The following is a 72,089-nucleotide window of genomic DNA, read 5'->3' as shown; positions in this document are numbered from 1 at the left end:
AGGAGAGGAAGAAGAAGAAGAAGAAGAAGACACAACAGCATCGGATCTAAAATTGACAAATATCTGCAGTTCTAATTTGTTCTGTACATTTAATTTACCTCCATGAAAATGTCCTTGAGTTTGTAACTCAAATGTTCAGCGCCTGCAATTTCTTTGTCTTAAGTTGGTAAAATTTAGTATGTTTGCGAAAAAGACATGTTTGTTAATGCTAGGTCCTATACTGCTGTGTCGACAGTTTATGTCCATCAGGACTTCCGAAAAATAGTAGTTATAGTGCCACTGTGTTCAAGCTCCTCCCCTCCCCCCCCCGCCCCTCCTTCTCCCGGGTTGTTGTGAACTGTTCATTACATTCAGTTCGCTGACCTGTTTACTTTTATGTTTATTACCTTTTTAAACCTTTTTCGTTCCGTGCTGCTTTTTCTTTTGCATTTTGTTTCCCTCAGTGTTTGTTTGTTTGTTTGGGCGGGGATGTAGCTCAGTCAGTAGCGCGCTGGATTTGTATCCAGTTGGCCGCTGTCAGCGTGAGTTCGTCCCCACGTTCGGCGAGAGATTTATTTCTCAGAGTCAACTTTGTGTGCAGACTCTCCTCGGTGTCCGAACACCCCCGTGTGTACACGCAAGCACAAGACCAAGTGCGCAACGAAAAAGATCCTGTAATCCATGTCAGAGTTCGGTGGGTTATAGAAACACGAAAATACCCAGCATGCTTCCTCCGAAAACGGCGTATGGCTGCCTAAATGGCGGGGTAAAAAACGGTCATACACGTAAAATTCCACTCGTGCAAAAAACACGAGTGTACGTGGGAGTTTCAGCCCACGAACGCAGAAGAAGAAGAAAAAAAGTTTGTTTGTTTAGTCCTGAAGAGGCCTCCATAAGCGAACATTTGATTCAGTTTTGTATGTACTGTCCTTGTATTGGTGAGTCGAGATTTCTTTTGTTGTTCAACTTTGTTCATCTCACCCACAGTCGTCACTTTATTTAGTTTACATCTTTGACAAGCAAAGCGTGTGGTCAAAATATAGATGACTCACCTGCAGCTCCATGGTCTGTTCCTGGTAGGACTGTTGCTGTTGCTGCAGCTGTGCCTCCAGCTCGCGGTTTCTCTCCAGCAAGGCCTTGCCCAGCTCTGCCGCCAGCTGCAGGTCTGTGGATACAACGTCATCGCATTCGTCATCACCAGCGTCATCATCATCATCGTCACAAGTTCAGCAACTATCAGGGCGATTACTATCACATCTTTCTTTCTTTTGTGTTTAAACGTCGTTTTCAACCACGAAGGTTATATCGCGACGGGGAAAGGGGGGAGATGGGAAAGAGCCACTTGTCAATTGTTTCTTGTTCACAAAAGCACTAATAACAAAATTGCTCCAGGGGCTTGCAACGTAGTACAATATATTACCTTACTGGGAGAATGCAAGTTTCCAGTACAAAGGACTTAACATTTCTTACATACTGCTTGACTAAAATATTTACAAAAATTGACTATATTCTATACAAGAAACACTTAACAAGGGTAAAAGGAGAAACAGAATCCGTTAGTCGCCTCTTACGACATGCTGGGGAGCATCGGGTAAATTCTTCCCCCTAACCCGCAGGGGGTGATTACTATCACAATCATGATGACATTGATCGATTGGTTGATTGATGGATTAATGGATTGATGGATTGGTTGATTGCTGGATTGATGGATTGATGGATTGATTGATTGATTGAGCAAAAGCATGAAATGGCAAGCTTGTGTGGCAGGGAGACTACCGTCGCCCTTCACAGCAGACTCTGCAGAGTTGTTCGCCTTAGAAGTTGTGAGCTATTTATAGCTCGTAAGGCAACAACTGTGGATTGTAGAGTTCTGTTTGTGATGGGGTCTGGCGGCTTTTGTCTCTCTGTATGTTCATGTATTCCTATGCGAATGCATAACAGTTTTTAAAGGGCTTAGAAATAAGCTCTAATATTCTCAATCCTGTTTGATTGGACTTCGCCTCCAAAGGTGATTGTGGTATTTCGGCACTCGGTTGCACTTGGTACACAGTATTACCCTCCTTGCTTTCACATTAGACTTTGTATAATTATATTCTCACTTGTTTTCTATGCAAAAAAAATGCCACATTCACATCACAAATAGCACTCTAAGGGGCATACAAAAGAGCAAGAGGCCACCATTTTCTCCCCTAAGAGAAAACAACTACAACCCATGACTTTTTTCACATGTCATCAGCAGCAAGGAACGTGTCATCAAAGTATCATGTTCCTCAACCGTAATATGCTAGTCGCTACATGTGTGTGTGTGTGTGTGTGTGTGTGTGTGTGTGTGTGTGTGTGTGTGTGTTTGCATGTGTGTGTGTGTGTGTGTGCATGTGTGTGTGCAATTGTATGTGTGTGTGCATGTGCGTGTGTGTGTGCATGTGCGTGTGTGTGTGCATGTGTGTGTGTGTGTGTGTGTGTGTGTGTGTGTGTGTATGTGTGTGTGTATGTGTGCGTGTATGTGTGCGTGTGTCTGTCTGTCTGTCTGTCTGTACTGTGTCTGTGTGTGGGGGGCAGTTCCAATAAACTACCCGACAGAATTCACATGGAAGTTCGTCAAAATAATACCCCGACAATGTTTTTCGATAAATGTCTTTAATGACGTAAGATCCGGCTTTTTGCAAAAGTTGAGGCCATACTGTGGTGAACTTTTTTTAAGCAAGTTGATTAAAACTTTGGTCGAACATTCTTTGACTCAGTCCGGCTATAGAACTGCATGTCAGCTCGGAAGCTAAAAATTAATTTATTAGTTTGTTCATTAAAGTTGTTATTAAAATCGAATGTCAACAAACAGATGTAACATTGATTGCCTTGTATTCCTTATCAATTCCTAAATCCAAAAATATATAGATATGTCATGTTAACTCTGAAAAAATGTGCTCAGAATTAACCCAAATCGGCTCATGAAAATGAGTTTGCATGCTTTACCGAGACGAGCGCGACCTATGTCGCTGTCTTCGGTTTCGGCCAACAACGCTTTACCCCATTGTAGTCTTGGTGATGACTGGTTTCAAGTAGTGTTAATCTTTTCGTTTTAGATTGACTTCATGTTTTAATATCGCCTTACGCGACGTGGGTTTTGTCTTTCAGCGTAAATCCTGTTGCTCAACCTGGCACCGAGTCCCCTTTTCGTCCCGGCGTCGGGCCGATCTGGCTGGACAACATCATCTGTGATGGGACAGAGCTCAACCTGCTGGCCTGTCCCACCAACGGTGACGGAGTTGGGAGGACCAACTGTGACCACTCGCAAGACGTTGGACTCATCTGCCGGAACTGAGGTCATTTCGCCAATAAATAGAACAAACCCCCCTACCCCCCCCCCCCCCCCCCCCCCTAGTGAAATAAGACGTATCATAGAATATGTGACTCAGCACTTACAATGTGTTTTCGGGCAGGACAGCGTGGTCCTCTATCAAGCTAATTACGTCAAAAGCCGAGAATTATTTTTAATGTGGGTACTTTACGTCAAGACACTGTGTCTGGTTACGTACGAAATTTGTAAAACATGGTATGTAGGTCCATTGTGGCATACCAATTACCATACACAGCCTTTAACCCCAGAACGTGATCACGGGGCGAAAATGTCATTTCATTTTGGCGAGAGATGCGAACTGACAAACTGCATAAAGTTTCGTTCGGCTGGCAAACACTAAAGGTGTGTGAAGTCATCGTTAAGACAGTTGTGTAAAGCCTTTGACTGTTTATATCGTAATCTGCCACAAAAAGACAATTCCTTGCTTCAGCAATGCTGTGACCTGCACTGCATCTTTAAGTATCGCAAAGTTGTAAGCACATTCGAACAATTTCCTGGTTTGATTAGACACAGCTGCTATCGTGGTAGAATTTACCTTTTCATATCTTGTGCACTTTGGACGACCAGTACTACTCGTATCAATGTATATAAAAAAAAAATTAAAAACATTTTGACTCAACACATGGCACATCATTATTAAGCAGTAAGTGTACGTTATTGCACTTTCAATATGCTGATATCCGACAAACGACAAGATTATGGATTATGAATTTACAATATCGTCCGCTAGAGGACATTCATAAAGTTTATCTTGTTGTGCTCTTTTATTATATCCTACATTCCATGGCTTTGTAAACTTGTATCTGAATAAAATAGTTTTAACCAAACGACAAGACATGTTTACCTGCAGCTGTGACGCGAATACTTGAGCATCAATTGCGTTTAAGAGAAGAGAGAGAGAGATAGAAAGAGAGGGGGAGAGGGGAGAGAGAGGGGGGAGAAAGGGAGAAGGGGTGGGGGGAGCTAAGCACTGACAGTTTGATTCATTTCCGAAGGGCAGGGCGGACAGTATAGAGCAGCAATGATGATGAAAAATAACCGCGGGAAAGCGTTCATCAAACTGGCGGGAAAGAAATCTCTGCCACTATGCCTCGGGCTAACCCTTGAAATAACCCTACACACAGAGCTTTTCAGCTCAAACATGGTATCACAGATACAGTCCGCCAAGAGTTGTATCACTGTAATTGATCTAGAATAAATCGATAGGCTTATGTTTAAACTGAAAATTTCGAGCAATGTTTCGACGAAAGATTTCAACTTTTAACTTTATCACTTCATCCTTTCTTGTTGACTCTCTATGAGTCAGTCAATCAATCAGTCAGTCATTTTGTAATGTCGTAGCTCAATCAGTACACGTTGCTTCTTTTTTTCAAGAAATAGTTCCTTTTTGATTTATTTCTCACAAGTCAAACATACTTCAATTCTAACAGCTAGGAGCGACCTGCAAAGGGTGCCCACCAAATGAAATGGGTGCCCACCCACCCATATATCCATCCATCCGTCAATCCCTCCATCAGTCCAATGATCAAGTAATTCATCATTCAGAGAAAAAAGCCATTTTCAGCTGAAACCAAACGCCACACCTGTACGAGACAGCTGTTTCAGTGAATGTGACTGAAATACAAAACCACTTTGGGAATGACGAAAGCAGGGGAAAATTTACGTAAACTAGCGCACATCTGTGAACACCCAGCGGTATCATTCATTTACCTCTCCTGTGCGATATGCGCTCAATCAATAAGTCCCCATTTCTCTCTGCATTGTTATTGTCGCACCTTGCATCACATCTTGCTTGCACAGAAGAAGAAAAAAACTCGGCATACGAACACCGACAGATTTTTCTACTCATCGGTATGCCACTGTCAGATTTGACAGACTCTAGATTCGCCATTGATTACCATTATTACATAGATTTTTTTTCTTTCTCTATTCCAGTGTGCCCTCGCGTGTATCGAGTTACAGCAGACCTCCAGTTTATACAGGCTTATGTCACTCAACATGAACGTTTAAATTGACAAGTTTTTGTGTGTAGCCTTGAAATAAAAATGGTAAAGTTGAATTGTGTTACGTTGTCTTGTATTGTTTAAATTGTGTTGTGTTGTGTTGTGTTGTTTGTGTTGTGGTGTGGTGTGGTGTGGTGTGGTGGTGTGCTGTTGTGTTGTGTTGTGTTGTGTTGTGTTGTGGTGTGGTGTGGTGTTGTGTATAAAACTGTACTGCATTGCATTGAGTTGCAAATGCCGGACCAAAATGTATGTCATGTCATGTCACTCGACAACGGAAGCCGGATGCCAAGCCCAGCAGGAAAAGGACTGATGTGCAACCACGACGCTTGTCATTAACGTTGAGTTAGCAAGAAATAAAATAAAACAGTTCGTCGTCGTCAGTGGATTTCAAACTAAAACAAAACAATTAAATACACTTAAATAATAATATTATATTGTAAGTAAACAAAAAACCAAAGTGGTTAGGGGTGGGGGGGGGAGGGAGGGAGAGACAGATACTGAGACAGACAGAGACAGGAGAATAAGACGACGACGACGACGACAACGATGATGATGATGATGATGATGATGATGATGAAGACGACGACGTTGAGGATGACGACATTGAGGTTGACGATAACCACGAAGACGACGACGATGATGATTGTAATGAAACGTTCATTAATGACAAGTTTGTCGTAACACTGCGGATTATGGCTGCGAATTTATCGCAACTTCGTTTGAGATTTAAAACACACACACACACACACACACACACACACACACACACACAAAGGAGCTAGCGTATATCCTATAATCATTATGTCCACTTCAGTCATCTTGTTGCTTACCATCTCTGGAACGGAGGACGATGTCTGATAGGTCACAGTCTAGGTCACAGTCCCACATCGCCTTGGCGCTGGGAAATGCCATCATGCAGCTCTGTGGCCCGACACTTCTCAATAAAACGTACACCGCTTTGCACTGGCACGTACAGCGCGCATTTAATATTATAACAGTTCAAAACAGAAACGCCACAGAAACAGGGAGAAGGAGAGAGAGTGTCATTAAAGACACAGAACAAACACTTTGTTCTTCTTCCACTTCCGCTTATTCTCGTTCTTTTTCGTCTACTTCTACTTTTCCTACTTCTTCTTTTTCATCCACTTCTTCTTTTCCTGCTCCCTCTACTTATCCTTCTGCATCAGACTGGCGCAGTGACTGATTTCACTGTTTGTCAGTTTCAAGACGGCAAGAGGTGACGAACTGGCGACACACAACACACGCGGGCGGCAAAGTGTGCGTTGTTATTTCCTATCAACACTGTTTGCACTGACACCAGCGCAAAGCCACTTGCTGCTGTGTGTGTTGTTATTTGACATTCTCTCCCAGTTCGATCGCTTTTGGATCATAGCTCGAAAAAACACGGCGTCCTTGTGTTTTTCGATTGTTCTCTCTCTTTGCGTCAGTTTTCAGTACAGCATGTCTCAGAACAAACGCAGCGGTGTTGTTGTTTTTGTCCAGTCTACAACAAACTTCACTATTGTGGAAATAATCTCTAGGCTTTCACAATCAAACAATGTAGCAAAGACGATGCAAGTCAGAAGTCCTGTTAACAAGTCTGAAGCGATCATTCACAAACACATACACAAGCAAACAACAGTCTTCACTGAAAGTTATTCACGTGGCAAAGTTTTCCCCCAATACCATAATTTATATGGGAGCTAACACACCAACAATCCATCAATGACGATAGTTATCGCGCGTTACACTCAGACCTTCCTACTCGGTGCACTGCTTCCGCGCTATCATCGCTATATCGTGTGTCTTCGCTGCGTCGGCTGTCGTCATCACAGGCACACATAACAGGAAAAAACGGCATGTCTGTCACGCTTGTCACAGTCACAGGCGCTTGAGTCAGTTAAAGTGTTGTTAATTATTCGCCCAAATAACTTGTTTAGCTTTGTCGATTCTATGCATGAGATCATGAGAATGAGGAGAAAAAAAATCCTGAAGCATATCCCCCCCCCCCCCCTTCTTCTGGCATTTTTTGGGGAAATATGATGTTTCCATGTATGAGATCATGAAAATGTGTGTGTGTGTGTATGGTATGTGTGTGTGTGTGTGTGTGGGGGGGGGCTGAATGCGTTATCCTCCCAACCCTCCCCCGAAAATTGTGTGTTTCTTGTTTTTGTTTAAATACGACGATGCAAAATCGTGCAGTTCAGTTCACTCTGGGGATGTCAACACTTGAAACAATCTCTTGAGCTTTGAAAATGCCGAAAATACGCCAACTGCCGCAGCCGAGGATTTTAAGTGTGGGAGATCAAACTTGTGTAGTGCAACCTTTAAGAACAGGTCACGTGTATATACCTTTTGTACACAATACATGCTCGTGCAAGACCACAGCGGTCAATATTCACGTCGCTGAGAAGTCACTTGTGAAAATAGTTTCACTCATTAATCAGTTCTAATATATATGCTGAGCTAGGCTTTCATGCACAGCTCTCGGTAAATAATGATATACGCCTGTTGTGCCATACAACAGTAAACACAATAATTAACAGGCGACAACTGAGATTGTGGGAAGTCTTTTTTTTCACTACCAACTGACTGCAAAAATAGCAGAATGTTGGCTTACACGGTCTGAATCAACTCATATAAACTGAGCTGAGAGAAAACAGAACTTCAAAAGCGCGCTACAGTCTATGCACAAGATTTCGCTTAGCCCGCCTGCATAACTTGAATTTTCATATTTGAACAGTGAACGTTTTAACCCCCCGGGGATACATACTTGAACTCAAGTCCAGCCATTCCAAACCTCCTTGCCAATCAAATGACAAATCAGCCTATGCAGGAGTGTGTGTCAATCCGTCCCTTAGGCGATGTCACTTATTCACCAATTCAGCGATTAAGTTCACACAGTCTCAAAATATGCAAATAAGACCCATCAAGGCGAAACAAGATAAAACCTTGAAACCCCGATAAGAAAGGAGCTTAGAAGTTGTTATGTATCTTCTAAAACAGCCAGGGTACGAGCAATACCATTAGCCGGGCGCTGCTTTAAAGGCACAGTGCAGCTCACAGCCTTCGTTTTGCGTTTTTGTTGCAGCTGAGTGCATTTACAGTTCAAAAATCCTCCTATGGTAGTAAAACAAACCCAAAACTACCCAACGACGACATCTGTGAAGCTCGACAGTTTCTTGTTCACGCGAGTGCATAAATTAACCTAGTTATTACGTGGTGTTTGGTCGGAGTTCGATTCAACTGAATGATTCCGGCCTCCATTTTGTTTTACACAAACTCATGATGACGTCTGACATAGTTTGCTAGTGACGTGTCTTTTTGTGCATGATGTGGTGATCTACCTGATCTAAATTTAGATCCAAAAATAGGTCAAGACCAGCCGGGTCCGAGTACGAAATTAATTCGTAAAAAAATCGCAGTTCTTGACTCTTTGGGTGCAAGTCAATGAAACTTGGTAGTTCTTCTAACGGATAGCTGCCTGAGGTATGACTAAGAGGCCCTGGGGCTCCGCGCACCTGGATTTGACAAGTTCAGTACCTTTAACTATTCTAAGGTTCAGCTTTTGTCTTACAGACTCTATCAAAAAATACAAATCATCAAGGCCAAAGACACCGCTGAGAAATGTGTTTAAAAAAAGCACTTTCGTTTCATTTGACTTAACTTTACATTACTTTACTCTAGGTATGCTATGTCTATGTCTGTCTTTCTGTAGTCAGGGTGCACAACACTAGTGGTTTTCTACATAATTATAAATGCCACTACCCACTGCATGTAATAAGTCTAAAGTGACGGAACAGAAAAAAATGCCCAGTGGGCTAAACGATGTAATATAACTGTCACCCAATAGATCAATGTCCACCGACACCGGTCACTGTGATAACTTAATGGTGATTATGCAGGCTAGGAGCCTCACCATGCTAAAGGCTATCGACTGTAAAAATATACGATGACGGTAAATATGGTTTAAACACAGTCCACTAGTTCAGCGATATGAGAAGAGTGGGTAAGTTTTGTTCCTAATAGACTAACTTGTTCCTATCTGACATGCACTCGACCTGGCCTCACGAGTCCTGTACTAACCGAGACTTAGCATGATCAAAATGTCCAATTGCCCCATGTCTATCAATGTCAGTTTATCTACTAATTTGCTCTCTCTTTCTCTCTCCCCTCCCCCTCTCTATCTCTCTCCTTTCTCTCTCTCTCTCTCTCTCTCTCTCTCTCTCTCTCTCTCTCTCTCTCTCTCTCTCTCTCTCGCCCTCTCTCTCGCCCTCTCTATCTCTCTCTGTTACTCTCTTTTCTGTATCTGTTACTGTCTGTCTGTCTGTCTGTCTGTCTGTCTGCCTCTGTATGTATGTATGTCTATGTATGAATTAACGTCCTGCCATTTCGGTTGAAATGTATAAAGATATCGCCCTATCAATTATTATTCAAAAGCAATTCCTCGTACTGCCAGTTTGAATCTGATGGACACACCATACCATTCCTGGTCTAACACATAACAAAGCCCTACCATTCCTGGTCCAAACACATAGCTAAATCCTACCATTCCTGGTCTAAACACAAGACTAGACTGTCATTCCTTGTGACATATGACTATGCAACATGGCCACGTCCAGATATGCTGGCACAAACGAATCCGAACGTCTATCTGAAGTGCGACAACATGCAATTTCCTCCTGGAAATGCGCACACACACACAGCACCACTGATTACATCCCAACAGGGAGGGGAAAGAACTGACTGACAGAACTCGGTCGTTGTCGTGCCTCGGCTCAACCACTGGCGGCTTCAACTGCACTGGTCGATTGTTGGCAGAGCTCGAATGCAGGCCGTACATCACGTAGATGGAAATCGAATCCAAGCAGGAGCAGAAAAGGTTAACCCAAGGCTGCCCAATTAACACAAGGCTTTCCCTGTAACCCAAGGCTGCCCAATTAACACAAGGCTTTCCCTGTAACCCAAAGTTGTCCTGGTAGCCCATTGCTGTCCCTGTTACCTAATTATGTCCCTGTAATCCAATTATGTCCCAGTAACCCAATTATGTCCCTGTAACACAATTATGTCCCTGTAACACAATTATGCCCAGCAATGCCAAGGCTATCCCAGTAACTCAAATGCTGCCCTGGTAACCTTAGAATGACCAGCTGATTCCTCTTCCAGAAGTTCTGTTTCAAATTCGCTGTTTTTGCCTGCATCGAGCAGATACCGATTTACTGAATCATTACGTTCATGAAACAATTTTTGTGTGAACCACGACTATACGGTTGTATTGCATAAAATATATATATGCAATACAACCGTATAGTCGTGGTTATAATATATATGCAATACAACCGTATAGTCGTGGTTCACACAAAAATTGTCCATATCCAATACTCTTTCTCCGGTTGACAACGACGCGAACAGTTTTAAAAGGCACCCGTTGCTACAGAAGCTTCAAAGAATCTATTTTAAATAACAAAAGCACATCCCTTCTGTTGCTACCTGCTTTGTGCCGGTTTGTAGAATCTGTATACACTTTAAGTAGGCTGATATGCTGAAAACAACAGACAAAATATAAATCACTAAAGAAATACAAGAAAAAGAAGAAACAGAGGATAAGGAGGAAGAGGAAGAAACAGCTAAGTTGACATTTCCCTGTGTTTGTTGGCGTGTCACAGTCAAAAACCCACACAAATTCTCACAAAATCCTCCGCGCTCACGTTTGGCCAGTTACAAGCAAATTACTGCACACCTTTGGGCATTTAAAGCGCAAGAGACAAGTGAAGGTGTCTAATACCTTTGCCCTTTCTGTTCTTGTTTTTCTAACGGCACGCTTAGGTCATACTGGTCAGAGAAGTTGTCACTAACCATGCACTTAGAGTTTAGTACTTAAATTTACATCCCAACCATACAGCAATAAAATTCTGTCGACTTTCCGTAACTAACCACCACCAGCTGTTTTCTGATCTAGTGATTCCAATATTATAATCCCCTTTAAAACCTTGACTTGGAAAAGTAATCCTATATCTTTCTGTCCAAAAGGTGGGACGGGGGTCTGGAGTTGGGGGGGGGGGGGGGGGGGCATGGGTAGGATGGGATGAGAAGAATTATTTAGTAATGCCCCACACGGCAGCATTCATAATGTATAGTGTATTACAAAATAAGCCCAGTGGAAGGTGGGCGGGGGAGGGTGTGTAGATGGAGAAGTCGACATGGCAAGGAGATACTATTTGTTGGTTTCTTCGATGTGAAACACATTTGGTTTTCCGACAAACTATCCCTTCTCATACAATGTATGTGTATCATAACCCAGCCAACAAGACATTGCACCGAACAGAACTACTCTGCGGTGTGTGTGTGTGTGTGTGTGTGTGTGTAGGAGGGGGATGGATGTGTGTGGAGGTGTGTGCGGAGGCAGGATGGTCTGTCTGGTTGTCAAGTGTGTCTCTGTACATGTGTCTCTGTGTGTATTTGTTGTGTGCGAGCCAGTATACACGTGCGTGTGTGTGCCCGCCTAAACGCACGTTGGTTCGCAACCCCCCCCCCCCCCCCCCACCCAGGGCCGGACTAGGCGAAGAGGAGGGGGGGGTTGCCAGTGGTGGCCCAGGGGGATGTCCCCCCTGGCGGCAGGGGCGGATCAGTTCATTTTATGACTGGTTTTTTTCAAAAGTATATTGTGAAGATATGGGTGTGAAGGCGCGAAGCGCCGAGCCGACGGCGCAAAGCGCCTAGCTTGCTAGGGGGATCCGGGGGCATGCCCCCCCGAAAAATTTTGAAAAAAAGGATGCAAAATGGTGCAATCTGGTGCATTCTGAGGATGATCATTACCAGTTTCAGGCAGCAGATTTTGTCACTGATTAATACCCCAAAAATTGAAACTCAATGTAAAATAAAGAAATGCATACCTCATTCAATATTTTTATTTTTTGTCTGGGGGGGGGGGGGTCCGGAAACCCTAGAACCCACCCCCCCCCCCCCCTCGTTGTGGGGGTCAGGGGGCGAAGCCCCCTGAAGCTGACGGGTAGGTCATATTCTGAGATAGGAAAATGGTCGCTCCTTGCATGAAACGGCATAAAATAAGCAATAATAAAATAAAAATTAAATAAGTAAGGTACATGTTTAGGCTAGGGGGGGGGGGGGGGGGGGGGGGTTGCGCAACCCCCATAACCCCCCCGGTAGTCCGGCCCTGCCACCCCACCCCCTCCTGTGACGTTTTGCCTGTGCAGTAAACTTCAACAGTTATCGATTAAAGCCGGGCAAGGAAATTAAACTCACATGAAAACCTGTAAATGCACAGGATGACAGTTTCTATCAAAGGCCAGCACCACGCTCGGTTTGTGGCTGTAAGCCAAGCGTGGTTATCTCCCCTATATTTTCTCGGCGCCTGCAGCTCCGATATTTCTACCTCTCAAGAACAGACGATCATTACCTAAGTGAAGAAAACGTTTCTTTTCCTGCGTTTTGCTGTTCTGTTTATTGCGTTTTCTTTCTTCGGTGTGAAAATGTTTTCCAAGATTTCAACCATTTAATTCAACATTTCTGTGTTAAAGTCAGTTTGAGTTTTATATGTAAACTTCGCCTGCTGAATCGTATGCTCTTACGAATGATCTTACAGACATTTTTACAGACTATATTTTGTTCAAATTCAGTTGAACAGTTAACAAACAAACCACATATCGTTTTCGCTCTCTTGCCGAATGATTTTTGTTAAGACTGTTTGTTTATTTTACTTAATCCTCAGAAGAGTTTTGTGTTTGATGTAAGGACAGGTTGTAAGAGAAGACGCAGTTAAAAACAAAAGTTCCATCATCATCACCATCATCAGCAGCAGCAGCAGCAGCAGCAGCACCTCTATCTCTCTCTCTCTCGTTTTATTCATTTGCTTTACTTTTTCATATACTGAGTGGCTTCAATCTTCTCCAAGAACAATGACGAACCCACAGTTGGTCAGTAATGGTTTGAGTGTGTGTTGTCACTGATGCATGCATGGTGCTAGGGTTTATTTTCAAGGCCAAGTTCGCCGAAATGTCCACGAAAGAGTCCGCAATGTTAAAACGTTTCGGGCAGTCATATCATTGCGTCACCTTTCCCCAATCGCGAAAAAGTTCGGCTACTCTACCGAAATGACGGCATGTTTTCGGCGATTGGAAATACGTTTCGGCATTTCATCGAGTACCGACGTCAAACAACATTCCCGGGTGGGTTTTTTTTGGTTTTTTTTAAGACATCCCCGGTCATGTGAGAACATGCAATCATTATTAGCGGTCCAAGTTCACCTCCGGGAATTGTTCACAATGGTCTCTCAGGCTAGCAGGGTGTCTGAATCTTCCAGAACCCGTACAATGCCTATCTGATAACCAAAGGGAAGTAAGCGCTCTAAGTACATACGACATGTGTAATAGAGTAAGTGAGAGTTATTCAGAACCATTCTCCTGGCACCTGAGAGAATAACAAGCATTGAAATGAACAATTGACTTGTATCCTCACATTACATTGTCCGCTCAGTGTATCCGCCGCACCGCTGTCGGGGAGAAAACGACCACCCGGGCGCCATTGCGTTTTGCGAACAAATTAACGGCAGGTTATATCGATCTGAATATTGATTCTCTGTGGCAGAAACCGCAGCCTCCGGGGTATTTTTCTGCTCAGATTTCATGTCGTAGGCTGTGTGCTGCATTGATATGCAAGTAGTTCAAGAAATTCAAGAACGGCGTGATGAGAAATCTGGCAGTACCTAAAAATCTATATATGGACACAATTTAATCATAATTATTGCATATTGATTAGTGAGCCACTGCATTTTTCCAAGGGATTACATCTACAGTCGCTATTGGCAACGTTCCGCGCAAAGCCATTATAGTTTTAATGAACAATAATGTGTACATGTGTTTGTGTGCCGCGCGATCGCGCGTGCTTGCGTGCGCTCACACACACACACACACACAAACACACACACACACACACACACACACACACACACCACCACCACCACCGAGCCATGCAAATTGCGGCCTTTCGTCTACCTCTTCAAAGAGAGAGTGGCGATGTTTACACTGCACGTATAGTATCGACGCGAGAGTGCACCCACTGAGAAGACTGACATCTGGCTCAACGAGATTTTCCTGTTTGATCCCATACCTTCGCCAGGTGGGAGGGAAGTTAAACAAATCGACCATTTAACTATACCTGATGTCACTAGGATTGGGGGCTGGGGGCAGGCAGAGGAGAGAGAGAGTATTGGTCACGCTGACGTGGTGTGGTTATGAACAAACGATGATGACAAATTTCAACTGAGACATTGTGGAACAGTAGCTCCCTCTTTGTCTCTGTCTGTCTGTCAGTTTGTCTGTCTGCATGTCTACCTCTTTTTCTCTCTCTCTCTCCGATCTTGCGCGCATACACACTTAAACACACACACACACACACACACACACACACACACACACACACACACACAAACACTAGGAAGCCCATCATGAGCTCACGGGCGGGCAAAAAGAGTCCTTTAAATCCCATAACCTGTACACCGCTCTGTCAATGCATAGTATGTAACAAAGACAGACACGGACCCATGCACACACTCTCTCTCTCTCTCTCTCTCTCTCTCTCTCTCTCTCTCTCTCTCTCTTTATCTCTCTCTCTCTCTCTATCTCTCTCTCACACACACACACGCACGCACACACACACACACACACATACACACACACACACACACACACACACACACATACACACACCGCATTTCTGTCTGACCTTGGATATCCTGTCCTCTTTCACTATCCTCCAGACAGACACAGACACACATTTAAATCCACCCACACAGTGTCAATCTGTAAACACTTTCGATTTCCGAAGGGGAGACAGCTGAGTGGTTGTCAAAGTCTAGCCTTCCCCTGTGCAATGACGTGTTTTTCATGGCAGCCCATTTGGCATTTATTCTGATGTGTCCAACTGTAGGGATGCTCTTTTTCCATGTAAAAAACAAAACAAATCGTTTGTTTGTTTGTTTGTTTGCTTAACGCCCAGCCGACCACGAAGGGCCATATCAGTGCGGTGCTGCTTTGACATATAACGTTCTTTCTTTCTTTATTTGGTGTTTAACGTCGTTTTCAACCACGAAGGTTATATCGCGACGGAGAAAGGGGGGAGAGGGGATAGAGCCACTTGTCAATTGTTTCTTGTTCACAAAAGCACTAATCAAAAATGTGCTCCAGGGGCTTGCAACGTAGTACAATATATTACAAGTTTCAAGTTTATTAGTCCATAACCCATGGGGGGCATTTTGAACAATAAATACAATCAATACAATCATGATATATGCTAATATAGTAAAATAAAAAAAATAAAAAAATAAAAAAAATTAAAAGAAAATTATGAAAAACTGTTACAAATTCTATTAATAAAGTCCAAAATATTCTTTAGCAATTTCTTTTTCTTAGTAGCAAACAACTTTTTAAATTTAAGTACATTAGGTTTTTTCCAATAGCAAGGTGGTAACAACTCAGCTCTTTCTTCTTTGAAAAAATCACAGACAAATAAATAATGGAATTCATCACCTATGTCTTGTGACACACATTTGGTGCAAGTTCTTTCTGACCTCGGGATGTTAAGATATCGTTCTTTCTGTACAGGCAAATTGTTGTTTAATGTTCTAAACTTCATCATTGAAACACATTGCTGATATGGCAGGTGTGTGACATATTCTTCACATGCAAAAATATCTTTAAACATTCGATAATTCCAAAACATATTTTTTGTTCCAATTTCTGTAAACCATTTATGGATATACTGGTCATACAAGCTTCTTTTTACCTTCCTTTTAAACCATACGCTTGAGTATTGAACATTTTCTTGAAAAGTCCAAAGGCCAGAGAGACCAATTTCATTTAAGGTTTTTTCAATATAACATAAATAATTAGATTCAATCATCTTATTGATATACAATTTATAAGTAAAGCAATACACAATACTTGAAAATTTATTTTTATGAATAGGACTAATCAGTTTATACCAATAGCAAAGCATTCTACATTTCATGTTAACATCTAGTGGATATCTTCCAAGTTCACCAAATATCATAGCATTTAGAGTTGATTTTTTTAGTTTGAAAACAATTTTATAAAAACGCAATTGAAGTTTAGTAGCAAGTTCACAGGAACCAAAACCCCATACCTCACATCCGTATAGTAAAATTGGAGCAATCATTTTATCGAACAGGTCAACTTGTATGTCCACAGGCAGTGACAATTGTCTACAAGTACGCAAAGAGAATGGGAGAATGCAAGTTTCCAGTACAAAGGACTTAACATTTCTTACATACTGCTTGACTAAAATCTTTACAAAAATTGACTATATTCTATACAAGAAACACTAAACAAGGGTAAAAGGAGAAACAGAATCCGTTAGTCACCTCTTACGACATGCTGGGGAACATCGGGTAAATTCTTCCCCCTAACCCGCGGGGGGTGACATATAACGTGCGCCACACACAAGACAGAAGTCGCAGCACAGGCTTCATGTCTCACCCAGTCACATTATTCTGACACCGGATCAACCAGTCCTAGCACTAACCCCATAATGCCAGACGCCAGGCGGAGTAGCCACTAGAATGCCAATTTTAAAGTCTTAGGTATGACCCGGCCGGGGTTCGAACCCACGACCTCCCGATCATGGGGCGGACGCCTTACCACTAGGCCAACCGTGCCGGTTCACAACAAATCATGGTCTCTGACAAAATGGTATACACGGAAAGGACGATGTTTTCAAAATCCCACAAGTCAGTTCGGACGGACGTATCATCAGACGCGATTACATCTTGATTAGTTTCAAACCAATAAACACTCAGATATCGATGCAGTGCAGCTGTTTGTGGCTGTAAACGTCTATTTGTGCATGTTTAGAGCCAACCTCAGGTCAGAGGTTCTCTTGGCCTGCTGAAAAGTTTCCGTCCGAAACTGGTTAACAAATACTGTCCCCTCTTCGCAGCTGCATTCCCGTTGGACATTAGACTGCTGCACAGACATGGCATGACAAGAAAGCAGTGATCTCCACCCAACCGACAAACTCTTGAGGACATCGTAATTTATATAATGACCGTCTCCTTCTTTCCTTGAAGGAACAGTTTTAATGAACATAACTAGCCCTACATTTAGATCAGTTCGGTGTGTGTGTTTGTCTGTCTGTCTCTGGGGAGCAGAGGTCGAAAAGAACAGAATAGCACAAGACCAGGGAAAAAGTAGAGAGGGGTTATGGGACACACCAGACGCTTCTGATATGATCTGCTATCTCAAAGACAAGAGGGGTGTGGGGTGGGGGGGTTACTATGCACCAGGAACTTGGCACGGAGCACATTGTGTCTTAATTAAGGCGCTTGAGTAGTCTGGATATTGGCCATTGCATATTACGTGCGTGCGTGTGTGTGTGTGTGTGTGTGTTTGTGTATGCGTGTGTGGGTGTGCGTTCGTGCGTGTGTGTGTGTGTATACGTGTGTGTGTACGTGTGTGTGTGTGTGTACGTGTGTGTGGCTGGGCAGTAATGAAAACCGGACACGATATTCGGCAGTCCACACAGCAGACAGCAACAATCTGCAGAAATCTGTGGCACAGATCCACCATGTCTCATTGCAAGAAGACTGGACCTGTGAAAGATGTAGGGGGTGGAGAATTAGCCGGAAATGGCGGCGACTTAAAAGACAAAACCGCAGGGCACGACCAAAAAAACTCCCTCTTAAGATTCCTTGCAATGCAGCTCGACCTCAAAACAGGGACGTGGGAGAGAGGCGAGAGGTTTATATAACAAGGGACAAAGGATGCTGACATGTGCCACTCACAACTAAACAGCAAATCGCGGCATAACTCTGCAGTTACCACAGAATTATTCCACGACGTCATGATTGTTGCAATGCAACCGGGCATGGAAAAAGAGAGAGAGGGAAGAGAACGAGAGACAGAAGCCGACAACAGTGAAGACAATACTTATGCTACATACTGAGAATGTTTCTACCATGTCGCCTTGCGTTGCAACTGGACATGTGAAAATTGAGGAGATGGAGGAGGAGAAGGAGGAGGAGAAGGAGAAGGACTTGAGGAGGAGAAGAAGGAGGAGGAGAAGGAGGAGGAGGAGAAGGAGGAGGAGATGGAGGAGGAGAACGGAGGAGACTCAACAAGAGACAAGAAAGGCTCGATATGAGAAGGAGAGAAGAAGATACGTGGGCTGACATGACAATGCCACAGGACACGATCTTTGACCCACCACACGAAAGACAAACAGTGACCACCGTGCATTTATCATCTGTTTGCACAGTCACAAAGTTATCCCACGATGTTATCTTCCGGCAATGTAACTGCACGTGGAGAAAAAAAAGAAAGAGGAGAGAGAGGTAGGGTGACAAAACGATGCTACCGGACACTGGGAGGTTGTCCACACGGCAGACAAACAGTAGACACCGCGTGGCAATCACCTGGTGGCACAGGGACAGAACCCCCCCCCCCCACCAAAAAAAAAAAAAAAAAAAAAAAAAAAACCACTTGGTCGGACACTCGATCGGAGGTCAGAAAACTGGGAAGCTGAAGAAACGACTGGGGATGAAGAGACTAACTCGGTCAAGAGGCAAGAACATGTTGCGTGCCTGCCTCTCTGCGTGCTCTGTGTATACTTTTTCTCGTCTTGTCTTTTTCTGAATATGTTACTCGGTCTGCTTCCCCTGCATACATGTGTATAGCTTGTCTTGCCTCGTCTCTCTCTCTCTAATTAGTGTCTGTCTCCTCTGAGTATATCTTGTCCTCTCTCTCTCTCTCTCTCTCTCTCTCTCTCTCTCTTGTATTTATTCGCTCTGCCTTCTCTGTCTATACTGCCGTGTATCTCTCTGTTTATAAACTCTGCCTCCCTTGTATACTCTCTCTCTCTCTCTCTCTGAATATCTATATAATTATTCTGTCTGTCTCCCTTGTGTATATTATATCTTGTCTTGTCTTTCTGGATATTTTATTCGGTCTGCCTCCCAAGTGTGCATCTTGTCTCGTCTCTCTCTGAACATCCCCTTATTCCTGTCTGCCCCTTCTGTATCATTTCTCATCCCTATCTCTGTCTCTGTGATCATTATTTTATTCTGTCTGCCTCCTCTTGGGTTGTGCATCTTGTCAGTCTTGCCTTTCTTTGAAAAATGCACTTATTCTGTCTGCCCCCTTTCTGTATATATATATCTGTTTTTTCTCTCTCTCCGAATATTTATTTCGCAATCATGAGTCACATACGGTGCAATCGGCTGTTCCATCTTTTGCTTTTGTGATTCGCGGCTCCTTGGCAGCACATGTATTTTCGCTATTGTCTGCCCTTCCTTTCTTTTTCCTCCATTTTCTTCTCTTTTCCTTGCTCTCCTTCACCGCTGTGCCGAGTGCACTGAATTTGTGTCTCGTTTTCTGCATCAAAGTACGACCCAAACAAATCTCACTCTTTCCTTTTTCGGGAAACTGAAAATACCGGTTGCTAGGATACTGCCATGAGCAAGCATATGAGATGGTCGTCCCATTATCACATTTCGCTGATAGTGAACGAAAAGGTCACTAGAACTTGAAATGCTTGACCATAGGCCACTGCAGTTTATCTCTCTAACTGAATTCGCTGCTACAGACTATCGAGTCTCACGCTCAGCTGTCCCCCAGAGAAATGAAACTTCAAATATCATCGGCTGTGTATATATCAGACTGATCAGTGTGCCATTAGTGTACATGGAGATGTGTGTGCACCCGTGATGCTTTGGGCTTTTATCGGGCATCATGATTTGTGAACTCTGGTATTTTTGACATCGAAGAGAAGCTCCCCGAAGGTAAGAAAGTACAGCAGAAGAAAAGCGCTATGTCAGTGTTCCTATCGCCTCTCCATACATAGCCATTAAGTAAGAGAGGCAGTCGGCAAAACGCAGAAACTCCTTTCAACTCGCCGAAAACTTCGCCGTCATTTTGGCAGAGCTGCCTATAACTTTTTTTCAAAAGGGGAAGAAGTAGCCTATAGACGCCACTGCAAGGACTGTCTTAAACAAACAAATTGTAGAATTTGAAATTGCCATTTCGGCAAATTTCCCAAAAGAAAATAAATCCTTGCAACATCCATGCATAGCTGCAAAGCATTCGGAACTCGGACTTACGGAATTCACGGTCAAACGCAGCACCAAGTGCCTGTGAACAAGCTCAGCCGTGCAAGGCAAGAAAATCACTCAACTTCAGGAACTAATACTGTCACGTGAAAATTAGACAAGGCCAATGGCATATGCATAGTGTCTGTTGTTTACTATTTATCCAAAATCTATTCGAGGTGCCAGCGTCTGTGACACTTTCACTCTCAGCCAGCGACCGCCCCCCCCCCCCCCCAAAAAAAAAAAAAATGAACCGACTTGATTGAAGCACTGGCCGCAACAGTTTTGATATCAGACGAACTCGGACCGTACTGGGGCCCCAAAGTATAGGGCCGATACGTTCTCGATCTCTGGACAGAAATGGGCCCTTATGAATGTTTGAGATTGCGGCCAAGACGTCAGCCGGAATGGTGCATGCTGCACACTGATGATGATGATGATGATGATGATGACAGCGATGGTTTATGATATAATCACGATCGAGGCAGCAGTGCTGCTGGAATCAATAATCGAGTAAATGCCACGCCCCCCCCCCCCCCCCTCTCCTAATGTCCGTTATTTGAAACACTGACTGGGTGAAAAATGGGACTCGTAACTCCCCTGAGTCAGAGCAGAACCGTTCTGCCAATGTGGATGTGACTAATGTATCACTGTCGTTACACAGTCATACATGTGCTGATCGGTTCCAGAAAGACAGAAAAAAACAGGAAAAGTAGGCATTCTACAGTTGATGTCCATGTAATTCAGCGTAATAAGCAGGCACACGTAGGCCTAGCATGATTCATCGTACAGACGCACAATCGATCGTTTGACCGTTTTTCCCCTAGTTCCCCCTTTTCTGGAATGATTGCTGGAACCCGACAGCCTGCAGAGCTTTGCCTCTCTCCACACGTGCAAGGAATCAATAACATGATCATACATTTTGCAAATCCAAATGCCGTCTGCTTCTGTTCTGCTGTGTTTTAATGAGAAATCGTCTGTTTGGGAATGCTGACCGGTCTGCAGATTTTGATACGGAATTCTCGTCTACGAGTGGGGTACACACACAGCATTGGAAGGACTGGAAAGAGTATAGTTGTTTACGGCTGCTGAGGCTGCGGCAGAGTCTGACTATGCAAGAGCGAAAAAGAAAGCATCGAATGCAAACACTCACCATTTTCGTAATAATCCTTATCCACCTCGTCTTCTGGTGTCTCGTATGTTTCACACATGGTGTCCATCATGCCTGCGTCGGTCTCGTTTGCTACAATTCACACAGAAATCCCCTCGCCATTTCGTATGTACACAGGCCACCGAATGCACGATACTTGGCTGGGAAGCGTGTTAGCGCGTTCAGTGGTGCGACCGCGAGTCTTTCCCACGTGTTTTAGTTGCGTTCATAACAGCGGGCGATCCACACGGGCGTGTGCCCTACTGAATGCCATGTGAATGCGACCAACGTGGCAAGCTGTTTCGCATAGTTTACATTGGGCTGTCCACGTGACTGTCATGTGACTGCCTAGTTTTGTCGTCTGCAACAACAACGACTGTTTTTTCCTCTCCATTTTCTAACCGCGTTTAGAATAGTTTTTGCTCTCTCTCTTTCTCTCTACAGCTCTAGAGCTCCCAGTATTTCTCATCTGTAGATGCAAGTTTTGCAATGAAAGTAGAGAGTATATGTTGCATCTGGAATTTTGCAACCAACATGAAAAGAAGTGTAGTACAGACATTTTATTTCAAATCTCAAGAAAACATCAACATTGAACAACTGATACAACACAGTAAAAAACTGAGTCATCTTATGGAATGTATCAAGTGAAATGCATACCATCAGTAGAGACAGGTCAAGTCAAGCCAAGGGGCCTGCAGCAGAGGATGTTTTTATTTATTTTAAAAAAATGGAAGCAACTTTTATGTAGTGTGTGTTGAAGAAGAAAAGTTGTTCAAGATGATTATTACATGTACTATCTTGTGTTAAAAGGGTTAAGTGCTATTCCTAATCGTTTTTGCTCTACCCTCGTACATTTCTGAGTGATACATGTACAACCATAAATAGGTCAATTTCAACCTCAGTAACTCACCACACTGACCTCTCTAACCAGGTGCAGGGTTTTTTTCACACCTGTCAAGTTCAGTTTCACTGCATTCCTCGGTCAGGTTCTGTCCTATGAGCGTGACAGTTTTAAGGAGAAAGAGAGTTCAAACGAATATATTAAAGGCACAGTCAGCCTCCCGTAAACAATCACAGACACTGTCAGGCTTTTACACACAGTACAAACACCCTTTTATTTAAACACTCACCGCTTTAGAACATCCTAGGTGTCCTCCATAAAGAGCGAGCAGTTTTCAAAGAATTTATTTTTGCGCGGGGCTCTTTTCGGGTATAAATGTGAGGGGTATTCCTCTTGATTTGTGATAATCTATGTGTACAGGGCTTAAAACGTGAAAGCTTGAAACAAGTCTTTTCCGCAACAGAAGATAGTACTAACCGTCTTAAACAACTTTTCTTCTTGAGCACTATATATATACAAGTTGCCTGAGTTCTTTTTAAATAATGAAAACCGTCTTCCACCTACCCCTCGGCCAGACTAAATATGTACACGAGTTACACCTACAGTCAGCTGTAACTGAATTTTTAAAAAAAATAGAAACAATGAATTATACATCAGACATACACAAGAACACAAAAATTGTGACGAGGGAGAGTGCCATTCACATGCATTTACTCGCCAGAAGAGTGGAATCCATCCACCCCTTCATTTTCAGATGATACCCTGTTGTAAGACAACAACCACCCCCACCCCCCACCCCCCACCTCTCTTTCAAGAACCCTAGTTTTAGAAATGTTCTGAGAATAACATCTGTAAAATTACCTTCATTTTAATAAGCCTTCTTTCCCTTTAAGACCCAAAGTTAAAAAAACAAAGGATTACTGTACTCTTTAAGACCCAATTTTCAAAGATTTTTGAGGTCTTAAAAGTGTGTGTGTTGGGGGGGGGGGTTCGGGGGGGGGGGGGGGGGGGTCTACTTCCACCCTTTGTGCATTAAGCAACATCAAAATATTAATTTATATACAAAAAGGTGAATGTGAAATGTACAGTACAGTACAAATGCACCTGAAACAGAAAAAATACAATGTACATGCATATACCTAAAATATTTTTTTGAAAATACTTATAGACATTAAGCTCAAACACATTGAAAGCACTCGGTAAGATGTACAGACAAATGTTATTCACATACATTTATATTATATACATCCCTCTTGCTTAAAAAGGACAACCCAGTCTAAGCAGGGAAAATACACAAAATCGATAGTGAATGAAGAAAGGGTGAGCAAGGAAAAAAAGAGGAGCAAGAAAGGAAAATATGAAATAATGATGTATGCACCATTTTCCTGTCTCAAAATGAGCACTTAAGTATGAAAACTGAACTGCAGATTGAAACAGACAAACCTTGGTGTTAAGTATACAGATCTGAATGACTGTATAAGTAGTAATTCTTGACAAAAACTGTAGTTATTCTTAAATGACAGATCTAGCTTTAATATCACTTTGCTATGACTAGCAGGAAATGTGTTGAACAGCACCAACATTTGTTCCACAAATTACAATAAGTAATGTCTGCGCACACACACACAAACTCCTTAAAAGTGTTCACAACACCTCTCTCTCTCTCTCTCTCTCTGTATTATAGTATTATACAGCAGTAGGGACTAGCTGTAAGAAAGGACCATATGGACCTAATGCTATCATCCCTTGCTTGGTAATAAAGTTTTCAAGCTCTCTCTCTCTGTATTATAGTATTATAGTAGGGACTAGCTGTAAGAAAGGACCATATGGACCTAATGCTATCATCCCTCGGTAATAAAGTTTTCAAGTTCAAGTTCAAGTTCTCTCTCTCTCTCTCTCTCTCTCTCTCTCTCTCTCTCTCTCTCTCTCTCTCTCTTCTCTCTCTCTCTCTCTCTCTCTCTCTCTCTCTCTCTCTCTCTCTCTCTCTCTCTCTCTCTCTCTCTCTCTCTCTCTCTCTCTCTCTCTCTCTCTCTCTCTCTCTCTCTCTCTCTCTCTCTCTCTCTCTCTCAAGATAAAATGGACACCAAAAACTGAATTTGTTTAGAGGAACATTGGCAGAGGTAACTGACTCATACATAAGGCTAAAAACCAATATTTACAAGAACAGAAAAAAAGCATAAATTGTTTCAAAAGGCACTGTGTATTGACAATAATAAATATAATGGAACGGATTACAAGGACAATTCTGTGAATTGTTCTTTTCAGCCATTTTAAATGTATTGCTGTTGTATTTCTTCACTTGACAAGGAAATACTGACACTGAAATAGGGTTGTTTGATTTAAACACAAAACATGAATCTGTCAGATTCAACACTTGAAGAAAGGAAAAGAGTAATTGTGCTATATAACCAGTGGATATGAAGAAATTTTTAAGCCTCTGTTATTCCACATCTCACTGATATGAATTTCAATTTGTACAATGCGCTCATCTGCTTGTTCTGATTCACTTCTAAATGTCAGTCTTGTTGAAAATGTGGCTTTGGATTGGGATAGAGCCACTTGTCAATTGGTTCTTGTTCACAAAAGCACTAATCAAAAATTTGCTCCAGGGGCTTGCAACGTAGTACAATGTATTACCTTACTGGGAGAATGCAAGTTTCCAGTACAAAGGACTTAACATTTCTTACATACTGCTTGACTAAAATCTTTACAAAAATTGACTATATTCTAGACAAGAAACACTTAACAAGGGTAAAAAGAGAAACAGAATCCGTTAGTCGCCTCTTACGACATGCTGGGGAGCATCGGGTAAATTCTTCCCCCTAACCCGCGGGGGGTGGCTTTGGAGTGAAGCTGTTGCCATTCAACAAAACGGAATCTGAACACATGCATATATCTTATACATGTATCATAGTCAATTTTTCACTGAATGCATCATTTATATACGTACATGGATGTAAGAATGAATGAACAGAAAAGAGGTCAAAACAGTTTTGGCAATATGGCAATGTATAACACCTGGGTGTTCAGACTCTCTATAGATATGTTTGACCCAGGTGTTTGCAGACTGCCTGTAAGCATCCATCTCATGTAAGCGATTATTTGCACCATCACAGTCCTGTTTAGGCTTTTACATGTGATAAGAACATTCTTTCGCAAAGACACATACCAAAATTCTACCTACACCCTGGCTGGTTTTCATGCAGAGTTGGAATATTCTTATGAAAACTTATCTTCATAGAACTGTGGTCACTTCATAATTGATCAAAAAAGGAGACAGAATGGAACATACCTAATCTCCTTGAAGGAGCGTATTTATCAGAGAAAGAGAGAGCGGGCATTTGCAGTTGTTTTGTTCCTCGTTTAAGGAACTGAGCTTATTTTACATATTCAATTGGTTGGTTAGACCACAGTCTATGAGCAAATGAACTAAAACAAATAAATAACACTTCCTCGTTGAGTAAAAATCTATTTAACAACTGCACCTACCAAGAAAAAATTCATAATTAGCCTTACATTTTACAACACACCAGATCAGATTCATGAAATACATTTGTTCCATCCATGCAACACTGAACAATGTTTTATTTTGATCGCTTATTTGGGGCGGGGATGTAGCTCAGTCGGTAGCGCGCTGGATTTGTATCCAGTTGGCCGCTGTCAGCGTGAGTTCGTCCCCACATTCGGCGAGAGATTTATTTCTCAGAGTCAACTTTGTGTGCAGACTCTCCTCGGTGTCCAAACACCCCCGTGTGTACACGCAAGCACAAGACCAAGTGCGCACGAAAAAGATCCTGTAATCCATGTCAGAGTTCGGTGGGTTATAGAAACACGAAAATACCCAGCATGCTTCCTCCGAAAGCGGCGTATGGCTGCCAAAATGGTGGGGTAAAAACGGTCATACACGTAAAATTCCACTCGTGCAAACCATGAGTGCACGTGGGAGTTTCAGCCCACGAACGCAGAAGAAGAAGAAGAAGAAGATTGCTTATTTCATCAAAATTATGAAATCCTGACAACTCCACATAGTATTATTCAAATATCAGCTCAGGACATTTTTGCACAGAGGAAACCCGTACCTTTTCTAAAGCATGCCCAAAAAGCATGCAAACTGTGAGATGAAAAACAGTAGCACTGTTTAATATCAACATGTACCTACTCTTTCTGATGTACTTACATTTCTTCTTTTGTGTATGCGAACACATGTGTTTGATTTGTGTTTCAATTCTCCCTCTTTGTTGGCTAATGAAAAGAATGGCCTCACTGTTTCAACATTTTCTGCAATGTCCTGAATTTCAGGTCTTTTATTCTGAATCATCTACACATCAGCTTCAAGGTCATCAGCAGCTTGTCATGTCAACTACTGACTGTGATCTTTCAGTCTTGAGAAAATATATCAAAGAAAAAAATGCCATGGCCAAGTATGACATGGTCCCATTGATGAAAATAAATGTCAAAATCATTTCTTTATTTTAAATTTAAACAGTGCCCACCAAATGCTGAACGTAGCAAAAACGTCATCAAAAACATTGTAGTTTGGAACATACAAACACCTATCACAACAGTTTGTGAGGTAGCACTTTAATCTTGATCACAGTAACAAAATCTCCCTGGAACAAGATCTGTCAAAACCTGAACTGAATCAAGATACAGTCGAACTCGCTTAAGACGAATCACTGGGGATCGGAAAAAAAGTTCGTCTTAACCAAAATTCGTATTAAGAAAATTGATCGATTTTTTTATTTTTTTATTTTTTTTTTTTAAGTCTTGTACATTTTATGGTGTTTCAATTTGTTTCTTTCGCAACTTTCATGCTGCTTCACGTTTAGACAATAAAGTGACATATTCAGGTACATGTTCATGTGTGTCTCATGTTGAGTGATGATTGTTGAGTTTGAGTGAGAGTGAGCACACAGATGTTTCATCCAGTTGTTACGTTTTTGGTCACACACACGCGCACACACTGACACTGTCCACATTCGCGGTGTTCCTATCATTTGTCCGGAATCACTTACCTTGGCGACGGGTAGCAAACCTTGGCCAATTTATTTTTTTGTTTTTTTGTTGCAACATGATGTTCAAATCCAAATCGAAAGCACTGACTGACTGATAAACTATCGCGAACCGGCGAACGCAAACGTTGAGAGTGTGGTTTCCCTTGTCCAAGGGAAACCACTCTGGCATCTATATTTTTGGCAATGGCTTCCGTTCGATGTTTCGTTTTTGGTATTCGCGAAGGAAATAAACGTCAGTCAGTCATTCATGTTCAGTGTCTGAGCTATCAATCACTTTGATTCTAAATTTGAAATTGTTTTGTGAGTACAGTGTAATCAGTTTAACTTTATTCAGTGATCGGTTGAGCAATGGTTCAAGCAGTCGACGCAAGGGAAGACTTTGACACACGTGTATTCAAACTTCTCAAATTCCCATGATATGTCGATCTCGGGACGAGTTTAAAGATTTCGTCATAAGCGTGAGTAAATTACAGACATTATGCATGCTTGGGAATCCAAAAAGTGCTCGTTATAAGCGTAAATTCGTTATAAAGAATTCGTTTTAAGCATTTTTTTTTAGCATGAAGAAAGAGGTATTCAGTTGGGAACTTAAAACTAATTCGTTAAAAGTCAAAATTCGTAACTAGCGTGTTCGTTTTAAGTGGGTTCGACTGTAATAAGAATCTTATTCTTCCAAATTTTGAGTGGGCAAAATTGAACACATCGTGGTAGACGTCAGAGATTATCTGCAAACAGACGTGATTAGCTTTTGACCATGCCGTGAGACATCAGGAGCTCCTTCATTTTCAGCTTTCCGTCCTTGGATTTCACTCGGTAGCGAGCCAAGTCTTTCCTGGTCACCATTCCAAGCACCTTCAGGGATGAAAGAGACAATTTGTTATTAAGATTTCAGGTTTTTTCTCCAAAGTAATTTACCAATTTTCTCAAGGCAGATGTTGTGAACAATGTTTTTTTGTTTGTTTTCACAGTTTTACTCTGCTACTGGCTAGGAATCATGCTTTAAACCAGTGAGCAAGAAGTTTTCACCATTTGATATTTGTTTCTTAAGAAGGTTATCATGAATTACAACACCTGCGAAGGCTTCCTTTTGAATATGACAGTAGATGAGCAAATTTCATAAGTCAAAGAGTTTGCAATCTCTGAGAGCACACACACAACAACCCCCCCCCCCCCCCCCCCCTTCTTGTTTGCTCTTATTTGATTGGAAAAAGGTGTCCCTTTTGACTAAAGCAAGGAATGAGTGTAATATTTTCCTGTAACTGTTTCTCACCTCCGAGTCACCATTGATGACAACCAGGTGCCGCAGTCCCAGTCCTCGGAACAATCTGAATATCCTTGGAAATGATGCTGACTGCAACACAAAAACACATAGTACATAAGGATTGCTGAAGACAAAAATCAAAATTAAGAAGTGAATCGTTTGTAAAAAGAAGCTTTGACGGGGCATGACACATGAAAACATTGTGAATTCTGGTGCAATTTTTGTTTGAAAGTGGGTGTGGGTCTTACCTTTCGTTAGTTTCTCTGCCTGTCTGTCTGTTAGCTTGTTTGTTTGTTTTTACCATTTTATTTACTAATGTATACATGCACCAATGCTTGCATGAGTACACACTTGAATGACAACATCCAGCTGTGAGGTACGTATTTTGCTAACATCAATTCTCTCACAAAGCAAACAACCATTGCATATTGCCCTTTTTGAATTTCTGCAAGATAATTGACTTCCCTGAGGACCATTGTCTCAGTTTTTGTCAAATAGTTATACCTTCTATGTTATGCTCTTTCATTGATTTTTTTAAACATAATTCTTTCAGCAGTCATGGGGTTAAAAGAAATTGTCATCATTTTTCATGAGTTTTCATTCATACCCAGCCGGGAAATAAATCTCATGTTCCCCATGCAATAAATCGAGGTGGTGAATGGGTTTGAGTTTTCAGGTGAAACATGGATTGTCAAAGTAAAAGCCAATCAGGCTGATTGTTTGATGTGTGGAACCATCGCAGCTTTGGATTTGTGTTTCCGAGGACGACGATTGTAAGCATTCACTCTCAAAGACCCAATCAATGTTGATAATTACCGCGGCGATTACCAGTGGTCAATTTGCAACTTATCTCTGTAATCGCAAAATCCATAACAAAAGGTCATAAAACACTTAAAAGAAAAGAAATATGCTCAACACTTACTGAACTCACACATATGATCGCAGCTCTGTACATTTTCAGACTGGAAGAAAAGCGTCAACAAGCTACGTTTGACGTCACAGACAAGTTTGACGTGTTATCTCGAACTACTGTGACGCTGCTTTGCGGCCCGGAATTGGATTCTAAAAATTCGTCTCCCTGTGGGTTATTGTGCATTTTGTTGCACTACCAAAATGATGACAAAAACGATGTTTGGTGGCTTGTTGTCAGACCAGCATTTTTTTAATGTTGGTCCTCGGGGAGCATATCGCTTTTTGTCACATATTTATCAACCGCGGCCTTCGTCGATACATATTAAACAAAAGACGTTATGGTCCACTCGGACCAACAAAAAAGCTGGTCTGTCAACAAGCCACCAAACATCTTATAATATCCCCCATACGTAACTGAGTTCAACAAAGCCGATGTGACTTTTCATTAGTCTGCACTTGGGTACAGATGCCTGTATCCAGTATAGCTACTGATATACAAGTCAATCATAAAAAGGCTGTCTGGAAAAGGTGCTAGAGCCAACAAAACACCTGAACAAAATCACACATACCTCAGACACTGTGTAGGGAGCTTTGTTCATGAATGGTTCTAAGTTGACCGTGTATTCTCCTTCTATCGGAGAAATGGCTATATGCTGAAAAGGAAAATTGTTCACAACATTTAAACAGGAAAGAAATTTAAATTTACTCTGTCCACACAAAAAAGCAAAGACGTCTGCTGCAAGCTTAGTTTTCCAGAAATGTCTTGATAATAGTTGATATTAGTTTCTCATAAGAAAGGCTGTTTGTTAAATTCAGAATACAGGCCCGACAGGCATGCAACATATATAAGCACAAAACACTGAAAATTAGGATAGTACATAATACTGATAACTAATGCTACGAATTAAACATTTTCATCGTCACAGTAGCACACACATCTGCTCTATAAGTATTCAAGTTTTAAGTATTGATGAAGAGGCAGAATACTGTCCGTTAGCCTCTCTGTGGACAATCAATCAAATGTAACTGGAAGAGGCACTTGCAATGTTACTTCACATCAGAATTTTTTTTAAATCAAAAATAATCATAAATCAATGTAATTTAAACAGAAAAGAAAAACAATATTAAAAATGTGCTGTACATGAATGGGAGGGTAACGAGGGTAGTTGTCACGGAAATCAGCCAATGTTAGCGTCTGCTCCAGCCGTTCATAGTCTGGGTTTTGCAACCACACCTGAAAAATATCAGATAAAATCTACATTTGGTTCTGCTAGGGCAATGGATAACTTGAATATGAAATCTCTACAACAGACCAAAACCCAAATGGCACTTTCTCCATAGGTTTATACATGTATCTGCAAAAATAAATTCAAATATATCTTTAGAAAATATTACAAGTGGCACAACATGATAAAAAGCCCTGCAACATTTTTGATATTAATAAAATATTTGATAAAAAAAAGGTTACATTACTTCCTATGCACTAACACTCATCATCTAGCTTTCTTTTGTTTCAAGGTTACAGAATGGATCAGGAAATTGAAAATTGTAACTTCTTGCGGCAGAAACACACACACACACTGACACAGACACAACACACATATAGTTACACACTGTGAAGGAAATCAAACGGCTAACAACTGAGTCAGGCCGAGTTAGCATTTGTATCCTCCACGATTCACGAACGCCAACAAGATACACGTGGAAAAGTGGAAATGTGTGTTGCACGGAGTGAACAGAGCTCATAAACCAGCGAACAGTTAACTTCGTGAATCGTAGCTAGCTAGTTTAGTAGCACACTTGACGACTGTCTATCAAGGAGAAAGGTCTCGATGTTAATCGCGCGGGAGGAGAAAATGCCCGGAGAATGCAGGAAAAGGTTCCAGCCCTTACTTGTGTTTTCTGAGACGCGATCGTCAAAGCACTTTAACAGGTAACTTTAATAGGCATTCGAATATCGATATTTAATTAAGATATAATTAGTATTTAGCAACTAGATCAGATGGTTGCCGCAGTCTGGTCAGAATCCTAACTGTGAACTGTGACTGTATTTTTTACGCTTACACACTCGCCGTGTGTCGGTATTTGTACTGTGGATATCGTGTGCCAGTGATTCTCACGGACTGTGTGTGTGTTTTTTCTGTCTACCTCACGGGTCTACAACCTGGGGTCCAGAGTCCCGTTGGGGGGTCTGGGGGGCAAAGCCCCCCTGAAGCTGAAGAATTTTAGCTATTTTATAAACAATTTGTGGCTTATCCTTGATTCTAAACATGATCAACTGGTGTCAGCAGCCACTCATTATTTCTTTTAACGTTAGTATTAAATAATGGCAATTTATCTTCACTGATATCTGCTCCCAACGTCATATAGTATGGTTAGAAGGAAGACATGTCTCATACTGTGACAGTTAAACAATTAACTCTTCCCCCGGCTTTACAGTGTAATTTACAGATAGAAAAAAAAAAAATTTCAGACAGATTTTTTTTTTGGGGGGGGGGGGGGGGGAGGGATCAGAAACCCCTGTAACACCCCCCCCCCCCCCCCCGCCCCCTAATCCACCCCTGGATTATATGTTGCATACTGCATCTGAAACAATCAGCTTTGCTGATTTAACTAAAACAGACACCAGTTCTCTGAAACTTTTTCAAACCTTCAACTTTAAGTTCTTGAAAGTAAAACTCTTTGAATCTTGTGCAAATCTTGACAAGCCTTGGGAAACATGACTGGTAAAACACTAATAAAAGACTGTGTAGGGTGAGCCATTATGCTTGAAAACCACGATTTGGAGGACGCTTTTCATTATCTGGCTCAGCAGCGCGGTGACTATCGTCTGCTATGTCGTCTGCTTCGATCGACTCAACAACACTAAGCTTACTACCAGTCACACTGACACTGTCCACATTCGCGGTGTTGCTGTCATTTTGTCCGGAATCACTTACCTTGGCGAAGGGTAGCAAACCTTGGCCAATTTAGGTTTTTTTCTTTTTTGGTTGCGACATGATGTTCAAATCCAAATCGAAAGCACTGACTGACTGATAAACTATCGCGAACTGGCGGACGCAAACGCTAAGAGTGTGGTTTCCCTTGTCCAAGGGAAACCACTCTGGCATCTATATTTTCGTCAATGGCTTCCGTTCAAAACATTGATGTTTCGTTTTTGGTATTCGCAAAGAAAATAAACGTCAGTCAGTTGACTTAGTACATCGGCAGCAGTTTTAGCAATCAAATCCCGACCAATAAAAACAACTGGACAAACGTTGGCCGATTCAGGCGAATACTCTTCGGACATTTGGCCGATAGGGACATGAAAGTTTCGGCCAAAGTAAAAAAAATCGGCGATTGGCCGAAGGGCCGACCCAAACGACACCCCTGAACAGACAGGCTCACACGTGCAAATTAAATTCACACACACACACACACACACACACACAGAAATCAACAACATACCTTTCGCTTCAACAATACTATAAGCTGGTGTCGCAGAATCAAGCCCCTGAACTTTCCAAATGTTTCATGGTCAGGGCCAGTGGGCTGTAACAGAACATTACTAAACACTCATGTTACTGTCAACTTGGAAGTGACAAAGCAATATATCAGTGATAACGGACTAATACCTATGCATGTGGGGCGGGGATATAGCTCAGTTGGTAGCGCGCTGGATTTGTATTCAGTTGGCCGCTGTCAGCGTGAGTTCGATCCCAGGTTCGGCGGAAATTTATTTCAGAGTCAAATTTGTGTGCAGACTCTCTTCGGTGTCCGAACTCCCCCCCGTGTACACTACATTGGGTGTGCATGTTAAAGATCCCACGATTGACAAAAGGGTCTTTCCTGGCAAAAATTGCTTAGGCACAGTTAATAATTGTCTACCTTTTCCCGTGTGACTTGGAATAATAGGCCGTGAAAGGTAAATATGCGCCGAAATGGCTGCAATTACTGGCCGTATAAAATTTCATCTCACACGGCATCACTGCAGAGCGCCTAGAACTGTACCCACGGAATATGCGCGATATAAGCCTCATTGATTGATTGATTGATTGATGTGTCAATCACATGGACACAGACAGATGGACAGAGCAAAAGACAGACGAATGAAGTGATAAATAGACACACACACATACACATACATGCACTCTTTTAACCTGACAATACTAAAGGAACGTCACTGCAAAAGATAACCAGTAAAGATCGTCAGAAAATAGACAGAAGAGAGAGAGTGAAAGAGGTCAGAGACGAGACAGAGAGTAGAAAAACATGACAGATCTGACAGAGAGGAAAGAGATCTGTGAAAATGGATTAAAGGGGCGAGAGAGAGAGAGAGAGAGAGAGAGAGAGAGAGAGAGAGAGAGAGAGAGAGAGAGAGAGACAGAGAGAGAGAGTGAGTGAGTGAGTGAGTGAGTGAGTGAGAGAGAGAGAGAGAGGACAGAAAAGTAATGCTACACCAGGGTAAAGGGAGGAGTGATATATTATATATATATGAATCACACCACACACCTGTGGATTGTCAGGATCATAGTCATCGACCACAGGGAAGCCATTATGGATTTCTTTCTTCAGTTTGTCCACAATGCGCCACACCACCTCCTTGGTCCTGAACACTGTCACTGGGTGACTCATCACTTTCCTGAAGACCAAGAAAAGAAAATCCAAATAACCATGCATTTGTACTAAAAAACAAACAAACAAAAAACCCAGCTGTAACAGCTGAATGCTGGAATCAGATAAGAGGTGCTGAGTGTAGCATTCTCCAAAGTTAAACTCTTCAAAAGGATAAAAACAAGAAATGAGAAGCTTATCCAAAACCTGTTCTACACAGACCAGTCATGGTGCTCCCACTGCAGGTTAAAAATAACATTTACTCCCAACCTGCTGCTGCTATTCCACTGAAAACCATTTAAAACGTTACTTATCTTAGCGAACGAAAGAACTAAAACGTGAACAAGATAATGTATCTGTTTTAAATACTCAGGCTGAACCTTTAACATAAGCAGCTCTTTCAAAAGCATAATTTGAAATAAATAATCAGCTAAAAAAATAAAAAAAATCTGTTTACACTGCAAAAAAGTAGTAATTGGTTGCATTAGCCTGAAATACAGTTACGGCACAAACCTGGCTGGAAGAGTGGCGGTAAGTACATGTGGTTCCCAGTCCACTAGCGGCACACTCGCCAAGTGGATGTGCATGTCGTAAATACCGTGCTGTTTACACCCAACACACAAGATAGTGATCATTAGCAATGCTGACACAGAAGGTTTTTAGTACTCGTAGAATTACATAGAGCTGTAGCATTAAACTTATCAGACAATCCACACTTCAGAAATCAGAAAACACTTAAAGATTACTTTAAGATTGTTAAATCACTCATAGCTTTGAAAACATCAAATGTAAACGACAATTTCAGCAAAGCTACAAATGAATCATTTAACATTTAGAAGTATCAACCCAGTTACTGTAAGGTTGTTGAAACACACACACACAAACACACACACACACGTGCATTGGCATATATATAATGACACACAGCCTTCAAACACTGATCTTTCATTCTAAGCCAAACAAAACACCACACATCACACAAAATGTTAGCACACACCAATACACTGACAATTATGAAACCATGCACGGATGGCCAAATCGTCCGCCCGATCGCCAGGGGCGAGTAAAAAATCTGCCGGACTAGTAAAAATTGCTTGGCAACTCACCTGGTTGGCCAGTAAAAATTCTGGTCAAATGCAACACTTCTGGTTGTATAATCTACAGCAGACTTCCACTAACTCGCGGTCCACTAAATCGCGAATTTGGCTATATTGCGGAGACCTCTTGGACCCCGAAAAAAACAGGACCGACCTTTTAAAAAAAAAAAAAAAATTAGTCACGTAAAGGCCAAAAAATAGTACAGATCATGAAAAAATTTTCTATCATAACCACGCTATCTCTCTCTGGGTCTGATGGCCTTTCATCATGCAGTAAATTGTCATTTCATCTTATCAGTTTCTCTCTCTTTCTCTCCCTCAGTTTCTCCAAATAGTGTTCTACGTGTGTGTGTGTTTTCAGGTTGTGTACATTACGTGTTGATCGAGACCTGCGAACAAAAGAAAAACAAACCTTTCACGTGCACGTGCCCCACTCAGTCAAGAACTTTCATGCCACGATCGGTATCGTCAAATTGGCCACGTGCCTATAGAGGTTAAGTGTCTGACCAGTCAGTATGGCCAGTCAGGCGTGCAGTTGAACACTCGAGTCCAGCTAATTGCGATCTCTGCTAGACGGTCCGGGTGGCCACAGGCGCCAATCAAGTGCTTAAACTGCGCTTCAGTCTTCTGCAATCTAGTCAGGCATGCAATTTAACACTCGAGTCCCGCTAATCGCGATCTCAGCAAGACGCCCCGGATTTTCTACAGGCGCCATGAAGTGCTTCAGCTTCTTGCGTTATACAACGGGCACGTAAGCGCAGAAAAGACTGTGTGTGATAAAGTGTCTGTGTGTCAGAGACAGTGTGTGTGTGATTGTGTGCGTGCGTGCGTGTTGATAAAGTAACAAGTGCGCGTTTCCAAACGAAATAAAATAATGTGGTAATTCACCATGGCTTGCGTTCTGTTCATTGCCGGTCAGTTAGTGTGTGTGTGTGCAGCAGTGAGTCGCTATACGCGTACAGTGTACGTCTGTGTCTGTCTGTGTCTGATTAACTAGTAAGTTTGTGACGACGTATGAGTCGGAGAAAAAAGAAAAGAAATCGTCATCTGCTGATAAAAGAAAACGTGTCATCGCAGTTAATCTTTTGAGAACTTAGTTGCCAACAGAAGCGTCACACTTGCGAGAAACGCATTAACACATACACATGAACATTGTAGCACAACCACATGCCAGGCATGCGTGCGCACGCGCACACACGCACGCACAAACACATGCACGCACACACACACATGCACACACGCCAACGTGACGCTCACAGGCTGTTTGTGAACAACAAGGGAAATAACCGCGTTTTTCTCTGATTCAGAACAGAACGCGGTTTCTTCCCTTTAATTGGACCCCAAACTGCATCACGAATCGAATATATCGCGATCAAAAATCTTTGGACCCCAAAGACCGCGAGTTAGTGGAAGTCTGCTGTAGTTTCAAAGCGTTATAAACACTGCAGATACAGCAACTGTGGTATGGCCCGGGCTAGCGAAATTTCTGGCCGGCTAGAGACTTTCTTGAAGTTACTCGCCCGACTGGTGAGTTTAGATTTTGAGATTTGGCCATTCCTGCCGTGATAGAATGTAATTGCATGGTTAACTTTGCTGACCTCACATCCCAGCCTGCTGCCCACAAAATCCCCCATCCACTTGGCGCAGATGAGTGTGATCATGATGCAGAAACCCAAGGATATGTTGCCTGTAGCTTCCATGATGATGACTGTCAGGCTGACCGTCATACGCACAATACCACCTATGTACACAAAGAGAATCAATCGAGTGAGAGAAACACACTAATAGTCAGGTCGTCATTTCCCGATTTTGACCTTAACCCCTCAAAAAATACCTCGGAGAATGTTTTGACTGTTTTGAACTCTGTGATGTCTGTAGATTACAGATCCGACGGATGACACTCTGTCATCCTTGGGCATTTTGATGTATTCAAGATGGCGGACAAGATGGATTCCAGACTGCAAAATAGTCGAAACTGCATGCTATAAACTAGCAGAACTGTATTTATTTATGTTTTCCGGGAGATAAAACGGGAGTTAATATGCATAACAACAGTTACATGATTAGCAGACACTATAACCCGAATGGCTGGTCTGTTGAGGGACCGTTAAAACTGGTTAACGGAGCAGGATGATATAGTTAGTTTTAGCAATATATTTTTTCAGTTACAGCTAATGGTTTAAGCTTATTAATGTTGTGGGCTTTGATTACTGTTGCACTTTGCTTGACCTTCATCGCATTTCAAGGTCATATGAATGTCAAATGTTCATTCAAATGATAAAGGATTATACTATTTTTGAAGATAAAATGACGAAATGTCTTCTTAAAACTTGCCATGAATAAAAACGTTCACCAACACTGAAGGTCACACGTTTTCAAGGTCAAACAATTTCAAGGTCATATATTTTAATGTCTGCAAAACCATCACTTAGCACGTGCATCACTACAAAGATCACTGTCAAGAAGACGAAGCTGAGATTGTATGGCAATGTAACAAGAACAGGCGGGCTCTCCAAGACCATCTTTCAGGGTATGGTGCGCGGAAAGAGAAGATAGAGAAGACAAATGAACAGAGGGACAGATATCATTACAGAGTGGATTGGGAAATGTTTTGCAACTTCCCAAAAATTGCTCACAGCCGCCAGAGGTGGAGACAGCTTATAAAGCGCTCGTCGTTGAAGTGACCTTACCATCCTGGTGGTTCCAGAATCAATGAGTGACTTGGTCGGTGAGCAAGCAGATAACAACTTAATCCTGGAAAAGTGGATGTAATACCCAGAATAACTTAAAGTTATCTTGTGCTCTTTTAAAAAAAAAGATCTAGTCAGGTGAGGAATGTATACATCAGACGAAAGGCCTTGTAAGGTGTCACAGCGCCAAGCGATTGACACCATATACACAGTGTTGTGTCAGTTAGTGACGCCCCGAGGAGGTGTATTAGGCGTCATGTCAAGAGGCTAAACCTGATGTACCATGTCTCATATACAAAAGACCTCTATCTCATAACGTAAAGGTCATGGCGACGAACCAGGGATACTGGTTAGTATGCACTTTACCTCGCAGATGACCACACAGGATGATGTGTAGTTTACCACTCCAGATGACCAGGCGGGATGACCACGCTGGTTTACCACACAAGATGACATGGTCATGCAGTGAGTTTCCAGTTTGAGGGCAGCCACCATCGATCCTTTTTTCAATTGCCGAAATGGTAGCGGATGACTATGCCTGATGACCAATAAATGACCACGCCCGATGATTACGCAGGATGTCATGTGGATTACCAGTACGGGTGACCGGTGAGAATTGCCAGTGCGGATGACCAGTGTGGATGACCTGTGCAGATGACCATGAAGGATGACCAGTGCAGATGACCAGTGCGGATTACCGGTGCGGATGTACAGTGCAGATGATCATGAAACATGACCAGTGCGGATGATTAGTGCGGATGACCAGTGCAGATTATCATGGACGATGACTAGTGCAGATGACCAGTACAGATGATCATGAAGGATGACCTGTGCGGATGACCAGTGCAGATGATCATGAAGGATGAATAGTGCGGATGACCAATGCGGATGATCACAAAAGGATGACCAGTGCGGATGACCGCAAATGATGACCAGTGTGGATGACCGATCCAGATGACCAGTGCTGGTGACCGGTGAAGGTGACTGTTGCACATACCCAGTGCGGATGACTACGATGGATGACCAGTGCGGATTTGTGCAATTTCCAAGGAGTAGACATCGACATAAGATGGCACACGCACATTGACCGACTGCGCAACCACAGCATGCTGTTGCACATTGTAAATTTCTCCACAGCCACACTTCAAAATTAGCATGACTTCAGTTGGTGTAGGTTCTACTCCAGGCGGTTTTCTGCCCATCCTACAACCACCCAGAGTCAACCGGATCAAGATTTGGAAGATCCCCGTAGAATTGCAATACAGCCCTTTTCAGATGGACGTTCAGCAATGGGCTGATGTGGGCGGTAGTTTTTGATTTATGTGGACTGGTGCTTGGAGGTTCTAGCTAGCCAGGTTTCATATCTCTCACGTGATATGTTGTTTGGATCTTCTGCAGAGAAATTAAGCACTCCTACGAACACACTGGTTAATGAACAGCTGTCACCAGATGGCATACGCTTCCATCTAAAATAGCTCTATCGTCTGGTAAACAATCAAATCGGAGAAAACTAGTCTCTCACGATGTTCTTTGATCATCGCCCGCCATTTTGTAAGATCAATTTACAAGTTTTATCTTCGACAGTGAAACCTGTGCTTTGGAACACCATACGCACTAATCACAAGTCCACGAATAACACAGGTTTCACATCTTCTTAGCCTGGATGTAATTCCATACACACTCATGTGCAAATTGTTTTCATTTAGCAGAATGAAACACGTCAAATGCCTTTGTTTTTTGTCTTGGAAGAGGAGCTCAAGTACGGACACGGACAACACTACAGGCCATACTGTACGTGTCGTCATATTACTCATTACGTTTTCCCGACGTCATGAAGTTATGACGCCATTCTAGCCCTTTTTTCTATGGAATGCCTTTTGTGTCTAAACAAAAAAATCAACATTTGCTAATTTTCCTATAATTAATTTTGTCTCAATTTGCCCAAGGATTTAAAGATGTCATCCTGCGGATTTGTAAACTTCAGGAGTTAAACTACCCAAAACCATTAAAACATTTTCCGAGGTATTTTTCAAGGGGTTATTGCCCTGCCGTAAGGACTATAACAGATTATATCGAGGGAGAAGCCCGTAAGAACAAAATGCAAGTAATCTTTTATAGATAAAGCAAGTAAAACTTCCTCTCCATCACCCCACAGTTATTATTCCCGTTTGATTTATTTCTGGTTATTAATTAGGAAGTGTTGTGTCCCATTATTGCATTTTTGTGTGCTGTTTTAATTGTGATTTTGTTTTTCAAATTCATGTAACTCTATATATTTTTTTTAAATAAACGTTGCCTTGCCTTGCCTTGCCTTTAATTAGTACTTTTCATACATTTACTCTCATCCACATGTCAAATCAGTGATTTGTTATCAAGAGTAAAACTTTTGTTATGCTATTTTCGATCGTATCTTGTTTTTGCCACGTTGTTGGGAAATAAGGCATTTACCTAACTGTGCTGCAGCTCCAATCAGGGCATACTTTCCTGGATCAGCCTGCATCTGAAGAGTATACAAAGGTTTGTGTAATATGAAATCGCACGTTATGTTATACATACACCGCCCTGATATGGCCCTTCGTGGTCGGCTGGGCGTTAAGCAAACAAACAAATGTTATACATAATGCATATGGATTGGATTGGATTGGATAAGATTTACAGTCCAGTGAGGTTACCCTCATGGAAATTCGGGCTGCTTTCTCCCCGGGGAAAGCGAGCTGCCATACATACGGCGCTACCCATATTTTTTTTCCTGCATGCGTGTATTCATGTTTCCTGAGACTTAATGCCGTGTGAGATGGAATTTTTTTAACTTTATTCCAAGTCCCACGGGTATTTGATGGACATTTTTTATCTATGCCTACACAATTTTGCCAGGAAAGACCCTTTTGTCAATCGTGGGATCTTTAACGTGCACACCCCAATGTAGTGTACACGAAGGGACCTCGGTTTTTCGTCTCATCCGAAAGACTAGCACTTGAACCCACCACCTAGGTTAGGAAAGGGGGGAGAAAATTGCGGCCTGACCCAGGCCTGAACACGCAACCTCTCGCTTCCGAGCGCAAGTGCGTTACCACTCGGCCACCCAGTCCCTCAGTCCCTCAGTATGGTGCATCATTACTAAAAAAGCATACACATTTTCACTCTTTCGTTTTACACACACACACACACACACATGTGTGCACGCACGCACACATGCACACACACCTCTACGCACATATTCTATTTCTCCCACTCTCTATACACACACACATTCTCTCTCTCCCACTCTCTATACACACACACATTCTCTCTCTCCCACTCTCCATACACACACACATTCTCTCTCTCCCACTCTCTATACACACACACATTCTCTCTCTCTCCCAATTTCTATCTCTCTCTCAACCCTCTTTGTTACTTACTGAAGGAAAAGCCTGAAAGCCGATACCAATGAGACGCCCCCAGCCAGCACCAATAAGGAGACTGGGAATAAAGAGACCGCTGGGCACGCTCAGACCGTAGGTCCACAGGGCCAGGAAGAAGTACAGAATGGTGTAGCAAGCCAGAGTCACTGCCTCAAAAGATCCTGAAATGTGTAACTCTACAATTGAGGATGAGATGGGGAAAATGATTATTGACGCAAAAGAAGCATAAGAGAGAAAACAAGAAAGGGGAACTTCAAAGCTGTATAGGGATTTACCACTCCGACAATCACAGGTGCCAGACACACAGACAGTAGCTTCCTGTTTAAATTTACCGTACTTTCCGGGTCATAAGGCGCGACTTTTTTCCTCGAGTTCGACCCCTGCCTCCTGTATAACGAAGCATCTAATCCGTGTATGAAATACGAAAAAAATCAAAGAGACCGCCTGAGTACCAGTCAAACAACTTGTGATAATGCATGTTTCAGCTACTAGGTACTGCCCTGGCCAAGTTTCCTCAGCTCTCAAGCCACCCAGCTATCACAATGCCTGCCTTTGATCTGGCCGCACACACAGAGCACACATAATTATTTCCACTCTGTTAAACTCGGTCACTGACCGGTCACTGACCCGGTGCAGGAAGTATTTCCTCTCTCAGATATGACAGGGGAACCACCTCTCATGGCAAAAACTGGGCCATTGACCCCTGGGAAGAAGGTCGTGTCTATAAACAAGGCCACCCAGCTATCACAATGTCTTTGATCTCGCCGCACACACAGAGTTCGACTCTGTTAAACTCGGTCACTGACCCCGAAGCAGGAAGTGTTTCCTCTCTCAGATATGACAGGAACCACCTCTCATGGCAAAAACTGGGTCATTGATCCCTGGGAAGAAGGTCGTGTCTATAAACAATGGACCTGGCTTTGATCTCGCCGGCTTATTTTCATTACGGTATACTTTTTCAATTTTGGTGCGCCCTATCGGCCCCCTGCGTCCAATGGGTGACTGGATTACAATTTTTTTTAAAAAGAAGGGGGTGCGTCTTAGATAACGAAGCGCCTTGTCACCCGGAAAGTACGGTATGTTCAGACTGTGCAGTGGTGTGTAGAAAGTATATGACAAACAATTGTTGGGCACCCTTTGTGCGCTTCGAAAGGGTGTGCTTCGACCATCATCTCAGGGCTCAATTTACCAAGGGGCCATGCACCACTGGCGCATAAAATCTTAAAAAGGACTCCGTGTTAAAGGGAGCATCAGGATTACCTATCACTGCGCCACACTATGTACAGTGATATGTTTTGTATTTCTTACTCCTGGCATCAGTATGCACACACACACACACACATTAGAAACATGATACAGTGGCACATCTTGAGCTCAGATAGCACCAGATTGTACAATTTAGCTTCTTTAAAATAAAAACATGTCCGGGGGGGAGGGGGGGCGTGAGAGGGAGTTGGGAGGGGGGGGGGAGATGGGGGAAGCATGAGGGGATATGCCCCTGGACCCCATCTACCCTACTTGGGGCTTTGCGCCTTCCACTATCTTCAATCAGAATTTGGCGTTGGGGTCAAATGTCAGTCAAAATGACCAGAGATCAGTCCCAAAACATTTTCAGATACGTTTCTCTCAATTTTGTGTTTCTTTTCACTAAAAAGACCATTCGGTCGATTTAATTGTGAATTTTTTATGTTTTCAAAAATTAAACCTTCCATTAACTTCCTTTTTTTGTTTTTTGATTCTGGATTTTGAAACATTGGCAGTCTATCTGCAGTTTTTTATTTGTAAGATAGTAGTTTCCACTAACAACATGAAGTTACTGACTTCTGTGCACACATTAAACAAAATTGATAATGATATGCTTTGTTCTTGAGCATGTTTATCCCAAAACAAACCAATGACTTGTGTACCTGGTTGTTCGTGGAAGAGACGTCTCACACTTGATTCTGGGGTATCAAAGAATAAGTTTGTGGTGGCACTGTCATGTCCATCTTTGCAGAAAAACTGTAAACAGAAAAACTTTGTGAACTATATTTTGTTAATCAAGGTTACAAATTACCTGTGGAGTTGAATTCTAAATCCATATTTGAAAACAAGAGACACACACACACACACACACACACACACACACACACACACACACACACACACACACACACACACGAACTGGGGACAATGATCATCTTTGTCATCACAAACACAGTTATGCCCCTTCAATCTTTGCACTGCCAAGTCACAGACAACCTAACCCCCACACACAAATAACATAACAAGCACCACAACCTCAAGAGGGAACAAAGTAATTCAATTTCAGGTCTGTGTGATAAGTTTTAAGAAAAAAAACACCTGCGTACCTGAACTTGCAGCTCATCTAAGTTTTCTGTCACAGGTTTGCAGTCGTTATTGACATATATGGAGATGTAGCCAGCGACAGCTGTGATGATGGCAACTCCTACGACTTCACATACTTGTACAACTCGTCCGTACATGTACCTGAAACCAATTACGGAACTCTCAAGAACTATTGACCTTGAAGTGGTCAATTATAAAAAAAATTCTGGCTAAAAAAATACCTCAGTGACCTGGTCCCAACAAACAGTTAAAACTTTACTGCTGACCTAAAAAATTTAGATTTTTTTTTTAAATAGTCTCCACAAATCAAAGCCTACATGTAAAACATCAGGACAAGTGCAGGTCAGTGAACTTGCAACTAACTATGATACCTAGTCATCTGAGACTGTAGACATCTGCTGAGTTTTGAGTTCAGTTTCATCTGCATGCATAAAGTTTCATTTAAAGTGTCTGAATCTCAGCTCTCAGAATTTCTTTGTTTGAAAAGTCTCGGTCAATGAGCTTAAACACTTAATCTAATCTGGGAACATGAACGACTCACACGCATGCACACATAAAACCAGTGTTATGAACAAGCTGATTACCTGCCGCGGTACAGAGTCAGTTTTTGGTTAATGACAATGAACAGTGCTCCGAACAACCCTCCTGGAACAAAAACAAACCACCCACACATCTAGAAATGACAGAATGCCAAACCCTAAAACTTAAATAACAGAATCGTGTCACGAAATAATTTAGACTAGTGACAGATTTATCACCACATGTGAACCACATAACCAACAAAGTGGTTGTGAACAGAAGCTCTGGTGAGCACATTTCAAAAGCTGAACTCAGAAGAAGCAGAAGGGGAAGCAGACAAGAAATCAGTAAACTAACTCACAAGATAAGAAATATAAAAACACCATGAAAAAAAAAAAAGATTCACCAGTCAACCGTGGAACAATTCTAACTCTCCATATGTCAGGCTTTCATTCTTCACTTTCCCACACACATCACACACACAAACGCGTGCATGTCCACATGCACTCACGCATGCACACACACACTTTCTCCCTCTCTCCAGCTTGAAACATTTACAAAAACAGAAGTCTCATTTTTCTGACAAACACAAGGGCAGGGATACGAAGACTTCTGCATAAAACTTAATGGAAGCAGTTACCATCACGCAATAACTTACCGATGCATCCCATGAGGGCAAAGATACCAATTTCCCATATCTGATAAGACATTTCCTGCACACACACAAAAACAGTATCAAACTAAAGTCACTGATTCAAACACATGTTCATTCTTGTCTTTCCTTGTTTTACAATTGCAAGTATTTCAGTAAACAAAATGTCACTCAAATCACTTCAGGATTCAAGGTAAAGGCCTCATCTGACTTTCACAAAAATAACTTAAACAAGGCATCTCCGAATTTTGACAACAAGGACTTAAACTTCAAACTAGATACAGTTGAATAATATGCAATCTGGACATGACATTGACAGCGACAGCAACTGACATCGGATTTTCAAAATTTGAACTGTCAGTAGTACTGAATTTTTAATCAATAGACAATATCTGTAAACAAAGTAACCACTGAAACAAGATTGCGAATGTTGCATTGGAAAATATTGCACAATATTTACCCCACAAATATTTTATTGTATAAAATAGGCATTTCCGGGAGTAATTGCTGTACTTACTGTGAGAACGAAATTGATTATATTGAACATTTTTTTACTTTTGCCCGAAAATTATGTCCATTTGGAAATGCGTTGAGGATAAAGTGAATTGTAAATATAATATGATTATTAAAATTACCGTAAAGGAAGTTATTTTGGGCGTATTTGAAAATTCACAAAGTTCCAAGGCACTAATAAGTTATGTGAATTATTTGATTGTGATAGCCAAAATGTGTGTTGGTATTTATAGATATGGCTCCCCTCTGGATATTGTATGCATTTTTGAGAGGGAATTGTTATATAGAAAAGTTGTTTAAAATACATTTAGATATAGTAATGTTAATGTTATACAGTAGTACCTGCCATATCCGGTCACCCATTAGTCATTGCAAAGGTGACCGCAAATATCAGGTGGCCGTTCATTACAGGCCCCCTCCTCCTCCAAAAAAACCCAAAAAACACGATCAAGTTTTCATGAAGAAAAGAAAGCGATCATCCACGAGCCGCCGATTCATTGTCTCTGTTAGTTTTGCTTTTGTTTATACATCTTAATTATTTGCGTGTTTAACTCGATCGTCCTGGCTAAGCTATTGTTTCGTATGTTTCTATGTGTGTTGTTTGGATTATTATATATGTATTTGAGTGTCAGATAAACAAGTGTTTCAAACTCACATCAGCTGTGATCGATCCGGAAGTGACTGCCGTAAATGTACATGCATGCGCATGTCTGTATTTACAGTTTGCGCATGCGTAAGTATTCTCTGCTGCCTTAATAACCTTCACTCTTTGCTCTAAAGTCAGCACCAGTCTTTTTTCTTTGTTGGAGTTTGTGTTGCCATTCTGAAAGACTGACTGACTGACTGAACAAATTCTTGACGGGCTTGCAAAGGCTTCAAATAATCACTCAACAATCACTCACGTCTTCATTCACGAAACAAACAAACACAAACACGCAGCGATCGCTCACACTCCAATGTAAACAAAAACAATCTTGAGTTTGACTCGTCAGCTTTATTAACAGGCGATACATGTGTTAACAGTTATAGAAAGTGGACAGGTGCTGATTTCTAACGGCCAGATAGCAGGTGGGAGGTGGGTGGGCGGGGAGAGCCACAGGCGCTCGCCCGCGAAAGTGACAAGTGGCCGTTAAGTGGCCGCTCCTGTCGAGTAAGAGGGGCACCTTAGGGCAAAAACCAGTGACCGTTGACCGCGTCAGACAGGTTAACGGCCATTAAGAGTCAATTATAGAAGGAAAACTCATTAGTCATGGGAAAGCTGGCCGCTCCAGGCAGGTTCACGCCCACGAAAGGGCCGGAAATGGAAGGGACTACTGTAGTAAAAACATTACTTTAAAAAAAAAAAAAAAAAAAAGATCAATGAAGAAGGATGCTCCCCGCCAACAACAACAAAAAACAAAACAAAAAAAAGGCAAAAAAGAAAGGGTTGAAGCAGCCTGCATGCAACTGAGATGTAAAAAAAAAAAAAAAAAAAAAAAAAAAAAATAGACAATATCTGAAAAAAACAACTCTGTATGGTTTTTATGGGTTGTAAAAGAGTGAATACCCTTGCTTTTTACTCAGACAAACAGTTGAGGGGCCAATCACCAGAAAGGGTTGGATACACATGGACAGGAGCACGTGTGAAGTTATTTGTCAGAGAAAAAGCAAGGGTATTCACTCTTTCACAACACATACAAACCCGACAAAGTTATTTCCAAAAATCGTCTATTAACATTAATGACTCAGCACTGATACAGTGGTACCTGCGATGAAAGGACACCCTTGGGACCAGCCAAAAGTGTCCCTACATTGCAGGTGGCCTTTCATGACAGGTATACTTTGGTAGAGATAATATAAACAAGTCGCGTAAGGCGAAAATACAACATTTAGTCAAGCTGTCGAACTCACAGAATGAAACTGAACGCACTGCAATTTTTCAGCAAGACCGTATACTCGTAGCATCGTCAGTCCACCGCTTGTGGCAAAGGCAGTGAAATTGACAAGAAGAGCGGGGTAGTAGTTGCGCTGAGAAGGATAGCACGCTTTTCTGTACCTCTCTTCGTTTTAACTTTCTGAGCGTGTTTTTAATCCAAACATATCATATCTATATGTTTTTGGAATCAGGAACCGACAAGGAATAAGATGAAAGTGTTTTTAAATTGATTTCGAAAATTTAATTTTGATCATAATTTTTATATTCTTAATGTTCAGAGCTTGTTTTTAATCCAAATATAACATATTTATATGTTTTTGGAATCAGGAAATGATGAAGAATAAGATGAACATAAATTTGGATCGTTTTATAAAAAAGTTTTGTTTTTTTACAATTTTCAGATTTTTAATGACCAAAGTCATTAATTAATTTTTAAGCCACCAAGCTGAAATGCAATACCGAAGTCCGGCCTTCGTCGAAGATTGCTTGGCCAAAATTTCAATCAATTTGATTGAAAAATGAGGGTGTGACAGTGCCGCCTCAACTTTTACAAAAAGCCGGATATGACGTCATCAAAGACATTTATCGAAAAAAAGAAACAAGAAGGGCAAAGCCCATACGACTCACATGCTTGACCTAATAACTAAACCTAGCAATGACATCATACACTAAGAACTGCTTTACACATTTTTCCTACCAAAATACATGTGACCTTGACCCAAGGTCAAGGTCATGCAACACAAAGCTGTTAATTCAAGACATAGGAAGTACAATGGTGCTTATTGGCTCTTTCTACCATGAGATATGGTCACTTTTAGTGGTTCACTACCTTATTTTGGTCACATTTCATAAGGGTCAAAGTGACCTTGACCTTGATCATATGTGACCAAATGTGTCTCATGATGAAAGCATAACATGTGCCCCACATAATTTTTAAGTTTGAAACAGTTATCTTCCATAGTTCAGGGTCAAGGTCACTTCAAAATATGTATACAATCCAACTTTGAAGAGCTCCTGTGACCTTGACCTTGAAGCAAGGTAAACCAAACTGGTATCAAAAGATGGGGCTTACTTTGCCCTATATATCATATATAGGTGAGGTATTCAATCTCAAAAACTTAGAGAAAATGGGAAAAATGTGAAAAATAGCTGTTTTTTAGACAACATTTATGGCCCCTGCGACCTTGACCTTGAAGCAAGGTCAAGATGCTATGTATGTTTTTTGGGGCCTTGTCATCATACACCATCTTGCCAAATTTGGTACTGATAGACTGAATAGTGTCCAAGAAATATCCAACGTTAAAGTTTTCCGGACGGACGTCCGGACGTCCGGACGGACGGACGGACGGACGACTCGGGTGAGTACATAGACTCACTTTTGCTTCGCATGTGAGTCAAAAAACGTCTGGGGATATCATACCCAGGAACTCTCATGTCAAATTTCATAAAGATCGGTCCAGTAGTTTAGTCTGAATCGCTCTACACACACACACGCACAGACAGACAGACACACACACACACACCACGACCCTCGTCTCGATTCCCCCTCTATGTTAAAACATTTAGTCAAAACTTGACTAAATGTAAAAAAGGACAAGAGGTGTCCTTTTAAGGGAGGTGTCCTCTCATGGGAGGGTCCACACATCGCAGGTACTGCTGTACCACCTTTAGAAGAAAACTTACATCAAATCTGCCAAAGTTGATTAAACCTGGGCTGGACAGTTGCCATGGAGTGCCTTTGATGTAACTCCTCCATACATTCAAGGTGAAGGTAGAAATGATGGCTGAGAAAAACTGTACACAGAAGAAAACATTTTGCTTAACTCATTGTCTCCCAGGTACGGATATATCCGTACCCACTCATATGGCTCTATCTGACCAGCTACAGATATATCCGCTCAGACTGTTAGCTTCAGTCGCTTCCTGTAACGTCCATCTAACGGGCTGTATTCCAGCGTGATGATACACAGTTACTACACAGTTACTTCAATTCTGAGTGACCTGCTGCATTACAGCTGGTCTCGGCTATAAAAAAAACTTGGTCAACATAGGTGTGGTAGAAAGTGTTAAATAAAACCAAAAAGGAGTATTCAATATTTTTCAAACATGAAAATAACACTCTTCTCTACAAATACTAACACAGAGAAGACAAACACCCAGAAAAAAGAAAGGAGGATAAACAATTTGTTTAAAAGTATAAGAGTACTGTTGTAAACTTGGAAATGTATGATCTTGGAAATGTTTGATCTTGTTGTTAACCTGTCAACCTGTCAAATGTAATATCAATATGAATAGGTCTAACTTACCGCCAGAACTTTACAGCCAAATGTAAACATTATTTTGTCACTTGACAAACAGTATTGATTCAGTAATATTTGTCTGGTAGAAAAGGCAATATGTAAATTAAAAAATATATTATGGTTCTCTTTACAACGGTCTGCTGACAATGATGCCAAAAGCACAGGAACATCTACAGCAAAACAAAATAAAAACTTCTTACCAAACCAAACACAAACACACTTACAATCCTCCATGTGAGGCCCTGGTTCCAGAAAGACGCCCCCTCCTCCAGACTGAAGAGCATGCCTCCCACAGGAGCACCGAACGCAGCAGCCACACCAGCCGCTGCTCCCCCAGACACAAAATCACGCTTCTCTTGGTCTGTCCGGAAGTAGTCAAAAATCTGCAATTTTCCAGCAGACAAAAATGTGTTACCGTTGAGGCATTACTGTGAAAAATAAAACACACACTAAAAATGTAATCAAAGCAACATGCAACAATTCTTTCCGACTGTGTAGTATTGTCATCAACTACTACATGTACTTACAATTAAAAAATACTCTTGTGTAGGTCTTAACAGTAAAAAATACTAATCTAAACAAGAGGCGAAGCCTTCAAGGCTCACGTAAGAAATCGACAAACAGTAGCACAAACTCAATCACTCTGTCACACATACACACACACACACACAGTAAGCATAGGTGAAACTGTGCAAGAAAGGGAGACCCTGGATCTGCCAATTAGTCTCGGCCCGCTCACAATAACAATGACCGAGACTTTCAGTAATTCCTTTGCGTGACGTCTAACCCTCTTACGTCATAATGTGACGTCTTCAAATAGTTTCTATCACACACGTCAAACACTGTCTTTTGACCGAGACGTAATCTTCTTATGCGAGCTTTATCCATAGACTCGGAAATGTTAAAGTTTCTATCACACACACACGCACGCACGCACGCACGCACGCACAGACAGACAAAGTTTATCATCGCATAGGCTACACTTACGTGAGCCAATAACAATGACAGACTGGGGGAAATAAAGAAGAGCAAAAATAAGAACAAGAAAAAAAAAAACTTGACTAAATGTAAAAAGTAGCCAGAAAACACTTGAGAGATAATACTTTCTGAGCTTACTTTAAAATCAATTCCTATGCTTGTAGAACGACCCTGAGAAACGCCCGCTGCCACAACTGCCCCTGAATGAATCATGGGACCTTCCTGTAAAACAACCAAGCATCACATAAAGTCATATATAAAAATCAAAACAAGAGGCGAAGCCTTCAAGGCTCCCGTAAGAAATCGACAAACAGTAACACAAACTCATTCACTCCGTCACACATACACACACACAGTAAGCATAGGTGACACGGTGCAAGAGTGGGAGACACTAGATCTAGATCTGTCTGTCTGTAGCCTACTTACGGGGACACGACTGCCAGATCGACACTGCGCTTTCGACAGAGCTTCCTCGCGCACACACTGGAAACACGCTGTGCAGATCAACCTGTAGGAAATCTCCTTTGGTATCTTCTTTATCTATTTTTCTGGGGCTACGAAACCGAACAATGTGAAATCGTCTTCCCCGAATCGGCGAACTGCAGCTGGGTGAGAACTGTATCTATACCACAATCCTTCACGCGATCTGACTTAACCTTGACCCCTGACCTGGTCTACATATCACACACGACACAAACCAGTCACCTGTTTTTACCCCCCAAAACCCCCCACCACCCGTTTTCTTTGGATACACACTTTAACTACATACGTGCTGACGAAATGTTGATCATTGCTTCAATACTTTTAAGTTGTTGCTTGGACAATAACAAGGTAAAATTAGTATTTCGGTGTTCAGTCAAATGTTAAAGTTCCCATCACACACATACACACGCACAGACAGACAAAAGTTAGCATTGCATAGGCTACACTTACGTGAGCCAACAAAGTGACCACAAAAAACACACATAAAAAACAAAGAAATGCTCAGCCAACAGAATAATTATAACCTCCTAGAAAAACATCTACCACTATTGTTGTGCATATTTTAGAGAGAGAGAGAGAGAGAGAGAGAGAGAGAGAGAGAGAGAGAGAGAGAGAGAGAGAGAGAGAGAGAGACACACACACACAGACAGACAGACAAACAGACACAGAGAGACAGACAGACAGAGAGAGATAGACAGACAGAGATAAAGAGACAGAGAGAAAGAGACAGAGAGAAAGAGACAGAGACAAAGAAAAATCATGTGTTATGCATACTTTGGGGTAGGTCTGTTTTCATGTCTGATTTGAGTGGATATGTGTGTGCATGTATCCATGCATACTGTGCCAAAGTACGTCTGAATGTACTTGAAGTTGCATTCAGATACATGCACACAAAAGATGCAGACAATTTCCAGTAAGCATAATATATAACAATATCATCATGGAATTTTGGCGTAAGTCTATTGTTGGCGATTTTGATGTTTTTGATCTTCAGACAAAGTTAATCATTCCCCATGAACAATATTTTCTCAAATACAAATTGCCTGTATAAGCAGGCTACTTTGCATACTTGAAATTGAATCAAGCAGAGATTACAACAAAAATTAAAAAAAGTTGCAACACCATCACGCACCTTTCCAACAGCCAGGCCACCAACCACAGCTCCGATGACGCCAACGACTTTGGCCACAAGCGTCTTGATACGCACCACCCTGGGTACCTTGACTCCATTCAGGTAACACTTGATCTGGGGTATACCACTGCCTGCTGCACAGGGCTGCCAGCAAAGTTAACAGGATCATTATTCAGCGCAACTGATTGCAGAGTGTTGGGTCTACAGTAAAACCTGAGTCTAGTGGACCCTTGTTGTAACGGCCACCTGCTACATACGGACAGTTTAGGCCACAAAAAAAATAGGTCTGTTTACGGTAACATAGGCCCAAAAAATAGGGTCGGTAGGTCGGGATTTCTTTTCTTTTTTTTTCAAAAAACCATATTTTTACGTTATTTTGCAAAAAAACCCAAAAGATTTTTTTCCCCCCCCAAATGCCAAAAAAAAGTCTAGGGTCGCGCGAAAAAAATAGGGTCGGTCGGGTTACCGTAAACAGACCTATTTTTTTTTTTTGCCTTATCATGGAACGAACACGATTTCAACAATAACTAACCTTTAACGGACGGACACCTGCCACTTACGGACGCGGACACGATTTTTCAGACCGTAGGAAGTGTAAACACTGTCACAAACGGACACTACGTACATGAAAATTTAAGTTTATTTCATTTAAGTAATTTTATTTAAGTTTTTACCTTGTGTTTTGTGTTGAAAAATAAATACATACTCCAGGATTGACAAAAAGTGTCTTGTACATTTTACGTGCTCTTTGTAAAACATTGTCCCGGCCCCTCCACCTGTGAAGAAAGGACACCTGTCTAATAGGGACACCATTACCATACCCCAAGGGTGTCCTTTAGAGACAGGTTTTACTGTAGTACAGTGGAACCCCCATTTAAAGACCTTCACTAATCTGAGAAAATGAGGTCTTGAAAAGGGGGAGTCTTAAAATGGAGGTCAATTTACAGAGCTTATGAAGAGAAAATCAGGTCTTGAAAAGGGGGAGTCTTCTTCTTCTTCTTCTTCTGCGTTCGTTGGCTGAAACTCCCACGTACACTCGTGTTTTTTGCACAAGTGGAATTTGACGTGTATGACCGTTTTTTACCCCGCCATTTAGGCAGCCATACGCCGTTTTCGGAGGAAGCATGCTGGGTATTTTCGTGTTTCTATAACCCACCGAACTCTGACATGGATTACAGGATCTTTTTCGTGCGCACTTGGTCTTGTGCTTGCGTGTACACACGGGGGTGTTCGGACACCGAGGAGAGTCTGCACACAAAGTTGACTCTGAGAAATAAATCTCTCGCCGAACGTGGGGACGAGCTCACGCTGACAGCGGCCAACTGGATACAAATCCAGCGCGCTACCGACTGAGCTACATCCCCGCCCGGGGAGTCTTAAAATGGAGGTCAATTTACAGAGCTTATGAAGAGAAAATCTAAAAAAAAGCAAGGTTTGAAAAAGGAGGGGGGTCTTAAAATGAGGCATCGAGGCACAAAACTACTCAACGAAACAGATGATGAAATAAATAGACTGAGCACATAAACATTATTATAACGCACGCACACACACACACATGAAACTAACCTCAACGAAAGCCACCAATACTGCAGCAATCAGTACACAAACAGTGTTGTATCCAATCCAGATCAATATGGGGTAGTACATGCAGTCATCATTGACACAGTCTTCAACAGCTTGAATTGAGTTAAAGATCTTTGCTTCTTCTGTTGTCTACCACTCCAATCCCGATACATGTATGGTATTAATATTATATTGAAAATATACTTAGTGTTATCTTCAAATTCGTCTGCAGCGCATTTCAAACATTAAAAAGTAAAAAGCAAATCTAGAGGAAGTAGTCAGTCGCCACTTAGTATGCCTTGCAAATCCACATCTTGCAGATTTTGTATGCATCACTTTCTTGCAGACAATGTTCAGTTTTGAGGAGCAAAGGACACACAACTAAAAAGTTTCGAGAGCCTGAGGCAAGGAAAATATTTTGCATTGATTTTTCTTTTGCGCGATCCAAATGTACAACTCTAAATTTACGTCTTCTCATATGCAATACTTATGGCACCACCCTGTACCTCTGATAATTTACTACTGTCTTTGATGCTGTCAAAGAAAGCAGCGTCACAGAGTTGTTCCCAGAATGGAGAAAAGGTCAGTTGGGCCTGGACTGGAAATATGAATATCCAATGTCCTGACTAAGACATCCTACCAGTCAGATGGTCAACTCGCCGGGAGTCAGAAAAATGCGTTAGATCAAATGAGTTTGCACCAGTGACCAAAGACCAAGGCCTGAGAACAACACTGGCATCAATAGGTCTTCACATAAAAAGCAGACTAAGTCTTGCTATCTTCATCCTACGCAGAAAGACCCACAAAGCAAGGCAACTGACAGTGTTAAACAAATTCAAAGAAAGGATACACTTCTTGATGGATTCGTACTTCAGCTCTGATCCTTTCTCAACACAAAAGTCAATGAAGGCAGCAATGCTTCCTGTCAGAACTCCAACGATGAAGGCCACCACCCATCTGTTGATCGTGATCTTGTTATAATCCTGCAAGGCAGATACATGTAATGACAAGCAAGTCACACTGTGTTTTTCAACAACAGCAATAAAACAAGATGCCAATAAATTCAATTTGAATAATGCCCCAGCTAAAGTCAAAGTCCTAAATTGTATGAAACAATTTTCTAATCAAATAATAATTGTTTACAGCACTGCATACATGGCTTAGCGTTCATGATGTTTAAAAGATGCATAAGTTATTAATTGATATTTGAAGTAAATTAAGATATCTGTACGAAACTAACTAGGGTTTTTTTCATCCTAAAGGAGAATATTCTTGATAATATATATGAATATATAAAATATGTGCTAGCAGTATTTTCTTCTTCTTAAAAATATGCATACATAAAAATGTCGATTACAGTGGAACCTCCCGTAACGACCTCTCCCAAGAACGACCCCCTCCTTTTGCCGACCGAATTTCTCGGCACGGATGCTTTTCACACTGTAACTAACCTCCCAAGAACGACGCCCTCCTTTTTCCGACGACCGATCTACCAACTTAGGGTCAATAACGACTTTTACCTTTTAACCAGTGAGTGTCAAAACTCGTAATTACGCAGCACACGCGGAACACGCACGCCATTAGTCACGCATCAAGACTCAGGGGTGGTAGTCTGTAGTCGGTAGTGCGTGCAAGTCAAGTGGCCCACGGCTGTCATCTTCACACCTATTCAGTTGCTATCACAATGGAAGGACTGCCCTCGAAGTAGGGGGGGGGGGGGGGAGGGGGAGAGAGAAAGGAGATGGGAAGGGTTGGGTAGGGCAGGGGTTGACACTAACTTATTTGGCCTGGGGCCACACTGGCCCCAGAGATGGAAATTGCTGGGGCGGAAAACAAAAATCTGGGGCCCACTCTCAGTATTCACGTGCGGCAATGCATTGTCTGTTTTTCTTCACCGTACTAAAGCCAGGGAAATTCTTTCAACCATTTGACATTGAAATTACGACAGCGCTTTTGGCTGCATCGGTCTCCTTTTTTCGTTTCTCTCCACCCTGTTCTTCATCTTCATTTCCATGTCTTTTTACACCAGGGATGGGTCGCCACATTTTGCGTTTGGCATTTGAAGGCGATACTTATCTCTCACGCTAAAGAGCGCAATCTTGGAGTTATTTCCCTTGCGGCATTGTCCTTCGACGATTTCAATGGGTTTTTTCTTGACTGCGGCATTGATCGTAACGCAAATTTCAGTGACGACTTTGACTGGCGATTTTTAGTGATTGGCTCTGGCATTAGAATTTTCGGTTTGTCATTGTTGGAATTTATCCTGGGGCGGAGTGGGCCCCAAGCTTGGGCAATGTTTGGGGCGGAACAGAAAACTCTGGGGCGTTCCGCCCCCCGCCCCCGCTAGTGTCGAACCCTGGTAGGGGCAGTTAGAAAACCTCGGGTCAATGAGTGAATGACCCATACTTGCCAATGAGCAAGTTTTACCAATGGCACGGTCTCCTTTGATGTCAGAGAGGAAACTCTTCCTGTCCCAGGTTACAGACACTGACTTTCTTACCCGGGGTCAATCACCGAGTTAGTCTTACCTATGAGACCGCGCGCGCGTGTATGTGTGTGTGTGTGTGTGTGTTATGTCTGTGCGCTGGTGTATGCACGTTCATCATGCTTCTCCAAATGGGAACAAAAATAGGATAAGGGACACAACTTTCAAGACTGATCTGCCCAACAGTTGCCACCCCTGTAAAATAAAAAACGTATACCTCCCAAACTCCCAATAAAGACCCCTCCTTTTTACGACCGATTTTTCTGGACATTTTCAAGGTCGTTAGTGGGAGGTTTTACTGAATATCACACATGCAGACACCAACATGCAGGGATTCATAATCACACATATATTCACAAATTATACAATGTATGCATATTTTATGCATCATAGTCATACTTACCCATGTGTTGATTGCCTTCTGCACCTCTTTTTGAAACATGCCATTTTCAACGGTATCATAGTCAAGACTCTGCAAAATGCAACATCAGTAACATAAGTGTGGATAAGATTCTGTAAATGATGTACACACCAGTCACTGACTTACACCTCAGGAAAATCCGAAAATGTCCAATCCATCGACACTTTTGTCCTAATCTTGCATTAACGGTTAGGAAAGTAAATATTTCACCAGAAAGGGAAATGACATTAACATGCTCTGTATATATATATATATATAGGCAAATATTTTTTGTTAAAAGACAAATATTTAAAAACAATCTCCTCAAAAGTTTTGGTGATGAATATGCAATATGTTTATTAATGATCAATCAATCAATCAATATGAGGCTTATATCGCGCGTATTCCGTGGGTACAGTTCTAAGCGCAGGGATTTATTTAAAAAAAAAAAAATTGTAATTTATTTTTAATGATGATCCATATATATAAATATATATGATATAAATCATGGCTATCAGTATAACACCTTGGATGTCATTTTTGGGGGGCCAGCATCACATTTTCAGGACTTGCACTAGTGCTACTGAAAGTTGTGCGCAAAACGAGCATTCTAATGGAATAAAGTACACACATTGTACAAACTTTACACACGTTCACAGTTCATGTCTGTATTGTCAGTGTCAGAATCAAATATTTTACGTTACCTCATACTTAGTAGACAAGAGGTTTTCAGGATTGATGATTTCTTGCTTGATTTCCACATGACTCTCTTGTGATATTTCTATTGAGCTGGTTGCAACCCTTATGTCCTCTTGGGATGTATTCATTGGCTGAAAAAAAAGATGAAATTCTTCACAACAGTCGTTAATTGAATCCCTGAATAAAAGCACGATCATTCTCAAGTTCAGGAACACTGTGACTTACATGGTCTTTAGATCTGTGAGACTTTAAATAGTAGACAAAATCAAGGACATGTACACATCTCAAATGGGTGACATTTTTCGGTATAATTTTGTCATGTACAGTGTATACAAGTTACAACTAAAAGTAATGTTAACTGCAAATATGACACTTTACAGTAGGTTCTAGAATCAACAATAAAGTCCACTGAATAGAAGCTACAGCATGATAGTTGATACATCCAGAACCTCATTTTGCACGATTCAATAAAATTGTTGAGAAATGTACCGTATTTTCCGGGTTACAAGGCGCTACAGCTTCTTTTAAAAAAATTGTAATCCAGTCACCCATTGGGCGCAGGGGTCCGATAGGGCGCACAAAAATTTAAAAAGTATACCGGTAACAAACGAGTGGAAATATGTGTGCTCTGTGTGTGCAGCGAGATCAAAGGCAGGTCCATTGTGATAGCTGGGTTGCCTTGTTTATAGACACTGACCTTCTTCCCAGGGGTCAATGACCCAGTTTTAGCTATGAGAGGTGTTAACCTATGGGGCGGTCTCTTTGATGTCTTGAGAGTAAACTTGGCCAGGGTAGTACCTAGTAGCTGAAACATGCATTATCACAAGTTGTTTGACTGGTACTCAGGCGGTCTATTTGATTTTTTTCGTATTTCATACACAGATTAGGCGCTTCGTTATACAAGGCGCAGGGGTCAACCTCGAGGAAAAAAGTCGCGCCTTATGACCCGGAAAATACGGTATGCATGATAGTGATACTAGTTACTGTACTACTGTGTAAAACTTCTGGCAGGAAACTTCCTCACACCAGCTGACCAAACCCTACACAGGATTCGCCCGACTTACAATGATTTGTATGAGCGTTTTTGAGACTCTGAATATTTGTTCAAGGCAGGTAAATAACAACAGCCTTTGCTTCAATGTGCATCTGTCCAGAATAGAACAATTTAGAGCCTGGCCGGGTATTTGTAAACACCATCGTTCAATGGAACAGCCTCACTGACGCCATTGTCAGACTGCCTACTCTGTACGCCTTTTCGTCAGCATTCCGGAGGCAGTGGGTTCAAACCAAGACCTAAACAACCTTACTCCTGTTTATAAACTTTTAACAACAGGCTGCACATACAACGTATATATATATATATATGTATATATTTTATGCGACTGAAACATTTACGACCATATATATATAAAGGTCTTTTTAAATGGCGATGCGCACATCACCCGTCACGTATAGCCGAAGTCGGCTCCTGAGAAACCCCACCAACAACATCCAGTGGGCATCCAGATCCAGACAAGTGTAAGGCATATATATATACTAGAATGAATACCCGCTTCGCCGGGTAGCCGGCTTCGCCGGGAAGAAGTACTTAGAGCCGTACGCCGGCTTCGCCGGGTCCGAACAATGGACCCGCCAAGCTTAGGTCGCTCCCAGATTCGTGGAATGGGAACAGCACGAAAATGATTCAGTGGCCATAATGCCATTCCTGACCATATCGAGTCCCATCCTTGTCGACGAATGTAACCGTGTTAATCACCTTTGGAGGCGAACTCCACTCAAACAGGACTGAGCAAGTTAGAGCTTATCTCTAAGCCCTTTTGAACTGTTATGGCTTCTCAAAGGAAGGCCAGTACATAAAATTACACAAAAGCCGCCAGACCACATCACAAACAGAACTGAACAATGCACAGGTGTTGCTCACATAGAGACACACACACACACACACACACACACACACACACAAACACAGAGAAGCCGTATCTATAGAGAGATAGATGACAGTGTATTTTTCGCGTGGCTATAAATTGATTCGACCTTTGCACTTTTACAGTGAGGATAATTTACGGGTCCAATTTACGTTCTGGACACTGCGGTGACCTTCTAAAAATAGTAACAGAACGCCGGGAATATCCGAAGATGCCCCCTTCATACAAAAGTGCACCATACGAAGGAAGGGAGGTAAACGCTGAAAACATGGAGAAGATAAGGAAGAGTTACTTATAATGGTGAAATGAACACAAAAACCAAATTCGGTTCAGCGCTGCGCGCTGAGAGCACGTGTTGAAATATCTCATCGATGATATTGTGTCCGGGGTGTAGCTGAATACGGTGTCCAAATTTGAAAAAGATCCACCGAGAACTTTGGCTTTGGTGTGTCGGTATGGGGGCCCGGGTAGCTGAGGTGGAACCAAAATAGCTGAGGTGGAACCAAAATCGGTTCAGCGCTGCGCGCTGAGAGCACGTGTTGAAATATCGACCAGGTTGTGTCCTGTACCGGGTCTACCTGAATATGCCCACCAAATTTGAAGCAGATCCATCGAGAACTTTGGCCGTGCATCGCGAACTCACACACAGACAGACACACACACAGACACAAGTCGTATATATATATATAGATATAACTTATAAGGACAATGAAATGCAAGGCAAACAATATTGATCTGAAAATGAGGAGGGTGAACACTTCCTCCTTGCAAATGCTCAAGAGAGAACATGTCCAATTAACCCTAACCTAAAATGAAATTATGGCCCTTTTCAAACAAAATTCTCAGATTCTGCAAGTACAGCTGAGCTAGCTCAGTACTGACAGTAGCTGTTCTGCTGGTGTAACCACGGTACGACCATATACAAATATAATATATAATACGGTGAGCAGTCAAAAACAGAAACCTAACTGACACAGATTTTATTTTGATGATCGGAAACAAAACCCTGAGAAAATCGCCCATCTCTGGGAATTCCCCTGCCTTCAGGTTATCTGAAAAAGGAAGTCGATCTATCTATCTGTCTTCAAAAGAAAACACCCTAAGATCAAGCGACAATCTATGTTGCTTAAATCGTACAAGATTTACAAAGAGAAAAATCCACGCCAAAAAATAAACCAAAACTGAATGCGATTAAATAATCATACACAAGTTTCAGTATTAGCCAAGAGAGGCCTGCGTTCTTCTGAACCGTCCGCCATAGTTGAGAGTCATGTGAATGATCCACAATATTTTGAAAAGAGTTGTGTCCCTTTTGTTGTTGTACCAATAGGATCTGACTACTTACTGAGCAACCACGCGCGCCCACGCGCGACGCCGCGCGACCTCCAACTAAAGCAATAATTTTACATGTGGTATTTTTTGTTGTTCTAGTATTCTCATATTATTTTCTCACGTTGCATCATGTTTAAAGCCATAGAAATGAAAAATAAGGGAGTTGTGATGCATTTTCTAAGAACTAGCGAGCGAAAGTGAAAGCACCGGATCAGTTTCTGTCACATCCGACCGGTGTGACGCCGTCATCTTGGCCCCACCGTCATATTACGATCATCGGCCTCGTTGATCTTGTATAAACTCCACACTGAACAAAAAAAAACCACCCTTCGATAGTACTGATGAACGACATTGGGTACCTTAAATTCATGGGTCAAATTTGTCCAACCAATTTGTTGTATTTAACTTAGAAATTTGATTCATCCTAAAATGTCAGTTTCACTTCTCATTCAGTCAAGGCGCTCTTCGAAAATACGCCATGTAGTATTAGTAGTAGTATATAGGGGCGGCTATATTTGTTAGCCGAAGGCCGTGAGGCCTTATTGGTGCCCCTTCTTTGTCAGATACTTTGCATGCCTAAATCCCTATTCTTTCAATGCTTTCAATCAAAGTCGTAAAAAAGGTTAAGAAATTTTGGAGAATTGTCCAAGAAGTTTTTGAAGGCGTCTACTGTGGGTGCGAATTTTATGTTAGCGGGTAGTGCATTCCAATTGTTAGCAACTCTATGAGAAAACGAAAACTTGCGCTTGTTAGTCTTACAGTGTTGAACAAAGATTTTTCCCTGGCTCAGTGTTTCTGGTGTTGTCTGTCTGCTTGAATGTGAATATTTTGTGCATGTCAATATCACTCCACCCCATTTATAATTCTATATGTTTGTATTAGGTCACCCCTTGTCCTCCTTCCCTTATTTGTTTCTTTATTCAAGTTATGACTTAAAACTTGGTACAACGTGAGAAATACCGTGAAGATACCAGATCAACAGAAATATTGCATGTAAATGCTTTAGTTTTAGGTCGCGTATGTTCAAAAAACAAGTCGGACATGATCGGTTGTGACAGAAATCCGGTGTTTCACTTTCGTCCGCTCGCTCTTCGAAAATGCATCATAACTTCCTTTATGTTCTTTTTCTATAGCTTAAAACTTGTTACAACGCGAAAAAAACACTGTGAAGATACTAGATCAATAAAGATGTTGCATGTAAAAGCTTTAGTTTGAGGTCGCGCGTGTTCTAAAAACAAGTCTGACATAGTCGGACGTGACAGGAATCCTGTGCTCTCACTTTCGATCGCCAGCTGTTCGAAAAGGCATCACAACTCCCTAATTTTTCATTTCTATGGCTTAAATACTTAGTACAACGTGAGAAAATACTGTGAAGATACTAGAACAATAAGGCCAAAAAAAAGGTCTGTTTACTGTAACATAGGCCCAAAAAAATAGGGTCGGTAGGTCGGGATTTTTTTTTTTTCCAAAAAAACATATTTTTACGTGGGTTTTTTTCCCCCCAAATGCCAAAAAAAAGTCTAGGGTCGCGCGAAAAAAATAGGGTCGGTCGGGTTACCGTAAACAGACTATTTTTTTTTTCCTAAACATACTACCGTAAAATCCCTAGCATACGCCCACCATCTAGCAAACGCCCACCCCCCACTTTGGGCCAAAAGTTGTGCACAGGGGTAACTACCTAGCAAACGCCCACCCTGCTTTTTTCAAAGAGACTATAGGCTCACTTTCACTAGGATTTGTGCAGACTGTTCTAAAAGTCATCTTTTTCCCCTTCTTTACCTTTTCGTGTTTCTTCCCTTTTTTCTTATTCTTTGTCCCCTCTCCTCACTCCCACCCATCGTTCATGTTTTTTCGAGTTTCTCTTCTCTTTTTTTTCCTAAGTTTGTGGGTTTTTCTTTCTCAGAAAGATTGGGCCTTTTGAAGACAAAATCCTAGTTCAGTTAACGTTTCATTTCCAAAGACGATCGTGTAATTTCTTCCCTGTACAGAAAGAAAGGGCTTCATTGGTGTTGACATTTCGACATTTCATCAAGTTTCTTTTCCCCGGAATTGTGTTGTTATTGTTTGTCCTTGCAAAGGTCTGGCGATTTTCTTTTTACTTTATAAATTTATATGAATGACTATGCTCGTGTTGTTTTCAGAAGAGTCTCTCTCTCTCTCTCTCTCTCTCTCTCTCTCTCTCTCTCTCTCTCTCTCTCTCTCTCTCTCTCTCTCTCTCTCTCTCTCTCTCTCTCTCTCTCTCTCTCATGGTTGGCCTTCTTTGCCTCAAAGTCCTTTTTTTTCTTTTTTCCTTCACTTCTACTCACACGACCTAACTTACATGCTTTCGGGGTTTGTATTCACTCAAATACACGGTTGAGCACAAAACTTACTTTGTGCAAAGGGGTCTATCCCTAGCAAACGCCCACCCCCCAATTTTGCCCTAAATCTGTGCACAGGGGGGGTGGGCTTATGCTAGGGATTTTACGGTACATGTAAATGCTTTAATTTGAAGTCGCGCGTGGTTGCGCAGTAATTAGTCAGACCGCACAATTGGATTTTACAGGAACTCAGCCTCGTTTTCAGTATAAACATGATGGCGACCAATGACTGTGGCAAGGAATTTTGCTTTTGATGAGTAATTCGAGGGATTATGCACCTTATACAAGGTTTGTAGTGTCTTTGTTTTCTCGCTTGTAGTCCGCTTTAAGAACATGGCCCAACAGGCGTACCAATGTTTGCATTTTTAGGAGAAATTTTGATTTGTCAAATGTCAAGTGTCGACCTCAGCTGTTCAAGTCAAGTGTCATTTTGTCTCCAAAGTTGTATTAGAAAACCTACCAGAAATCGTCAGTGCATTAAAGCTTCATGAGCTGAAAGATCACTGACAGCATTTAGATTCGAAGTAAGGGCCATGAAATGTTTATGAGTTTAAAAAAATACTTGTAGGATGTTGCAATAGTGAATTTTATGGCAAGATGCCTGTCAGTGTATGTAACTGTTGTTGTTACCCTTTGACACGACCTCAAGGTAACAGCTGAATTTGATGCAAGCATGCAGAATTGATGCATACGATAATGTGTGCTCTCCGGATTGAATGAAGGCTTTGAACAAGACCTAAAGGAAATGCAGAAGGTGACTAATGCTGGTACTGGTAGTGTATGTACAGTATGCACCAGAGTAGAGTCGAAAGAGTAGAGCAAAGCTCATGAATGATGAATTTCAATGATTTATCAAGTAATGGGCGGGGATGTAGCTCAGTCGGTAGCGCGCTGGATTTATATCCAGTTGGCCGCTGTCAGCGTGAGTTCGTCCCCACGTTCGGCGAGAGATTTATTTCTCAGAGTCAACTTTGTGTGCAGACTCTCCTCGGTGTCCGAACACCCCCGTGTCTGCACGCAAGCACAAGACCAAGTGCGCAAGAAAAAGATCCTGTAATCCATGTCAGAGTTCGGTGGGTTATAGAAACACGAAAATACCCAGCATGCTTCCTCCGAAAGCGGCGTATGGCTGCCTAAATGGCGGGGTACCGGTAAAAACGGTCATACACGTAAAAGCCGTGGGAGTTTCAGCCCATGAACGAACAAACAAAAAAATCAAGTAATGTTTCACTAAACGTTTTGATCAGTGGAAATCAGGAAGTGCTGTTCATAGGACAGTTTAAATGTTTATGCTGTAAGTGTAAGTGATATGATCCGCTTTTGACATTTATAGTTGGTGGGAGTGGGGGTGGGGTGATACATTATTATGAATGCTGTACTTGTAAAAAGTAGTACTGGCAGGACTGTACTGACATTGCTTGTTATAATGTGCAGCTTTTCGGGATCATTTGAACGCTTTGATTGCGCTGACTTCAGGTTCAGCTTCAACTTCAAGATGCCAGTGAAGGAGATTTTCATCAAGCAGCCTGACTCACCATACGGCAGAGAATGTCATTGTCACTGTGCTTCTGTGAGATTCATCATAAGTTGAAGGGTGCAGATGAAGAAACATGGCATCTTTAGCATGTTCAGATCAGATCAAGTTTAAGAGTGTACAGTTCTGCATAAGAGGTGCAAAAACTTGACTTTTTGTGTGTAAAGACAAAGTGCCACAGTGCTGACAAGGAAGTGAGACTGAGAATGACACTTTTGTGTGTGGCCGTGTGTACACACTCGAAGAACACTTGACCTGCTTTCCGCCAAAATATTATTTCTACAAGTATGGGACTGAAACCAGTGATCTCTCTGAACTATGTAAATTTTGCATTTGGATTTTATTTCCTCTTCTTCAACTGCTTTGTGCATTTATTGTGGGCATTACATTGATTGGAGAACAGTTTGGCCAAACACGGGTGGTTTGTCACCGGATCAAATGCAAAATGTCAGCGGAAGACAAAAAATTCATAGAATGTCTGAAGAAGCCTCCTTTTCAGCGGGCAGAGCCGGTAAGCAAAAGAGCATTTTTGTTTTTTTTACCTGATGCTTAGTTTTTAATGAAATATTTTCTTATCAAAGCATAAGTGAAGTTGTATTTTGAAAAATCAATATACATGTAAAACTTATATTTATAAGCATGTTAATTGTAACCTAAACTTCTTGCTTTAATTTTATGCATTCCATGCATGAATCAAATCATTGAGCATCAAGTTCAAAGTACCTATCTACCATTACCATTACCATTTATTACTATTAGTATTACTGGAGATGTTGAAATATTGTGTGGTGCTGGTAGTCGCTGAGTCAGGTAAATGATTCTGTACTTTTTATTTGAATTTACAAGTTAATGGTTGAGATCATTTTGTACAGTGCATGTTTTGTTATGAGCATACTACATACCTAATCTTCAGGGATCTGTGGGGACTAAAGATACAGTGGCACCCCCCTTTTAAGACCTCCAAAAATCTGAGATTTTTTTTTTTTTTTTTTTTTGAGAAATGTTGGTCTTAAAAAGAAGGGAGCCTTAAAATGGGGGTAAATTTACAGAGGTTGTGAAGTGAAAATCTTAAAAAGCAAGGTCTTAAATTTGGGGGTCTTAAAAGGGGAGTTCCACTGTACATGCAGGACTGCAGGTACTGTCTCTAAATGGCTTGCACTGCACTGCGGTGTCAATTGTGACCCTCCACCACGGAATGAGTCGCATGTCACCTTTGCATGATTTTCATATTTTTACATTTTCATAAAGAGTTTGTTATGCTCTATCCAGTGGTGAAAACCGTTTTAGAAAAGAGCTGTTTGAGTTATAAGCCTGTGACTAAGGTGACCCTCGCGCTGTTACCATACACTCTCCGGACTTATATCAAGTCTAGCGCAGAACCGCGCGAGGTGACATGCGACTCATTTCGTGGTGGAGGGTCACAATTGTCCTTGTGGTCTGCTGTCCAGTTGCAGTGGGAGTGCAATAAACACAAAAATAAAAGTACATGTTCTGTAGACCTGTATTCACCTTAAATATAATATGTGTACATTGTAACACACATCTGAAGTGTAATTGTATGTGTGTGTAAACAGGAGCAGGCAATGATCTTTGCCTACCTGCATGGCATGGAAGCTCTGGCCAACCTGAGGGAACCTGCTCTCAGAGCCCTGTGCTCTAGCGTGCGATACGAGTGTCATGACGCCAATGAAATCATTTACTGGTAGGCTTGAAGCTTTTTGTGTTCATGTATTATTTGTGGTGTGTGTGTACATTTATAAATACTAATCAAATACATGTAAACCGTATTGGCTCTTGTAATTGGTATTATAAATGTATTGTTTCTGTGTTGAAGTAAGGGTGTTTAACCTTTGGCTTTAGCATGCCAATGGCGAGTATAATCGCCGAGCATCACCTCTCGCCTGCAGCCAGTGGCGACTGTAGTCGCCCAGCTTAGGGTGTTTCAATTTCCTGCCGGTATACATGTTCATTTGCATACAAGCTTGACGCGTATCCAGTTTCAAAACAATGCTTCTCACTTCCATTGAAACAGTTGTTTGTGTCTGTTCATGCAACTTTTACGAAGTTTTAAGAGAGAATTGAAACGAACAATGGAGTACTTGTGAAGGGTTTGAGAAGTTTTCAGACATCATTCTCTATCAAGATTCTGGCAATTAATTTTGAAGGTTTTAGGCCAGAACATTCTTTGACAAATTTTATGGGTGATGGTAGCTATGTGAATGTGGTGGAATCGAACTGTGGCCCTGACTGAATCAGACAGTGATGACAAAAAGTGAGTGCCAAGTACTTGAAGTAGATATAATATATAATTTCATGCATGGCAGGTCTAGTTTTTGGAGATAGCACGTACTAGCAGGTCTGGCCAACATACCTGAGTGTTTGTCAGTGGCAGATTTATTTTCTTCCTGCTTTCTAGTATTATAGTTTATACAGATAATGTGGTCGCTCTGCTAGTCACAAAAACGAACGCTAATCATTTGAAAGAAAATAAACTTGTCAAGTGCTTATCGTGTGTGCACACAGTGCGATGTAAATCATACTGAGATGAACAAAATTGATCCTGCATCTTCTGCTTTTGACTGGCCTTACAAAACGTTCATTTTACGACTTGTATGGTCAACTATCTTTTGTGAACTACAGTCCTGGCATCGTAAGGAAGGTGTGTGTTGTTTTAAGCACACACATGTGCCTTACAGTTCAAACTACCAAAGAGATAGTGCTGTTGATTTATTTATTTCACAGACTAAACCATGATAAAGCATGCAAAGTGTTACTGCGCTATCTGCAATGTTTATAGTAAGCACATACACAAGTTCACATCAATGGTGTTGTTCAAATGGAAGTTAGAGGTGATTTCATGAGGGTAGTGTCACATTCAAAACCAATTATAGAAAATAAATTGGCTTCAGGGGAGAGAAGACAGAAAAATATGTGGAGTGCTAGCTTAAAGGCAGAGTAAGCCTCCCGTAAACCATCACAGATACGGTCAGGCTTTTACACACAGTACAAACACCCTTTCATTTAAACACTCACCAATTGAGAACATCCTAGGTGCCCTCCGTAAAGAGCGAACAATTTTCAAAGAATTTATTTTTGCGTGGTTTATCTTACCCCTGAGCCATCGTGAACCCGTGTGATCCAGTTTTCCCTTTTCACAATGCAGTCGTCATAGTTAGTCATTTGAATGCGACTGGACGTGAGCTTATCTACAATAGCACGTTTTTTTTATGCACGAAACAACGGCTGTGGTTCACAAGAACTCTAGCGATAGCTTTTGACTGTTGAGAGGAACGGCGATTTGCACTGATAAACCGGCCGTCGTCTGCTACGACCCTTGCGTGACCCTGCTTCCGGGCTTTTCTTTTTTTAAACTTTCACAACTTCGAATTGTTCTGATCTTGTCTTGATGAAAAACGAATTCTTTTATGATTAAAGAATGTTTGTGTAACAAGCTGTCAATTTATTATTTAGATTTTAAAAGTTAGGTCTAGCGCAAAAACGAGGCGCCGTTGTTGTTAACGGAACAAGTCTACGAAAATAAATTCTTTGAAAATGTCTCACGCTCGACAGAAAGCAGCCAGGATGTTCCCGTTCGGTGAGCGTTCAAATGGAAGTATGCTTGTACTGTATTTAGACGCTCGGGGAGCTCTGTGATGGTTTACGGGAGGCTTACTGTGCCTTTAATGTTAAAGTAAAAAAATTCAAATCACAAAGTGAAAGTGAGAGAAAGAAATCAGGCATGTTGACTTGTACAGCTTGAAGGTAGAGGCTAGGTAAACTGAATGTTAGTACATGTATGTAAGTCGGTGATCTAGTGGAATAGCACCTTTTGCACTTTGAAACTGCAAGTCCTTTTTTATATTTAGTCAAGTTTTGACTAAATATTTTAACATCGAGGGGGAATCGAAACGAGGGTCGTGGTGTATGTGCGTGTGTGTGTCTGTGTGTCTGTGTGTGTGTGTGTGTGTGTGTGTGTGTGTGTGTAGAGCGATTCAGACTAAACTACTGGACCGATCTTTATGAAATTTGACATGAGAGTTCCTGGGTATGAAATCCCCGAACGTTTTTTTCATTTTTTTGATAAATGTCTTTGATGACGTCATATCCGGCTTTTCGTGAAAGTTGAGGCGGCACTGTCACGCCCTCATTTTTCAACCAAATTGGTTCAAATTTTGGTCAAGTAATCTTCGACGAAGCCCGGACTTCGGTATTGCATTTCAGCGTGGTGGCTTAAAAATTAATTAATGACTTTGGTCATTAAAAATCGGAAAATTGTAAAAAAAAATAAAAATTTATAAAACGATCCAAATTTACGTTTATCTCATTTTCCATCATTTGCTGATTCCAAAAACATATAAATATGTTATATTCGGATTAAAAACAAGCTCTGAAAATTAAATATATAAAAATTATTATCAAAATTATATTGTCCAAATCAATTTAAAAACACTTTCATCTTATTCCTTGTCGGTTCCTGATTCCAAAAACATATAGATATGATATGTTTCGATTAAAAACACGCTCAGAAAGTTAAAACAAAGAGAGGTACAGAAAAGCGTGCTATCCTTCTTAGCGCAACTACTACCCCGCTACGAGTATACGGTCTTGCTGAAAAATGGCGTTGCGTTCAGTTTCATTCTGTGAGTTCGACAGCTACTTGACTAAATATTGTATTTTCGCTTTACGCGACTTGTTATATTTAGTCAAGTTTTGACTAAATATTTTAACATCGAGGGGGAATCGAAACGAGGGTCGTGGTGTATGTGCGTGTGTGTGTCTGTGTGTGTGTGTGTGTGTAGAGCGATTCAGACTAAACTACTGGACCGATCTTTATGAAATTTGACATGAGAGTTCCTGGGTATGAAATCCCCGAACGTTTTTTTCATTTTTTTGATAAATGTCTTTGATGACGTCATATCCGGCTTTTCGTGAAAGTTGAGGCGGCACTGTCACGCCCTCATTTTTCAACCAAATTGGTTGAAATTTTGGTCAAGTAATCTTCGACGAAGCCCGGACTTCGGTATTGCATTTCAGCTTGGTGGCTTAAAAATTAATTAATGACTTTGGTCATTAAAAATCTGAAAATTGTAAAAAAAAATAAAAATTTATAAAACGATCCAAATTTACGTTTATCTTATTCTCCATCATTTGCTGATTCCAAAAACATATTAATATGTTATATTCGGATTAAAAACAAGCTCTGAAAATTAAATATATAAAAATTATTATCAAAATTTTTTTTTCGAAATCAATTTAAAAACACTTTCATCTTATTCCTTGTCGGTTCCTGATTCCAAAAACATATAGATATGATATGTTTGGATTAAAAACACGCTCAGAAAGTTAAAACGAAGAGAGGTACAGAAAAGCGTGCTATCCTTCTCAGCGCAAGTACTACCCCGCTCTTCTTGTCAATTTCACTGCCTTTGCCGTGCGCGGTGGACTGACGATGCTACGGTCTTGCTGCGTTGCATTGCGTTCAGTTTCATTCTGTGAGTTCGACAGCTACTTGACTAAATATTGTATTTTCGCCTGACGCGACTTGTTTTATATTTAGTCAAGTTTTGACTAAATATTTTAACATCGAGGGGGAATCGAAACGAGGGTCGTGGTGTATGTGCGTGTGTGTGTGCGTGCGTGTGTGTGTGTGTGTGTAGAGCGATTCAGACTAAACTACTGGACCGATCTTTATGAAATTTGACATGAGAGTTCCTGGGTATGAAATCCCCGAACGTTTTTTTCATTTTTTTTGATAAATGTCTTTGATGACGTCATATCCGGCTTTTCGTGAAAGTTGAGGCGGCACTGTCACGCCCTCATTTTTCAACCAAATTGGTTCAAATTTTGGTCAAGTAATCTTCGACGAAGCCCGGGGTTCGGTATTGCATTTCAGCTTGGTGACTTAAAAATTAATTAATGACTTTGGTCATTAAAAATCTGAAAATTGTAAAAAAAAATAAAAATTTATAAAACAATCCAAATTTACGTTTATCTTATTCTCCATCATTTGCTGATTCCAAAAACATATAAATATGTTATATTCGGATTAAAAACAAGCTCTGAAAATTAAATATATAAAAATTATTATCAAAATTAAATTGTCCAAATCAATTTAAAAACACTTTCATCTTATTCCTTGTCGGTTCCTGATTCCAAAAACATATAGATATGATATGTTTGGATTAAAAACACGCTCAGAAAGTTAAAACAAAGAGAGGTACAGAAAAGCGTGCTATCCTTCTTAGCGCAACTACTACCCCGCTCTTCTTGTCAATTTCACTGCCTTTGCCATGAGCGGTGGACTGACGATGCTACGAGTATACGGTCTTGCTGAAAAATTACATTGCGTTCACTTTCATTCTGTGAGTTCCACAGCTACTTGACTAAATATTGTATTTTCGCCTTACGCGACTTGTTTCAGTTTTGCAGTAGTGTGTACAATCATTTTTGCCCCAAAAGACATTCTTGTGCTGTGCTCTGTGAGAGGTGTTTTCTTTGTGTTTGATATTATTTTGTTTGGACCTAGCTATTGATGTGTACATTGTTGTTAAACAGTTGTTTGTTGTATGTTTATCAGGGTTTGCTAGTGTGTGATAGGGTTTGTGTCCGTCTGTAGATGTTAGTTTCTTTGTTAGTCCTGTGTTGACAACTCTTCGACAAGCGCTTAGAACTGTACCCACGGAATACGCGCTATATAAGCTTCATATTGATTGATTGATTTTTGTACTCTTTGAAATGTCAGTTTTACATACATGGATCTTATTTTTACCCTGCAGTCAAGGGGACCTGGCTACCTGCTGGTACATACTGCTGTCAGGCTCGGTGTTCATTGAAGGTTCCATGTTCCTGCCCCGAAGCAGGTGAGTACCTTAACTACAAGGTGTTGATGATATAACAGTCTGTAATGTATAATGTGTCGTTGGTGCTTGACGGTCTCGAATAGCAGCTAGCATCTGCTGAAGGGACATTTAAACCCAAAAAACAAACAAAATCGTTGGTGCTTGTTGTACTTGTATGTACGCGAACACATGTATGTATTTCAGTGTCACATATTTTTTGTCAGTGTTGATGGTATTATGTTTTGCACTGTAAGGACTGTGTAAGTTCTCAGTTCAGTGCCAAGTTTGGTGACTTTATTTGTCTCACTTGTGCAATGCTTTTTGTCACTGTCAATGAGTCATTTTGTCTGCTTTTGTGCTTCTGTTTTCTTGCTGCAGAAAAATACCAGTTTTAGAATGCTTTCTCAGTTTATGTGTCTGATAAACAGAGTTTTTTTATTCCTATTATGTGTACGTTCAGAAATAATCAAGATTCCGTGGCTGTGGAGCTTTTGACTTATTTCCCATTTTTAAAGCAATGCACACTGCGAGTGCTAAAATCCCTTGACTTATTGAAGTAGAGCTTGGTCCATGTTCATTTGCTCAGGAAGGGGTCAGAGTTGGTTGTAAACAGGTGTGCGCATCCCCCCTCCTTTGATCCTTTTCTCTCTGTAAATAGCACCTGACTTTGCCTTACCCCGCTGCCTGATCAGA

At 41.5% G+C, this 72,089-nt stretch overlaps 2 protein-coding genes across 2 annotated transcripts; one reads left to right on the top strand and one right to left on the bottom strand.

Annotated features, from left to right (window-relative positions):
* Nucleotides 1-24,422: 24,422 nt before the first annotated feature.
* On the bottom strand, nucleotides 24,423-60,606 carry LOC138958654 (H(+)/Cl(-) exchange transporter 7-like). The gene is made up of 23 exons (XM_070329879.1): nucleotides 60,537-60,606; nucleotides 57,412-57,537; nucleotides 56,711-56,779; nucleotides 54,673-54,805; nucleotides 53,826-53,935; nucleotides 52,260-52,403; nucleotides 50,783-50,866; nucleotides 49,891-50,049; nucleotides 49,050-49,160; nucleotides 44,945-44,999; nucleotides 44,352-44,412; nucleotides 43,770-43,908; nucleotides 43,326-43,419; nucleotides 41,416-41,579; nucleotides 40,463-40,514; nucleotides 36,923-37,065; nucleotides 34,741-34,829; nucleotides 34,126-34,255; nucleotides 33,082-33,165; nucleotides 30,776-30,868; nucleotides 30,204-30,287; nucleotides 28,732-28,812; nucleotides 24,423-28,313 (listed from the first exon to the last, which is right to left on the bottom strand). Exons 1-23 carry the CDS (start codon nucleotides 60,588-60,590, stop codon nucleotides 28,203-28,205), a joined length of 2,370 nt encoding a protein of 789 aa, XP_070185980.1. The 5' UTR covers nucleotides 60,591-60,606; the 3' UTR covers nucleotides 24,423-28,202.
* Nucleotides 60,607-63,201: 2,595 nt separating this feature from the next.
* LOC138958653 (rap guanine nucleotide exchange factor 6-like) lies at nucleotides 63,202-71,421 on the top strand. The gene is made up of 4 exons (XM_070329877.1): nucleotides 63,202-63,311; nucleotides 64,458-65,068; nucleotides 66,132-66,259; nucleotides 71,334-71,421. Exons 2-4 carry the CDS (start codon nucleotides 65,003-65,005, stop codon nucleotides 71,419-71,421), a joined length of 282 nt encoding a protein of 93 aa, XP_070185978.1. The 5' UTR covers nucleotides 63,202-63,311; nucleotides 64,458-65,002.
* Nucleotides 71,422-72,089: the final 668 nt, after the last annotated feature.

This window comes from Littorina saxatilis, linkage group LG2 (assembly GCF_037325665.1).
Source record: "Littorina saxatilis isolate snail1 linkage group LG2, US_GU_Lsax_2.0, whole genome shotgun sequence".
Classification (NCBI taxonomy): Eukaryota; Metazoa; Mollusca; class Gastropoda; order Littorinimorpha; family Littorinidae; genus Littorina; species Littorina saxatilis.
This window is presented reverse-complemented; position numbering and strand designations above follow the sequence as displayed.

Bases quoted from the DNA above. Each gene is read 5' to 3' on its own strand.
- LOC138958654 (XM_070329879.1), bottom strand. From the start codon at position 60,590: ATGGCGGACGGTTCAGAAGAACGCAGGCCTCTCTTGGCTAATACTGAA. The intron at 50,867-52,259 runs GTGCGTGATGGT...GTTGTTTTACAG, and splicing joins GTGGCCTGGCTGTTGGAAAG to GAAGGTCCCATGATTCATTC. The intron at 41,580-43,325 runs GTACACAAGTCA...TACACATTTCAG, and splicing joins TCTCTTCCACGAACAACCAG to GATCTTTTGAGGCAGTGACT.
- LOC138958653 (XM_070329877.1), top strand. From the start codon at position 65,003: ATGTCAGCGGAAGACAAAAAATTCATAGAATGTCTGAAGAAGCCTCCT. The intron at 65,069-66,131 runs GTAAGCAAAAGA...GTGTGTAAACAG, and splicing joins CTTTTCAGCGGGCAGAGCCG to GAGCAGGCAATGATCTTTGC. The intron at 66,260-71,333 runs GTAGGCTTGAAG...TTTACCCTGCAG, and splicing joins GCCAATGAAATCATTTACTG to TCAAGGGGACCTGGCTACCT.